Raw genomic sequence first — 72,089 nt, 5'->3', positions numbered from 1 at the left:
ACTATTTCTGCCACTGATACCAACAATGGGCCACTATTCCTGCCACTGACACACGATGGGGCACTATTCTTCCTCTAATACCAAAGACAGGGAACTCTTTACTCCCACTGACACCAGGTCATTTTCTACTTCCACTGGCCACAGTCCGGCCCCCCTAAAATTGAAGGACAATAAACTGACCCTTTATTTAGAAAGTTTAGAGAACCCTGGTTTAAGACCTAGCTAGCAATTGGCTTTCCAGTTCACCCCAAAGGGTTTCAGTAGGGTTTAAGTCAGGTCACTTGTGTTCCTCCACACCAAACCAGTCAAATCGTTTATGATATTAAAAAATTTCATAGCCTTGCTTGAAAGTAAAAGGGACCTTGAAAACCTTCCTGGCCTGCCCAGTTACACATTGTTTATTGGCATTGTGATTTTATATCTACAATTTTTTTTCTTTACCAAAATTCTACAAATTTTAACTTTAACATTTCTTTTTCTTTTTTAGGCCTTACAGATCCATGGACAATGCTTTAAACTTCCCTATGGGACTTTCAAAATTGTGCACAGATGCCAAAAACTGCTAGGGTCTCTACCACTACTGTTAAAGCTCCCTTCTGCTAGAGTACCACCCCTGAGGTACGAGGCACTAGGCATTTGGGTGCGGATAAACTGCTTCCAGTTTTGGACGAGGGCACTTTACAAATGGAAGCCTGTACTGAATAGCCAAAATAGGACAGGAGAGACAATGTTAAAAACTCTTGGAAGAACGAAAAAAAAAAATGGAATTATTCTTTTTGGAAGAAAACACAAAGCATGTTAGCTTAATAAATAAATATATATATATATATATATATATATATATATATATATATATATATATATATATATATATATATATATAGTGTGTGTATAGTTATACACCTATTTAAAGAAAATGACAAAAAAACTACACTATTAATGGATCGAGTTCTAACAAAGAAAGGGGTTTGTGGCACCCCGTCCCTAAAACCACGCATGCTGTTGATATGGCTCCCCAACTTAAAGGCCCTGGCGGAAGCAAGACGTCTAGTGGACGGTTTGGGAAGTGGGGAGAGATTTTGTGGCTTGTGATATCCCTCTGCACTGTGGAGAGTCTGTTCTGTAGACAATGCACTATTTTCAATGACGAGAAGCCCCTAGCATCTGCCCACCGATCTCCTTCCTTTGTTTTTTTTTTTTCTGTATAAATATGTATTTATGTGCTTTTATTTATTTTGTATATAGTTTTTTTTACGCCCTCTCTTGCGACTTGTAATAAAATAGGCTTTTTACCACTGCTGTTTTCTATCATGTCAAAATACATTAAAAAAAGGAGGTATTGTGTACAGTCTGAAATGTTAAACTACTATGTACTTTTCATATGTATGAGTTTTTTTCAATATTGTGGGAGGTTACCTAAAATATATATTTTTTTTGTCTTGGACAAAGCAGGGAAGCATAAGACCCCCTGTAAGGTTTACATTACTGAAATGTAGGAAACAGTTGTGGGTCTCAACAATGGTGATCAAGTCCAGATTGATATTTTGAATTATCAATGAAATAAAGAACCAATGTGTTTAGAGGGTCAAGACCTAATTATTGTTATAGTACATTGTGTTTTATTCTATTATGTATTATTATGGTAGATTACGACAATTCAGTCATGGTTATATGCACTTCATTTATTATCATTATCTTCACCGACATGCCTCATGTAAAGTCTCATCTCTTCTTCTATCAATATATCCAGGGATGGAGGCATGCCGTTGTTAAATCTAGGGTTGTGACAGGTCCTGTTTACCTTTAGTTGTCAATGAAATTAAAGAACCAAAGTGTTTCGAGGGTAAAGCTCTAAAGTCCAGACCTGATGCTGCACTACCCACAGATATTATTAGTTGATAGGAGATCTGTATACACTTCCAGATCACGTTGAGTCCAAGCTTTCCTGAAGGTCTTAGTCAAGCCTTGATGAAAGGCGAGTGTGTGAACTCCAACATGTGTTTGCTCTTTTCATCACTTTCTATCCCTACTGGCTTTCACATATCTGGATTCTTTTAGGACCCCATTTTATGAATCCGGTGCTCCAGAGCGCCTCACCATGGTAATTTAGCTTGATGGATAACAATGGGCATTCATTCATAATTTCACGGTTTGTTGCTTCTAATCCATGTACCCCAGGTTTATATTGCTGTTTGTGTCTCCGATGGGGTAATTTACCCCTTTATTTGTCCTAGTGACCATTGTTACCAAGACAGAATGTAAGGGAAGATCCAAAGAGGGGATCTCTCTTTCTTTGTAGAGATCTTCTTGTTGTGTCTCTGGGACAGGAAGAGAAGGAAAATCTCCCTGACAAGACACAGAAAGCAATAAAAAGACCAAGGTTTTACCCTTCCCTACTCTAACCAAAACTGAAAGGAGAGGATTTGGCTGTACAGTATACTGTATACTTTTTGAAATTTTAGAAAATTTCCTTCACTGACGGGCACTGATGAGAAGGCACTGATAAGGAGGTACTAATATGTAGAATTGATGGGCACTGATGGGCTACACTGTTATTCAGCAATGATAGGTGACACTGATGGTCACTAATAGATGGCACTGACAGGCAGCACTGATGAGGAGGTACTGACAGGCATTACTGATGGGCTTCTGAAGAGCACTGACAGGTGTTATTGATGGGCACTGATTGGTGAATTGTGTGGGCACTGACTGGCATTGTGGTGGGCACCTCTGATGGGGGCTGCGCTGATAATCAATGTGCTGATTATCTGTGTACACCCCTCCCCCTGACAGGAGAGCTGTCGATCATCTCTCCTTGTCGGCACGAACTGGGGAAAGCCTATTACCGGCACTTCCTGGTTCATGCTGTGATTGGTCACAGCTGATCACGTGGTAAAGTTTACCACGATCGGAGATGCAGTGTGTCAGAGTGATACACCACACCACTAATCGCCGCGTTGCGTGCCCCCGCGGGTGCACCCTGGCTTGTTATTCTGCTGGAAGTCATATGATGCCCAGTCAGGATAACTGAACCACTTCCCGGCCGTCATTTTGCTATAGGCCGGCAGGAAGTGGTTAAAGGGGTTGCAAAGTCTCAAGATTTTTCATCTTAATGCATTCTATGCATTATGATGAAAAACCTTCTGTGCTGCAGCTACTCTCCAGACCCCCCCCCCCCCTTTTCTTACCTAAACCTGTTCGTTCCAGCAACAAGCAAGAGTCCAGCGGCTCCAGCCGCTGTTTCTGTCCTCATTGGATAGATTGATAGCAGCAGGAGCCATTGTCTACCGCTGCTGTCAATCCAATCTAGGGACATGAAAGCTGGGGGTGGGGCTGAGTTCTGCTGTCTGTGTCAATGGACGCCAGGAGCGCTGCCGGAGTACACCAGAGAACCCTTGCACAGAGCAGGTAAGTATAACATGTTTGTTATTTAAAAAAACAAAAAAACCTTTACAATCACTTTAAGAGTAAACATACTGCATGAGAGCATTCAAAGCCAGGAGTCCTATATTGGTCCAAGAAGTGTCTTATGTGCACTCTAACCAATTACTGACCGCCCCATAGCAGATTTACTGCTACAGGGTGGCTCTCCTGTGCAGAATCACGTATATAGCAGGCCGCTGCTGCTGCTGTGATTATTCATAATGGAAGCCGATCTGTGGGTATTGGGTGTCCGCCGGCACCCACCGATCGCTGGGCAGAGACACAGAACGGGGCTCTGCCTATGTAAACAAGGCAGAGCTCCGTTCTGATGGGGGAAGGGTTGGATTTTGTGTCCCTGCAAAGCAAGGAATAAAATCAATGTCTTCCCCTGGTAAAAACACCGAACACGGTACACAAAAACACTGGCTAGGCACGTAGTTAACCATTTGATCGCCCTTGATGTTTAACTCCTTCCCAGCTAGTGTCATTAGTACAGTGACAGTGCATATGAACGAGGATATGGCTGTATGTCACATGGATATGTTTTCATTGAAGGCTCATAAGAAAAGGGTACCTTGTTACCAATACACACTGATTTTCCAAAACGGATATTTAGCACCCTCCCAATTATATACCCAAATGCCCATTTTATTTATCTAATATCACAGTCACATGACCATCCTTCTCTCTCCTTCTGTTTACTTCCTGGGGTTCTTCTTTGGGTGTCCACATCACTGCCTGTGTGGTGTCCACACCTCCTGTTGGCGGGGCGACACTTCCATTGGTCGGATCCTCTTTCCAGAGACAGAAGAACTCACGAGGGAGGTGAGGAGACCGGTGCCCAAGAAGATAATGAGCGGGGACAAATGTCTGGAGCACAGGGTGGGAAATGCGCTTGGCTCATATAGGAAGCTGTGACTTTGATCCGTTACTCTGCAAGGCGGCTTAGGAAGAGATGTTCAGAATCCAGGCTGAGGAGTAAGGTAACTGAGGCCCAATGCACTATTCACACTTCATTTCTGCCCGGAGTTGGGCTTTATTTAACCACTTCAATCCCGGACACTTTTACCCCATTCCTGCCCAGGCCAATTTTCAACTTTCAGCGTTGTCACAATTTGAATGAGAATTGCTCGGTCATTCAACATTGTACTCATATGAAATTTTCATTATTTTCTTCACACAACTAGAGCTTTCATTTGGTGGTATTAAATCCCTACTGGGTTTTTCATTTGCTGCTAAATAAACAAAAACGACAGAAACTTTTTGTTTTTTTTGTTTATACAATTTTGAAAATAATGAATCTTCATAATTTTTATTTTTTTTCTTATTACATTTTTTTTCTAACATTCTGTGACCAGAGGAATAAAGTGTTACCATAGTAACACTGCTACTCTGGGGAAGTGATCGGGAATTTTCTTTTTTACAAATTATTATTACATATACCAGGGATATGCAATTAGCGGACCTCCAGCTGTTGCAGAGCTACAAGTCCCATGAGGCATAGCAAGACCCTGACAGCCACAAGCATGACACCCAGAGGCAGAGGCATGATGGTACTTGTAGTTTTGCAACAGCTGGAGGTCCGCTAATTGCATATCCCTGCCATATACCAATGGATTTCATTCTTATAAGTAGCCATTTTTTTCTGAATGAAACTAATTAATTCAGTGTCTTTTGTTGTGATTAGCTGTGATTGGTCAAAGCTAATCACATGGTACAGATGGGATGGGATTGGCCTATCTGTACCATGTGTTCACTGTGACCAATCGACAACGCCTTTCTTGAGGAAACATCTCGGTATTCGGACCAGTAATGTGAGGTCCTTCCCAGCAGTATTATAGTGTTGTTCCGGTACACTGCAAACCACCATTCCTCCAGTGGAAGCCATCCTCCAATAATACAGGCCCAAGCCTGGTGACATTAAAAGTGTATAAATAACATCTGCTACATTGCCCTATACCAATGCCTACAAAAAAAGGTCTTTATTCATTACCAGTAACCTGTATACAATAAACAAGTTAAATTTATAACATCAAGAATTGTATGTGTAGTCTCTCCCTGACTGGGTACCATGGGCCTAGGTCCCACTACAAGTGCAGTGGAGTTCTGTTATATATAATACCTCTAATGCAGACATCTCAAGTCTCCCGCGACTCGTGGGATACTCCCGCATTTGACGACGGGCTCATGGACACCCGCGAGTGCGGCACGATCTCCCGGCTGAGCCTGCACTCAGCCTGGAGTAATCACAAACAGCGGGTGTCTCCTGATGTATCATGCAGCTGCAGTCTTAACTGTTCAGGGGCCGTCCACTGTGACAAAGCCCCGCCTCCTCATCCATGATAGACGGAACACTGATTCAATTTCCCAGCATTGTATCAGTGTACAGTTGACCGTCTATCATGGATGAGGAGGTGGGGCTTTGTTACAGTGGACGGCCACCGAACAGTTAAGACTGCAGCTCCATGACACAGCGGGAGACACCCGCTGTGTGTAATCAAGGTACTGGGGAGGCTGCAGATGGGCACTGATGAGGATACAGATGGGCACAGTGAGGCTGCAGATGGGCACTGATGAGGATACAGATGGGCACAGTGAGGCTGCATTGTTGGCACTGACGAGGCTGCAAACGGGCACAGTGAGGCTGCATTGTTGGCACTGATGAGGCTGCAGATGGGCACAGCGAGGCTGCAGATGGGCACTGATGAGGATACAGATGGGCACAGTGAGACTGCAGATGAGAACTGATGAGGATACAGATGGGCACAGTGAGGCTGCATTGTTGGCACTGACGAGGCTGCAAACGGGCACAGTGAGGCTGCATTGTTGGCACTGATGAGGCTGCAGATGGGCACTGATGAGGATACAGATGGGCACAGTAAGACTGCAGATGAGCACTGATGAGGATACAGATGGGCACAGTGAGGCTGCATTGTTGGCACTGTTGAGTCTGCAAACGGGCCACACGCCACACACCACACGTGGCCTCCTGGCTCCTCTGGCCCCCTGTACACAAACAGTCTCTGTAGAACAGGGTAACAGGCTTGGTGGTTTCCATCAAACGTCTCTGCAGAATGGGGTAACAGGCTTGAATGCTCCTATGGAGCTAAGGAATGAAGGCATCTGCTGGAATGTCCTGGTGTGCCAAAAAAATATAAAAAAAGCATGTAAGTTATGGTTGTTACCGTGCATGCTGTCATGTGTTTTATGTTGCACTGTAATGCATTTTATTATCCCTTTCTCTTTTTTTGTAATATATACTATTACTATACACTGAAGAACAAATTCACCATGTCCTATTATTTTCAGCGCCAACCAATGGAGGGCATTAGTGTGATCTGAAACAATATGAAACATTCTATTTTCCTTGTGCTTGCATTTAAACTGTGTTGGGCAACACTGCTTGTGTAAGCAATCCCTTATCCTAGGTTCACACTTATACGGTGTGATTCGACTGAGATTTTTAGTGTGATTTCAATAATGTTCAGTGCGATTTCATCCAGGTTCATGTGCGATTCCACTTCCACTGCAATTATCTCTCTGAAAATCTGCTCAGAATGACACTATAGCCAGCTAGAAACTGCACTGGAATCACTTAGTCTTTGAACACCCATGCGTTTTCTATGCAGTTTCCAGTAGACTATATTGAGATGAAAATCACATCGCACTGCACCAAACACATGCAGGACCGTTTTTAAAAAAATGCATTGCATTTGCAGTGCATATATGTGAACGGCCACCATAGAAAGTCATGTTATTTCACTTGTCATGCGATTCTATGTGTTCTGGAATGCATACAAAATCACATCAGTGTGAGCCAGGGCTTACTGGGTGATAAAGTATTGTGGAAAAATCAAATCTAGTTCTAGTCGAATACTCTTACCTTCATATATGCGAAGTCACGTCTTGCCTGAATGTAATTCCACTGGGCATCCTCCAAGATTCTGAAAGATAAAGAAGTAAAACAAATAAACATAATGAACAGACAACTAAAACTGGCAATAGACTTTATAGGATGTTCAGAACAGGCAGCACCATCCATTTACAGCTGATATGATTCTGAACCCCATACAAAAGAAACAGAATAGAAAGAGAAGTAATAATGGAAACTTACTTTCTGGCCCAATCCTTTGTAAGTCCTGATCCGATTGAGAACTTTTTAATAAAGTCGGCAGCTGCATTTGGGCCGTTCAAGTCATAATCGCCGTTGGTGCTGTGGAAGAAGTCCTCCGGAATCTGATTATCTATCTGCAAAACATCAAAATGAAATCTGATTAAAAAACTGAAGAAGCTATTGTGGAAAGAAGTAAATTTAGGGGTCTATTTATACTAGAGGGCAGATGTCGCTATCTGCTCTACATTATACTCCATAGGGCTATGCACACCGTGGTCCATATTTTACAGCTAACTTACAATGTGGGGGTCACAGTATGTTCTCTGTGCTAGCTCATTGAGCTGCTCTGTGATTGGAGACTGGAGGAGAGCTGATTGGAGGAGAGCTGGTCGTGTGTGTTCGACCAGTTAAATAACCAAGCTGTCCCCAAGTTTTTTTTCTCACAACCCCATGGCTGCACTTTATAAATACCCCCCTTTAGTTATATACTGATAGACTTACCTTGATCTTTTTAAAGATGGTCTCTACGTCCTGCCATCTCCACTTCATGTCAGAAAGGCACCTGAAAAGGAAAGTGTTGGTGAGATTAGTAATAGACAATAGCATGACAGGACATATATATAAGGTTTATACACAAAATTCAACGATTAATTTCCAAGCAGCTTGTAAATATAGTGGGAAGAATTGTAAGCACCAAATCTCCCTCTGATTTCCTGGGTCACCTTCATTTTGTCAGAGATCCAGTGAATCGATTATCTCATTGGTAAGGGGCGATGATAATGTAAATAGCCTAGACTTCATACAGAAGAGCAGTAAAGGACTACACTCTTCTCTGAGCGGGACACAATTCCACCATGGACAAGTACAATAAAGGTTTTGTACCACCAGGAAAAACTAGGCCAATAGAAAAGGAAAAACTGTTGTCAAAGTGCTTGTGTAGACGGATTTTGGGCTTGTGCCTATGTCATCAGTTTGATATTAGTTTAATTACTTGGCATCTGCGCTACAGCCGAATGACGGCCACAGCGCGGACCTGAATTTCCGGGAGGCCGTCATATGACCGGCTTATGTGCAAGGGACATCGGTCCCGAAGAGGAAGAGGCAATTCTGTCTCATCTCTGCCTACCAGTACCCCCTGCCAGTGCCCACCAGTGCCACCTATCAATGCCCATGAGTGCCACCTATCAATGCCCACCAGTGGTGCCAATCAGTACCAGCTAGTAGTGCTGCCTATAAGTGTAACCAATCATTGCCCATTATTGCCACCCATCAGTGCCCATCACTGCAACCTATCGGTGCCCATCACTGCCGCCTCATCAGCGTACATCAATGAAGGAGAAAAATTACCTGTTTGCAAAATTTTATAACAAAATATAAAAAAAATATTTAAAAAAAATTAAAAATTTGGTCTTTTAAAATTTTTGTAACAAAAAATAAAAACCGCAAAGGTGATCAAATACCATCAAAAGAAAGCTCTATTTGTGTGGAAAAAATGATAAAAAATTTCATTTGGGTACAATGTTGTATTGTCAAAGTGCATCAGCACTGAAAGCTGAAAACTGGTCTGGACAGGAGGGGGGTTTAAGTGCCCAGTAAGCAAGGGGTTAAGATATTTCTGAAATCTTTCAGAATTAATTGACAGGTGTATATGACCTGCAGTTGGCCTCCTTCTGACCTGCTTAATATGGCTTTTGCATTCCTTTAGACTTATTTGTGAATGCAAAACCCACCTGAAGTGAACAAAAGTCCCTTAACATAAAATGCAAACTTGGAGATCACTAGAGTAATTCTGAGGCATAATAATAAAATTGAATAACTTCTTCCATCCATCCTGCTACTCCTAGTGTATTCTGACATCCGCTGGTGATGGCCTTCAGAATACCAAAATATCAGCTGCATCCAGTTGTTGTTGGTCCAAACATTTTCAATCAAAGAATGTCCGGTAAGAAGGTGGAGACAGGGCCACACATGGAGCGAATTTCAGCTGGCTCCTGATGAAAATCTCTGAGTGTATGGACAGCTTTAATCACATAAATAACAATAGAATAGAAATAGAAAGCCAGACTTACTTTTCCGCCCACTGAGGGCGCATGTTGGTCATGCTGGCCAATTCAAAGACCATCATGTTTTTGTTTGATGGGAAGATGGTCTCTTCCTCATGTCAGTAAAAACATTGTGGTGGAATTTGGCCTTCTGAATTCAGGAAGTTGAAATCGTTCATAGACTGTGCCCAGTCCCAGTTGTTTTCCTGAAGACACATTTAAAGAAATATGGAGGTTAGAACGGGTTGTAGAAGACATAATAGAGCATTTTTTATTTTGATAAAAGTAATAAAAAAAAACAAAAACATATGGACCCATTTAATTAAGTAAAACGGGTAAACCATTTGCTGGGTTTCCACATGTTCATATTGCTGAAGCTAAATGGGACTAATAATCTCATATAAGAACTGGTCAGACCTAGATGTTAAAGAATGGAAAACAAAAACAATGCGCGTGAAAACCATTCCCCAGAAACAGGGTGTCCCAATGGATTTAACAGAAACTTACTTGTCAGCGTATTCTTCGTACATTCCGGTGACTTCAGTGACTTGTTGCGGAGCTCATCATGGATAGCATTCAATCTTCCCCTATTGATGAAGAGATGGTTGGGGATTTTATCTTCAGCCTTCATCTTCTGGAAGATGTTCATCATGGCTTGATTGTAGTCGCCATTGTTTTGTCTGAGACACCTGGCGAAGAAAATATTGGTGAGAAAAGGTACAGGGAATATAACAATAGGACAAGTAAAGCAGAAAGTCATTTATATTGTTTTAAAAACCCAACAAATTTCAAATATATGTACTAGAATGTGTAATTCCTCCCATTTAATGGTCAGTTAAATCCACAAAGAATTTACATTTCATAAAAGGTTACATCTAAACCACAAGAGACCAAAAGTGAAATGCAGTTCTGGGTGGATTCAGAGAAGCACATCCTACAACAGAGATTCTACTGATGGACTTTCCCTAAAGTGATCAGACCAAATTCTTCAGCCAGGCTACATCTTCTCAATTCAAATTCAAAAGGTATTTATGCAAAATATAGATCAACTGAAAAAAAAATGCCCCGAGTCATCTATTTTTCCTGGTCAGCTGTCTGGGCTGAAAAGCAAATCTCTGATTTGTGTTCATAATTTCCTATTTAGTGACCAAATTTATTCTATAATCATAAGCTGCAAATTGGGTTGCATAAAAAATAAGAAAAAAAATACTCAACAATCATTATATCATTATTATAAGAGTGTTTATGTAAAAAAAAAAAAAATTAAAAAAATATAAAAATCCCAAGTGACGCAGGTCCTAAAATCTAGGGAAACTAGAACTGTCATTATTAGTCTGCACAATTATTAAAGCCAACTCATTGATCAGATTGTGTGAGTTAGCTAGACAGTTGATCTGTGATCACACCTGTGAGAGGCAGCACGTGATTGGCTGGAGAAATTTCAAATTTCAAATCCACGGTCTATTTTTAGCTACAGACAGCAGACTGGTTGGGTTGGTTATATAACAGACAATAATATCATCTGTATTTCACATTACTGGCACATTCAAAATCTCATGATTAGCTGATCACTTATAAATAAATTCTGTTTTATATCCTGTCACTTTGTATTGATCCCCTATTGGTTATTGATGGGAAATATCACATACTTACTTCTTAGAAGGCTGAGCCTTGCATTTTGATGTTTTTTCTTGATGTCTTTTGTTATTGTGGCATTGATATGGACCGCTTTCTCCTACACGCAGGTAGGCGGTGCGATCTAATTTCACCATTTTGCCTGGAAAGAGATGTATATATTCCTGGCAAGCGAGATTCAATATAGCTTGACCATTAGCCTTGAAAATGAATTTAATATCAATGTTTTGCCTCTTAGACCAGGGATCGTCAACCCCTGGGCTGCGGCGCACTACCGGGACATGGCCGGCATGAGACACCTGGGCAGGCGGGCATGAAAGAGCCAGGCGGCCGGCATAAGAGAGCCGGGCGGCCGGCATATGAGAGCGGTGGATGGAAGAAGTGAACGGGCAAGCAGAGATGACATTATCTCTCTCTGCCCCCCGCATCGCCGCTCTTTCCACCTCACAGCCGGTGTCCTGTCAGCCTCAGTGTCGGAGGTGCGGCGCGGAGCAGAGAGATGACATCATCTCTCGCTGCTTGCCCTGCATCACCACTCTCCTGCCTTCATTCAGAACCAACCACTGCATAGAGGCCTGCCTCTGTGCTAAATGGACCAGTGCTGCCACCAATGCAGTGGTGGCAGGCAGCGTGGCAAGTGACATTCTGCATCTGGTGACAGGCAACGTGGCAAGTGACAATCCACATCTTGTGAGAGGTGACGTGGCAGGTGGCGTGGCAAGTGAGATTCTGCATCTGGTGACAGGCAATGTGGCAGGTGGCGTGGTAAGTGCCAGTCCACATCTGGTGGCAGGCAACAGTGACAAGTGACACGCTCAGGGCTCCCCCTGCATTATGGTGAGTTGAACTATTTCATTTATCACTACAATGTAATAATAGAAAGAATGCGCTTCAATCATCCTGATACCATATCAAGCATGTTGCCGTGATGATTGAAGTGCTAACACCAGCGACTGCCCATGAAAAATCTTTTACCCCCCCCCCCCCCCGTTCTTTGCACAATTTTCTTCCACGCAGCCGGTCTCCGGTGTTTGGGGACCACTGCCTTAGACGTTAATGGGTTTGGCTGCTAAGGTCAGGTTTCACTGCAAATTGAACTGGGGCAGATTTGCCCATTCATATTGCCCAGTTTAGCGTGGCACAAAGGAATATGGTGTGCAAAGAAAAGATTACTGATAAAAGCAACAAGTGCTGATGGGAGAATTAACCACCAAGTGATGAAGAGCCACATCTGAAAAGTGCGGAGTCAGAAGACTTGCAGGAAAAAGTATGGGAAGACACCAGAAGCAGAAGAGAGAAGTGGCTTTTAGTTAATATTTAAATCATTTAAACCTAACCTTATCTCGGAAGCAGGCAGGGTCCATCTCTGCACTGGGTATCTGAAGTCCTCTTGTATTCATTTTCGGGATTCTGTGCAGCATGAACCTCCCGATCTCGCGCCTGCGCAGTAATGCCACTGCACGGCGCTCTTTCATCCTGACACGTTGCTATAGCAATGGTGGTGGCGGAAGTCTCACCCAGTTACTATAACAACCTGTCAATCAGGACATCCCTGGTCGCATTATTTTTGGTATTAAAAGCACACAAGATTACGGTATCAGCCGATTCCCATGGACTCCTGGGATAGATGGCGCAGATATCCCAGGAGTCCATGGGAATCGCCTAGGCAGCCGGAGCTAGAAGTGCTATTGATCACAAGTTAAAAAAAAAATGGGTGGAACTCTACTTAAGGTTTGTTCTGTGATGTTCTTCCCCTGTGTGTGACTCATTTCCCTTTTGTGAGGTGATATATACAGAAGAAGGTCAGACCTTTGTGGTCAGTCCAGGCATGGGAGTGATGTAATAAGGACCAACTATTAGCTATGTAAACTGTCAGAATGGTGGAGCTCCCTTTTATTGGGACCCTGTCACAGGTTCTCAGAAGATGGACTTTAAGAAAGTCAGTGTAATAAAAGGGTATATTACACCACAGTCAACATGTAACATGCTGCACTATATGGGACGACAGTGTTATATTCAAGATTGCAATGCCACCTAAACTGTGCCACCTCAACATGTATTTACTATTAAGGAAAAGAACCCGCTCCAGGTGTCTGGGTCACAAAAAGATCTCCTCCTCAAATAATGGTGCTGGCTCAATATGCAAAGTAGCATATAGAAAAGAATTCAATCTGGATGGCCGCACTCCAACAACGATTTTTTTATTGGTTAAAAACCATACAGCAAAAGATGAAATCAACAGCTGACATGTTTCACACCGTAACTACTGGTGCTATGAGTAAGCACCAGTAGTTATGGTGTGAAACATGTCAGCTGTTTTTTAACCAATAAAGAAATCGTTGTTGGAGTGCAGCCATCCGGATTGAATTCTTCTCTATATGTATTTACTATTCTTTAAGTAAACACCATTCTTGTTAAAGAGTTGCCTGGTCTCAGTTACTTGGAAAGCGGAATAGAATGTGTATTAACAAATGTATTCATAGTATACCAGAAGAACTGGGCAATAGTGAGTGCCTTCCGTGAATGAACCCTCTGGGTTATACAGTAAAGAGTGCACAAAAGAGTTTACCCTTGCTATTATGGAGAAGAGAACAGTAAGAAGGAGAAGAAGCCAACTTGGAAGTGGAAGCAGAGTTGACTGGACACAGAGGCTCCCAAAGTAAGGGGTGGCTTGGTACTTCATGTGCCTCATGTGTCTTTACCAAGGAGCCTGCTGCAAAACCAAACCCTCTTAGAGATGGAGCCTGAATCATAGTGTGCTTGGCCTTGTAAATAGAAGTACAGTGGCTTTTCTCTGTGCCTTCAAGCTGGACAAAGTTAACCTTACAGTATACTGTGCCATGAAGAGCTGGTGGGCACAAGTTTTGACTTTGTAGCCAGTGCCAGGACTGGAGTCACTAGCAGGACAGAAGATACAGTCCTTCTATGTGTGTGTGTGACTCTGGAATAAGGTATGACCTCCGGCCACAGAGTGTTGCTACCCCACACAAAACTTGTTTACAGCTGTAAATTTTTAATGGCCTGTAGTTCTCCAGTAGCAATGTTAATTTTGATGTCAAATTTTGATTTAGTGTGGCTGTCCTGATAGCCAAATCGGTACAGTTCCAGCTCCACACACTGCAGTCGGACCCCCAGGGTCAGTGATTATTTTTGCATGCCACTAATAGTGGCTTGGAAATTCTCCTGATGGCATTAAATATTCCCCCACCATTCCAGTTTACTTTATTACAGGAGGGGGGTGGCCTTTATGGCTCTGCACCCCGTGTTGCCCACTATATGGATGGGGTACTTTAACATGACATTAAATCCCAGCCTAGATCAACTCAGTCCCATTATCCCTGTGTCACTTACAGGTAGTCCTGAACTTACGAACACCCGACTTACGAATGACTCCTACTTACGAACGGCCTCAATGCCGGCTGCTTGTGCTCCACGCTGGTCCTGGATACCTCCAAGCAGCTATCTTGCCACATTCCACACTGCAGTACTTCATGTACTGCATGGCCAGAAGAGCCCCAGAAGCGCCCGGAACATCCCACATCCCTGCACAGGCGGACGCCGGAACATCCCACATCCCTGTACAGGTGGAAGTTACTCTTACAAGTAGTGTTCCGCCTTACGAACAAGTTCCACTTAAGAACAAACCTACAGTTCTTAATGTGTTCGTAACCCGGGGACTGCCTGTACTAGGTTTGGGAGGTTCATTTCAGAGTTTGCCCTGGTAGACATCTGGAGGTATAAATACCTGACATCTGTAGCTTTCTAGTGTTTCACTCCTTCCCACTCAGCCATGTCCCACATCGACCTGCTCCTCGTTTCACCAGCTCTATTGCCTAATCTACTCGATGTGGGGTTTGGCGTCAGGGTGCTTTCTGACCACTCCCCATATTAGGCTACTTTCCGCTTGCCTGCTCCTCCCCCGGTCTGCATATGGAAGCTGAACCTCTTCTGGCTTTCTACTATGTCAGATCTGGAGAATATCCAGAGGGAATGGGTATACTATTTCTGCACTAACCAGGGGTTGGCATCCGTCGGGACAGTGTGGGAAGCTTTTAAACTACATGCCCGCAAGCCGGCGCGCAGCATGTGAGGAGTGAAAGGACAGAGCTCCATCTGCAGGTTTTTAATCCTTACCTGATCCTGTGTTAGCAGCGCCCGATTTTGGAGCGGAACTGCTGGGGATGTTTGCTGAGACCTCCGGGGAACCTCCGAGGATGGTGAAATATGGGCCCCCCTGGCTCAAAACGCCAGAAGAACGAATAGCCCGCTTTGCCTGGGGCTCTCAAAATGGCGCTGGTGACCGAGAGGATGAGGAATGGCCGCCACTCCAGAGACCTGTGGAGAATCCACAGCCAGTGTCTCCTCCACTGCACCAGGTGAGTCCCAGAACCCAGAGGATTATGTCCAGAGGTGAGGGAGATAGCTGGACAGATTGAATGACCGCATAGTCAGAGCTGGCAGGGGGGTGGAGGAAGAAGATAAACCATCCCTAACACAGATAATGGCTGCCATACAGGGATGTCAGAACAATCTTATTGATCATTTTGGGGAACTTAAGATGGAGTTCTTATTCGTGAAGCATGATATGCAGAAACTCAGAGAAAAGGCTCAGGCTGCAGACCATCGCATTGCCTCACTGGAAGATATTGTCAGGCCTCTAGACACTGCTGCGCAGGTGACTAAGAAACCCTTTATGAACACACTTTAAAGATGGCTGACATGGAAGATCGCATGAGAAGGAGTAACATACGGCTGGTGGGGTTCCCTGAGGGGGTGGAGGGGAGACACCCAGAAGAATTTTTGGAGAACTGGCTTGGAGAGCATGGTTCCTGATACTTTCACCAAAATGTTTGCTATTTAAAGGGTGCACCATGTCCCGGGCTGAGCTCGGCCAAAGGGAGCATCTCCCCAATCTATGATAGCAAAGGTATTGCACTTCTGAATGGAGCTAGGACTGGCACTGAGCTGGAGTTTAATGGCTATCGAATTTACATTTATCCTGACTTCTCAGCTGTCACTCAGAAAAAGAGGGTCTCATTTCAACCAATAAAGAAGCGTCTTAGGGATCTGAACTTGATCTACAGTATGTTATATCCTGCTAAACTGCGCATTGTGGAAAATGGGAAGGTCTATTATTTCACTACTCCTTCTTCTCGTCCCTCCTAACAATCTATGAGGAATCGGTAGACCGGAGAAAGGTGGTGTGGAAAGTGCCTGCTGTTTTCTTTTCTCTCCCCTGAATATATACAGTTGTGCTCATAAGTTTACATACCCTGGCAGAATTTATGATTTCTTGGCCATTTTTCAGAGAATAAGAATGATAACACAAAAACTTTTCTTTCACTCATGGTTAGTGTTTGGCTGAAGCCATTTATTATCAATCAACTGTGTTTACTCTTTTTAAATCATAATCACAACAGAAACTACCCAAATGACCCTAATCAAAAGTTTACATACCCCAGTTCTTAATACCGTGTATTGCCCCCTTCAACATCAATGACAGCTTGAAGTCTTTTGTGGTATTTGTGGGTGAGGCTCTTTATCTTCTCGGATGGTAAAGCTGCCCATTCCTCTTGGCAAAAAGCCTCCAGTTCCTGTAAATTCTTGGACTGTCTTTCATGAACTGCACGTTTGAGATCTCCCCAGAGTGGCTCAATCATATTGAGGACAGGAGACTGAGATGGCCACTCCAGAATTTTCACTTTATTCTGCTTTAGCCAATGACAAGTCGACTTGGCCTTGTGTTTTGGATCATTGTCATGTTGGAATGTCCAAGTGCGTCCCATGTGCAGCTTCCTGGCTGATGAATGCAAATGTTCCTCCAGTATTTTTTCACAACATACTGAATTCATCTTGCCATCAATTTTGCTCACATTACCTGTGCCTTTTGTAGCTCACACATCCCCAAAACATCAGAGATCCACCTCTGTGTTTCACAGTAGGAATGGTTTACCTTTCATCATAGGCCTTGTTGACTCCTTTCCAAATGTAGTGTTTATGGTTGTGGCCAAAAAGCAAAATTTTGGTCTCATCACTCCAAATGACTTTGTGCCAGAAGGTTTGAGGCTTGTCTCTGTGCTGTTTGGTGTATTGTAAGCGGGATACTTTGTGGCATTTGCGTAGTAATGGCTTTCTTCTGGCGACTTGACATGCAGCCCATCTTTCTTCAAGTGCCTCCTTATTGTGCATCTTGAAACAGCCACACCACATGTTTTCAGAGAGTCTTGCATTTCACCTGAAGTTATTTGTGGATTTTCTTTGCATCCCGAAAAATTTTCCTGGCAGTTGTGGCTGAAATTTTAGTTGGTCTACCTGACCGTGGTTTGGTTTCAACAGAACCCCTCATTTTCCACTTCTTGATTAACGTTTGAACACTGCTGATTGGCGATCTCAATTCCTTGGATATCTTTTTATATCCCTTTCCTGTTTTATACAGTTCAACTACCTTTTCTTGCAGATCCTTTGACAATTCTTTTGCTTTCCCCATGACTTCCAGAAACGTCAGTGCAGCACTGGATGAAGAGCCAAGGGTCTGTCAGGAGTCCAGAAACTCATTTACCTTTTAACTAAATCTAACGGTTTTAGTTAAATTGTAATGTATTATTTAAGCATTTCTCTAGAATTTCCAAACACATATACCCCTGAAGTAAAAATCTAATAACATGTTATTATTTATGGTATTAAGATTTGAAAATGCACTACAGACACAGATTTAGCCATTGTGATATATAACCATGTTCATTTTAATGTCAAACTTTTGATTTCGTTTTAGTCATAGCCTATTGACTAAAATGCCATTTTAGTTATAGTCGTATTTTAATCATCTGAATTGTTTTACTTTTAGTTGTATTTTAGTAAACTAAAATTGTGTTAATTTAAAATATTTTCATCAACTAAATTTACACTGCCCAGAAGCCCCTAGCAGGTGCCTGCTAACAAGTGTCTCCCTAGTGCTCTTCAGGGCAGTGTCTCTATCTTCCCAGAGTTATTAAGGGCACTTCTCCAAGGTTAAGCCTAGCACACACAATGAGATTAGCGCAAGAGTGGTTGTCCTTTTTTTTTTTTTTTTTTTTTTTGCATGCTTGTCTCTATATCAAAAATGAATGGGTTACTAATGTATGAAAATTCTTGTTCCACAGAAAAACTTCGGAAGTGATGTAATGTATTTGTATCATATTTTCGGAAGAAAACTGTGCTAATTAAACAAAAATTGTACAATCTGGTATCGTACGAGAAAAATTTTGTGTTTGTCCCTTCAAAAATTTCAGACGAAAGCTGTATATGTATGATCAGATTATTGTACGATCGCTTCAAAACCTGTATTTTTTTGTACAATATTCTGTTCATGTGTACGGGGCTTTACTCAGGGCAGTTTCTATCCCATTAGATTTATTCAGGGCAGTGTCTCTATCTCCCCAGGGTTTAGCAAGCAACGTATCTATGTCTCATGGATCCTCATGGCAGTGTATCTATATCCAAAGGGCTCCTCGGGGCACTGTCTCTGTCTCTTGAGGGCTATCTAAGGGTGTGTCTCTATCTCCCCTGTGTTCTGTGAACAATGTATCTATGTCCTAGGACTTCTCATAGCAGTGTATCTATGTCCCCATGGCTCCTCCTGGCAGTGACTTTATTTCCTCACCTATTGACATCTAACTCCCCAGGACTCCTCAGAGCAGTGTCTTTATCTCCCCAGAGTTTCTGAGGGTGGGATCTCTGGGGACATCTTGGAACAGTGCATCTCCCTAGGGTTCATCCAAAGCTGTTCCTATCTTTCCAGGACTCACTGAGGCAGGTTATCTTCAGAGGGCCGTGCCTTTCTCTCCCCAGAGATCCTGAGTGGGCATCTCTGTTTTCTCAGAGCTCCACCAACATGGTTTCTCCATTTCCCCAGGGATCCTTAGAGCATCAATTTCTACAGGATTATTTTAGGCAGGATTTAGTGTTCCTCAGGGCAGTGTGTGTACTTCTCTGGGCCTCCTAGAGCAGAGTCTGTATCTCCCCAAAGCTCCTCAGGGCATCTTCAGGGTTCCTATCTCTTCATGGTTCCTCGAGGCACTTTCTCCATCTCCCCAGAGCTTTTTAAAGGGCTGTGCTCTTATCCCCACCGGGCTCTTAAAGGAAGTTATTCTCTTACTCCTGGACAGCCTCTTAGCTTCTCCAGGGCACACTTTCCCAATCACCAAGTTTCTGTGTGGAAGTTTTTCTCCAATCTCCACATGGAGGGCTTTGCAGGGCAGTTTGTCTCATGGCAGGCCCACATCTTTTACCATGGCACACTTAGTTTGCTCATCACCCTAAATACAGTCCTGTGGATTGAGAACAGGGGGCATCAAAATTTTGTTATGGAACATCATGATTTGTAGTTACACTCATTATCGACATCTACCAGATGCTGAAATTGCAGTTTAGGGTGGAGTAACCCTTTAATACTCAAGGCTGCAAGTAGTTCCTGCTTTCAGTTATTGGTCTAGCATTGTGACAAGCAATCTCTTCCATTTGCCTGATGTGATTGTGAATATAGTTCATGTAATACTGATAGAAAACCTCCAGAATACATTTAGCTGCACTGCATATCCCTGCAACACAGACTTTAATTAACATTCTGACTAGAGAGCTTTCTTTGTGTGTATTTGGTCTCCCTTTCTCTCTCTCTCCCTCTTTCTCTCTCCCTCTCTCCTGCTTGCTTTGGAAAAAACTGCAATAAAGAACTTAAAAGCTTCTTCCAGAAGCCTGACCCCAAAGACTGTGCAGAGCTTTCATTGCTGAACCCTTTTTTTTTTAAGTGTTTAAAAGCTTTAATATTGAAGGCCTGTCAACTTTGTCCTGATTATTTGGCTTTCAGTTAAAAGGTTTTTGTTGTTGTAGCTTATGCAGTTGCTCTGTTGCTATGGGAACGTGACATCAATATGACGTTTTCCTGTTTAAAAGCTTTTAACTAAATTCCAGCCTGTCAGATGTAGGCCCCATTTTATGCTCTCAGACTTCAAGCTGTTGCAAAAGGGTTTCATATGCTCTGTTGTCATTCAAAGGCATCAGTTCTGCCTGAAGCATTGGGCTGCCTTTACGAGAGAGGGGGGGGGGGTCCTCTACTTAAAAGGTGCCCTGTGCTGGCAGCCCTTTTAAATCCCCTCTCAGCTGGCACTGTGGGCAATGGCTGCGGCTGAGGTACCAGGTTACCTGCTCTCCTCACAGAGCGAGAAGCACAGGAGAGCCCGCAACTGGACAGACGCAGAGATGAGGGGTCTCATGTTGGTCTGGGAGGAATTCTTTGAGGAGCTGAAGCAAACTAAGCGCAATGCCAAAGTTTACGAGCGCATGGCGAACAAGCTTTTCGAAATGACTGGCGAGCACCGCCATGGGGAGGAGATTAAAATCAAAATCACCAACATGACTTTTCAGTACAGGTAAGCTATGTCTTATAGTTATTTTTATGATTAACCTCCTATTTGGCATCGGGTATCGGGCAAATTACGGCGTACTTATGTGATCATGAGGTTACCCATTATAAAGCTAAACTTAATGTAAACATTTTTGTTTAATTGCAAACAGGCAGGCTTTTTATTGCAGAAGAGACATGCAATAAAGTACACTTACCTGCCTATTTACAATCCTCTGCGGAATGTACACTGAGCTGCACATGCGCAGCTCAATACACATTCCGGGCACAATGCTAGCGTGTCAGGAAGACTGCACTCCTGCACTGGCCAATCAAAATGGGCAAAGATGGGCACCCGGAAGAATCCAGGGAGAAGATGCCGGCACAGATGAGGGACCTCGCGGGTATTGGCCCGTTGGAACTAAGCAAGTGTTTGTGGCTTTAAGGAGGAGTAAGAAGGAGAGAGGTTGATCTGTGCTCGGTGTCTGAATGGACACAAAGCAGCGGCTCAGGTGCCCCCATAGCAACCTGCTTGCTATAGGGCCACTCGGCAGGAGGGAGGAGCCAGGAGCGCCCTCAGGGGACCTGAGAAGAAGGAGAAACAAGGCTGCTCTGTGCAAGACCAATGCACAGAGCAAGTAAGTATAGTATGTTTGTTATCTAGGGGAAAAAAAATCTGCCTTTAATATCACTTTAATGCCCTGTACACACGATAGGATTTTCCGATGGAAAATGTGTGACAGGACCTTGTTGTCGGAAATTCCGACCGTGTGTAGGCTCCATCACACATTTTCTATAGGAATTTCCAACACACAAAGTTTGAGAGCTTGCTATAAAAAATCGGAAATTCCGATTGTGTGTACACAAATCCGACGCACAAAGTGCCATGCTTGCTCAGAATAAATTAAGAGACGAAAGCTATTGGCTACTGCCCCTTTTATAGTCCCGACGTACGTGTTTTACGTCACCGCGTTCAGAACGATTGGATTTTCCGACAACTTTGTGTGACCGTGTGTATGCAAGACAAGTTTGAGCCAACATCTGTCGGAAAAAATCCATGGATTTTGTTGTCGGAATGTCCGATCAATGTCCAACTGTGTGTACAGGGCATTAGACTTTGTTGTCCCGCTTAAAATAATGTACAACATAGTGAATGTAGTGCAGGGGCCAGTAGTATACATATAACATAGTGTATACAGTGCATGGTACAGGAATATAATGTACAGCAAAGCATAGACAGTGCAGGGGTTAGGACTATAATGTACGACCTAGCCTATACAGTGCAGGTGATACAAATATAATTTACTACATAGGAAATATACTACAGGGGTCAGGATTATAAAGTACAAAATAGCGAATGCAGTGCAGGGGTCAGGAGTATATTTAACATACAACACAGTGAATGCAGTGCAGGGGTCAGGACTATGTAAGATAAAGCTCTATGTACAACTATGTTCTAACTCTGGAGCATATTTTTTCCAATGAGCAGGAGTAATATTGTACCCCTTACTGCTGATAAGTGGGAGAAAATATGCCCCAAATTTATGTAGGAAAGTTAAGTAATAGATCCCCTACCTCCATCCTAAAATGACTAGCCCCCCCTCTTTGGCTCCCTTACTGAGGACCCCCAGTGTCTGGGTGCACAAATGAGGGTGAGCAGCATCTCAGCTCTCTCCCTCTAACAGTGTTTTCACTGATTCCTTTTCTCAGCGCTGCTGCAGTTCCAGACCAGGATGCTAAGGAGGCCCTGTCTTGCTTCCCGCCACACAACAGTACAAACTGAACATTGGGCTGAATTGCCTTGGAGTAAGGGAAGGATTTTCATATGATAGAGCTGTGGGTACAACCCAACACTGCAGAGCTGCCTTTGCAAGACAACTGAAAAAGTTGAGACTGTCCTGGCAAATCTGCAACAGCTGATAAAAATGCAGTGGTGTCAACTCCCTAGAAGGAGTGGCAACACACTCCTAAATCCTCTACTCTGCCCTCTCCTCCCTTCAGCATGCTTCCTGTCAGTACCATGTATATGCAGCAGAGCCTGATTGGCTTGTAGTGCCACCCTGCCCTTATCCCAGTCTAGGTGCTGATGTGTAGACTTTACTCTGACTGGCTAGATGCTTGTTCTTGATCACAGATGTACTGGAGTCAGAGATATTTGGGCAAGTAGCATTTGTAGAAGATTAATATTGTACATTTCCTTTAAGACCGTGAGATTCCAGTCACCTGGTATGGCCATTAGCCTCACTCACACTGATTGTTCTTTTGTTCACTCATTTATTTTACATTATAGTGAATTTAGCAGAGAGGAAGAAACACTTTGATGTGCTTTCTGTGTAAGATTTGTCTGTATTCAGGAGTGAGCAAGAATGAATGCATGTCGGTACAAATGTGACCTAAGAGCACTGAAGGGATGCATTTAAACTTAATCTGTATTCTGATGCACTTTATATTGTGAATTACCTTGTAGCGATCAAAACATTATATCAAAAACTATTCTTTTTTTTAATTAAAAAAGCCCATTTAAGTAATAAATTACATTTTTATTGTCTAACTGTATCTGTATTAAAACCCAAGTGAGCTTTGAGACTCATTCCAGGTGCATTTAACCCAAAGATTTGTGACATTTTAATTTTCTTTATATAATCACTTTTTCTTTATTAAGACAAATTCCAACATACAATATAGAAATACACATTGCACAATATATCTATATAAATATTTTCATTAACATACACCACACTAACCCCCCCCCCCGACCCCGAGAAAACACACCGGGTCTTAATTTTCTTTATAAAGCAGCTACATCCTGAGTAGAAAAGCCTGTCCCTTGGCAGCATGCTGTAAAGAAGAACAATTTCTGCAATGAAGCCATAGTCTCTGTGAAGATGCCTGTACACCCCCTGTTGAGTCAAAGCTAGGGCTCCCCAGTCAGTAGGGAGCATGAGCTTTGGTGAGTGCAATGATATAAACAAAAGGGGTATCGGAACCTCTCCAGAGATACCACTGCTTCAGCACAGAGAGCAAGGCTCCAAAGCATGCTGCCAGGGGTTTGGCTTTTCTACTCAGCATGTGGCTGGTTTATAAATAAAATGAGCTGTGAAACTTTGAACAACTTTAGTTTTGATGCACCTGGAATGTTTGTCAACCGCAATACATAAAGTATCTCACAAAAGTGAGTACACCCCTCACATTTTTGTAAATATTTTATTATATCTTTTCATGTGACAACACTGAAGAAATTACACTTTACTACAATGTAAAGTAGTGCGTGTACAGGTTGTATAACAGTGTAAATTTGCTGTGCCCTCAAAATAACTCAACACACAGCCATTCAAGTCTAAACCGCTGGTAACAAAAGTGAGTACACCCCTAAGTAAAAATGTCCAAATTGGGCCCAATTAGACAAGGTCTCAGGTGTGAATGGGGAGCAAGTGTGTTAAATTTGGTGTTATTGCTCTCACTCTCTCCTACTGGTCACTGGAAGTTCAACATGGCACCTCATGGCAAAGAACTCTCTAAAGATCTGAAAAAAAGAATTGTTGCTCTACATAAAATTGGCCTAGGCTATAAGAAGATTGCCAAGGCCTTGAAACTGAGCTGCAGCACGGTGGCCAAGACCATACAGCGGTTTAACAGGACAGGTTCCACTCAGAACAGGCCTCGCCATGGTCGACCAAAGAAGTTGAGTGCACATGCGTCATATCCATAGGTTGTCTTTGAGAAATAGACGTATGAGTGCTGCCAGCATTGCTGCAGAGGTTGAAGGGGTGGGGGGGGGTCAGCCTGTCAGTGCTCAGACCACACTGCATCAAATTGTTCTGCATGGCCATCGTCCCAGAAGGAAGCCTCTTCTAAACTTGATGCACAAGAAAGCCCGCAAACAGTTTGCTGATGACAAGCAAACTAAGGACATGGGTTAACGGGAACCATGTCCTGTGGTCTGATGAGACCAAGATAAACTTATTTGGTTCAGATGGTGTCAAGCGTGTGCAACGGCAACCAGGTGAGGAGTACAAAGACAAGTGTGTCCTGCCTACAGTCAAGCATGGTGGTGGGAGTGTCATGGTCTGGGGCTGCATGAGTGCTGGCGGCACTGGGAAGCTACAGTTCATTGAGGGAACCATGAATGCCAACATGTACTGTGACATACTGAAGCAGAGCATGATCCCCTCCCTTCAGAGACTGGGCCGCAGGGCAGTATTCCAACATGATAAGGACCCCAAACACCCCTCCAAGATGACCACTGCCTTGCTAAAGAAGCTAAGGGCAAAGGTGATGGACTGGCCAAGCATGTTTCCAGACCTAAACCCTATTGAGCACCTATGAGGCATCCGCAAACGGAAGGTGGAGGAGCGCAAGGTCTCTAACATTCACCAGCTCCATGATGTCGTCATGGAGGAGTGGAAGAGGACTTCAGTGGCAACCTGTGAAGCTCTGGTGAACTCCATGCCCAAGAGGGTATGTACTGGAAAGTATTGGTGGCCACACAAAATATTGACACTTTGGGCCCAGTTTGGACATTTTCATTTAGGGGTGTACTCACTTTTGTTGCCAGGGGTTTAGACATTAATGGTTGTGTGTTGAGTTATTTTGAGGAGACAGCAAATTTACACTGTTATACAAGCTGTAAACTCACTACTTTACATTGTAGCAAAGTGTAATTTCTTCAGTGTTGTGACATGAAAAGATATAATAAAATATTTACAAAAATATGAGGGGTGTACTCACTTTTGTGAGATACTGTGTATATATACTTTGCGGTTTGCAAGTGGTTTACCAGGATTATGCCTGAAGATATCAGCCATAACCCCAGTAGCATTTTTTTTTCAGAAGATGGCTGACTCCACTCCCTCCCACTGCTCACTGGTGCTTCTCGGGCATACCGTTATCACCCGAGAAATTATCTGTCAGTGTGGCCATCTGCTCCCATAGACGGTTAAAGAGTTAACACTCATTGATCAACTCTATGGCCTTGAAGGACTGAAGCGACGCTATTATATCACTTCCAGTCCAGGCTGGAAAAAAAATGTAAGCGTAAGATCAAAAATGTTATGTGTTATATGTTTTTCTTTTTGATCTTTTGCTTTTAAAGGTAAAGAAGAGATTTTTATAAAGAGGACCTGTCATCCTTATTTCTATTACAAGGGATGTTTATATTCCTTGAAATAGGAATAAAAGTAATAAAAAAAATGTAAACAGTGTAAAAAGAAAAAGGAAAATATATAATAATGAAAAAAAAATGAAAGTGACCCCATCCCTCCGTGCTTGAATGCAGAAGTGATACATACCCAAGTCGTACACGCATATGTAAACGGTATTCAAACCACACGTGAGGTGTTGCCGCGAACTTTAGAACGAGAGCAATAATTCTATTGCTAGACCTCCTCTCTAACTCTAAACGGGTAACTTTCTAAGGCGTTTTAAAGCGTTACCTATGGAGATTTTTTAATTACCATAGTTTGTCACCATTCCAGGAGCATGCACAGTTTTAAAGTATGACATGTTAGGTATCTATTTACTCGACGTAACATCATCTTTTTACATTATACAAAAAAAAAATGGGGTAACTATTGTGTTTTTTTTTTTTTTAATTCATTAAAGTGTATTTTTTCCCCAAAAATTGCGTTTGCAAAACCACTGCGCAAATACAGTGTGACATAGAAAATTGCAAGGATCACCATTTTATTCTCTAGGGTCTCTGCTAAAAAAAATTTAAATGTTTGGGGGGGTTATAAGTAATTTTCTAGCAAAAAATACTGATTTAAACTTGTAAACAAAAAGCGCCAGAAAAAGCCTGGTCAGCAAGTGGGCAAGCTCAAATATAAAAGTTATAAACAGAGAGCTTAAGTCAACGGAGGCCTTCATGTTTTTTTTGTTTTCTAAAAGTTTTTTTTTGCTATCAAAAGGTTTACAGTACAAAATGATATGAGACGTAGATCTACACATCGAGATAGCTTTTGACATACATAATAAATCACATATCCATTGCATAGTGCCAGCGTCTGGTGTTAAACAGGAAGGAATAAAGTCCATATGAGATTATCATTGATATGGCATATCAAACAGGACTGAAACCTTAAAAGGTAAAAACATCAACAAAAGCCAAAAATAAAAGCAAATAAAAAACAGAAAAACAGAAAAAAAAAAAGAACAAAACATTAACTCAGGTCATACTTGAAGACAAAATAAGAACCAAGGGTTCCACTTAGCGTCATATATAGGAATGGAGTCATTCAGGGTATGAAATATTTTTTCTGATAACATAATTTGATCAACTCGAGAGATAACTTGCGAGAATGGGACTGTATTAGACTTCCAGTTAAGTGCAATTACCCAATGTACCTCCACACAAATCGTGCGTACTAGTTTCATTAGAGTTTTCGGGGTATCTGAGAGTTTTTCAAATAAAAGACAGTGAGTATGTGTCAGAGTATGTGTCAGAGTCATGTGTCTCCCCGCTAGTTTGTCAATCAGCCCCAGGGCCTCTCTCCAGGTAGGTTGTAAAGTCTCACAGTTCCAGAACACGTGCAAAAAGGAACCCGGGTGGGCACATCCTCTGAAGCAGGAAGAGGAGGCCTGTGGGAATATTGACGTGAAGGGGTGTAGTACCAGCGAGTAAGCAATTTGATTGCTGTCTCCTTTACCGTAAGTTCATTTTCGCATATTCTGCCAGTTAGCCTCCCAGTCAAGATCCTCATTACCCAAGTTTAATTCCTGTTCCCACTGGGATCTATATTTCAGTAGGGGGTCATCTCCCACCGATTCTAGTGATTTATACAGCCCTGAGATTGAGCCTTTCTGTCGAGGGGCAGTCTGGCATAGGTGTTCATAAAAGGTGTGTGATTCTGAAGGGCCCCTGCATAGTGTCTGAACGAAATGTCAGATTTGGAGGTAGTGGTAAAATTCTCTAGCCAGGAAGTCCTCCAGCGTGGTCAGACCCTGGTCAATCCAACACCGGAAAGCCTCCGGGTCCTCAAAGACCGAGGAGAGTCTGGGATCCCCAAGAAATGAGGCACATGGGAGGACATTTTAATCAGTTTAAGCTTCTCTTTGTAGAGGTCCCATAGTTTCAGACCCTGGGCTAATACTTGGTTCCGAGAGCCTAGTTCATGTGCATGGGGTTTAGAAGACCACAGTAGTCCCGGATGGTAAAGTGGGGAGATCAAATCTTGTTTGAATCTGACCCAGGGGACTCTGGAGTTTTTAATATTCCATTGGGCCTGTTGTGAGAACCTACTAGCCAAATAATACAGCCATACCTGAGGGACACCCAGACCCCCCCTTATTAAAGAGCGATACAGTACATCTCTAGAGAAACGCGGGGGTTTATCATTCCAGATGAATCTGTTAAAGTGGGCTTGGATTCTGAGAAGGTATGATTTAGTAAGCCTAATGGGCAGGGCGTGAAACAAGTATAATAATTTAGGGACGATTGTCGTTTTGATTACTGTAATTTTACCTAATAAGGAGATTCTGAAGAGGGACCAGGATTTAAGTAACTGTTTCAACTTAGAAATCATGGGGGGAAAGTTATGTTCAAACAAACTATTGTATACCCAAATAGGGGAGGGAAGATCTAACCCATATGAAAGAAAAGGAGTTTTTAAGGTGCTCTATCTCAGCGGGCATCACTGGGAGGGCCACCGATTTGATCACGTTCACCAAAAGGCCAGACATATTAGCAAATGCTGATAGAGTCTGCAGAAGATTTGGCAATGTGGTCAAGGGGTTAGTAAGAAACATTGTTTGTGTACATGTAGAACTTGTACGTAGAAAATCCTTTGCCATACCCAGAAATATCTGGATGCTGCAGTATTGCTACAGCCAGAGGTTCAATCGCCAATGCGAGAATGAGTGGTGATAGTGGATACCCTTGCCTAGCGCCTCTGCCTCGCCTAAAAAACTCTGAGCTACAACAAGGGATTTCGACACGTGTTCTAGGGTTCTGATATAGAGCTTGAAAGGCCTGTAGGAATTCCCCTTGAAAACCATAGCGCTGTAATAGGAGAGACACATAACTCCAAGACACACTGTCAAAAGCCTTGTGGATGTCTAGGCTTAACATGAACAGCTTCCTCAAGAATAGGTTTGCGTTCTGAATAATGTCAGTGTCTAGGCGGATATTGTCTGTTATCAGGCAGGGGGGAATAAATCCTGCCTGATAAGAAGGTATCAGCGAGGAAATCACTCCCACCAGTCTATCCACCAATATCCTACTGAAGATCTTCAGGTCAATGTTAATGACCGATATGGGCCTGGAATTCTGAGGGTGAGTGTGGTCCTTATTCTGCTTAGGTATGAGCGACATGTTCGCCAGTAGCATTTCCTCCGGAAAACCATTGCCCTGTAGGACAAAGTTAAAAAACTGAACCAGTCTGGGGGACAGTTGGGAGGAATTTTTTTTATAATACATGGAGGAGAAACCATCCGGTCCGGGAGCGGAGCCTGATTTTAGTGCATTGATGACATTCAGCACTTCAGTAATCAAGTAATCGGTGAGTTGAGTCTATCTATTTGAGAGGTGGTGAGAGTGGGGATTGGAATGGAATTAAACCAGGCCCGATCCTCATCCGAAGGCCCAGACTGGGAAGGCGCCAGCAAGGACGAGTAAAATTTTGTGAAGATCTTTAGGACTTCCTGCGGGTGAGACATAATCAGGCCCGAGGGGGTGACCAATTTATAAACATGCGGGGGACGAAGAGACTGGTTCAGTTTTCTCGCAAACATAGTTGAGGAGGTATTACTGTGTAGTAGGAATCTAGCCTTGGACCATCTCAAGGCCTTTTCAACTTAAGCTGAAAGTAGGGAGTCTAGTTCAAGGCGCTTTTGCTCAATGGACCGTCTGGTAGTCTCTAAAGTCAGGGCTGCAGAATTTTTGTACAGTCTGTCAAGTTCCGTCGTGAGCATTATTATCTTTTGTCTATTCGCTTTGTTGTGGGCAGCTGCTATACTGATGAGTTTACCCCGCAACACAGCCTTATGGGCCACCCATACTTATAGAGATGGGGATCTCCGGTAGGGCATTGAGAGCAAAGTAGTCTTCTATGGCCCGAGAGACTTCTGACTCAATAGCCCCACCAGAGAGGAGTGCCTCATTTAGTCTCCAAGTATAAGGAGTAGGGGCAAGCTTAATAAATTCCGTTGTGAAGGAGGTAATGTTGTGGTCCGACCAGACACAATTATGTATGGCAGCTGTCGTAGAGTTTGCAAGAATAATAGGGGAGAAAAAGATATAGTCCTGTCTTGCATAACTGTTGTGCGGGTGAGAGAAAAAGATGTATTCCTTCACGCCCATGTTGTGCGCTTGGCAGGCATCAATTCACTGAAATTGGAGAAGTCTACGGGAGAGTGATTTGGGGAAAGCCCTCGAGATGGTGGATGCTCTGCATCTGTCTATTGTGGGGTTAGCAACAATGTTAAAGTCCCCCCCTATGATCATATGAGGGGATTGATGTTTAGCTAAGTTATCAAAAAGGGACGTGAAGAAGGAGGCAGGGGATTCGTTTGGAGCGTAGATACTTGCAATGGTGAGTTCCCTGTTTTGAACAACCCCTTTAATTATGACATATCAACTCTCTTTATCTTTGTATATCTGACGCACTTCCATCGGGAAGGAGGCGTGTAGAAATATGGCAGCACCCCTACTTTGAGGAATGAAATGTGTAAAAGGATTGTGTGTAAAAGAAGTGTGTCTCTTGAATCAAAAGAATTTTAGCCTTGAGTTGCTTATAAAAGGCTTCTTACTTCTTTTGATGGGGGAGTTGAAGCCTTTGATGTTATGAGAGATGCAATTAATAGCCATAAGTAAATTTGGGGAATGCATTCAGCTGACTTAAAGAAGTGAAGGTATTAGGGTTACTGTCAGATATGAAGCCCCGCCACATACTCCCTACTGCTGTTGGAGGTGCTGCCATATTTCGTTGACAATAGCTTGCTGACCATACAGAGAGAATTAAATCGTCAAACCAAGGTACAAAAACCTCATCTACTCTATGAGGGTCTATCTGGAATAGCATTACCAATAACCGTTGAGAGATCTGACCAAAAAGAAGAGAGTACACAAAAAAAACCTGAAAAAAAAGAAAACTGGATCAAGTAACAGTATACAACCTGAAAATAGGACAATCCAAGCGAGACAACTAGGTCTCGAACTCAGCTGCACAGCAGAACTTGGTCCAAAAACAGAAAAAAGAACTTGGTCCAAAAAACAGAAAAGGGAACCAGTGTGCGCAACCTTGTTATGTAACGTTTTTTTTAACATTGTTGGGTGGGGAGATAATGCAGCAGCACCGAGGGACAGAGTCTGGACCCTGCGGGTGCCAAGAGGCAATAAGTGCTTTGTCGTCTAATCCAGTATAGTTGCTCCTAGGGAAAGCAGTGCAGTGTAGTGTTATTAATGATTGTCTCTGTCAGCGTTATCATAGCGAATCCTTCTTCTATCCCGTCTAGGAGGTGGTGTGCACCAGATCTGAGAAGGTCTGGGGGTCAAGGGGGGGTGGCGGACTGCATCTGCTTCCAAGAGGCCCAGTTTCACCAGGATCTCTTGACCCTCCAGGACTGTAGTGGCTGCATTTGTAGATCCATTGTGTGGTATTACTAGCTTGAAGGGGAAGCCGGATCCGAGCCGTTTGGAGAGCTCCAGTGATCTCTTTCATAGCCCTGCGTCTATCCAATGTGGCTGATGAGATGTCTGGATAGATTTGGACCGCATAGTCATCCAAGGTGATATGTGGCGTGTTCCTTCCTTGCTGCTCTCAGGATCTCTTCTTTCGTCAGGAAATCCTTCATGCAAAGGATGATGTCTCGCTGAGGTTTGTCAGCTGGGGGTTTCGGTCGGAGGGCTCTATGAATCCCGTCGCATGTAAAGGCCGCAGAATCACAGTCAGGATAGAGAGACTTAAAAAGCCTAATGACAGCGGGAATCAGGTCAGTTACCGACTCAGGAATACCCCGCAGACACAGATTATTGCGTCTATTCCTGTTGTCAAGGTCCTCAACCTGTGACTGTATCTAAATAAATGCCATTGCTAGGGATTCATGTTCCCTACTGAGGTCACTATAAGCCAGGGCCAGCTAATCATGCTTCGTCTCCAGCCTGTCAGTCCTAGTACAGAGGGCCGTGATCTCCTGTGACAGGGTATGGGAGTTCTTGTGCAGTTCAGTTTGGAACTTCGTTGCCAGTCTGTTGTCCATCGCTTCTAAGCTACCATCTAGATCAGCCTTAGATAGGGAAGAGGTGTACTCACAGCAGGGGTCCAAGAGCAAGCCAGGTACTTCAGGCAGAGAGAGGGAGGCCAGAGCTGAAGCGTGTGCTCGGTCCGCAGCGCCATTTTGGGACATGCTATACTGCTCCCTGCTGCAGAGAAGATAGTGGGTAAGAGACTTCTGAGCAGGGCCCCTGGCTTTTTTCTTCGACGACGTCATACACTGTGTCTTTGTGGCTCGAGGGGTATTCGATACGTGGAGATTATTGCAGTTTATAGCCCTACAGAAGCCATTTGTGTCCCGTGATGTGCGGAGCTACTGTATCAGGCGTCCATCCTGCTCAGCGCCGTGCATGCGCCCCCCGGCCTTCATGTTTATAACTCCAATTCCAAAAAAACTGGCATGCTGTATAAAATCTAGAAAAAAAAAACAGAATGCAATGATTTGTAAATCTCATAAACTCATATTTTATTCACAATAGAAAATGGAAAACATATTAAGTGTTTAAACTGAGAAAATGTAACATTGTATGTAAAAATAAGGTCATTTTGAAATTGATGGCAGCAACACATCTCAAAAAGTTGGGACAGGGCAACAAAACATTGGCAAAGTAAATGGTACTAACAAGGAAGAGCTGGAAGAACATCCTGCAACTAATAAGGTTAATTGGCAACAGGTCAGTAACATAACTGGGTATAAAAAGAGCATCTTAGAGAGTCAGAGTGTAAAGATGGGCAGAGGTTCACCAATCTGTAAAAAGCTGCAGCTAAAAATTGTCAATTTCAGAATAATGTTACTCAATGTAAAATTGCAAAGACTCAAAATATATCACCATCTACAGTACATAATATCAAAAGATTCAGAGAAATCTCTGTGTGCAAGGAACAAGACTGAAAGGTAATATTGGATGCCTGTGATCTTCGGGCCCCCAGATGGTACTGCATTAAAAACAGGCATGATTCTGTGATAGACATCACTGCATGGGCTCAGCAAAACTCCCAAAAATCACTATCGGTGTATACTGTTCGCAGTGCCATTCAAAAATTAAAGTAAAGCTGCATTGTGCAAAGAAGCCATATCTCAACATGATCCAGAAATGCCACATCTTCTCTTGGCCAAAACTCATTTAAAATGGTCTGTTGCAAAGTGGAAAACTGTTCTGAGGTCAGACAAATCAAAATTTGATGTTCTTTTTGGCAACCTTCTCTGATGGTGTAAGAGGGGCGAATGGAATGGGCAGTTTGCACATCTGGAAAGGCACCATCAATGCTGGAAGCTATTTCCAGGCTTTGGAGCAGCATATGCTCAGGCAAGAATGGGACAACATTCCTCTCCCAAAACTTCACCAACTTCACTCCTTAGTTCTCATTTGTTTATGAAATGTTGTTAAAATAAGAGGGGATTCTGCATTGTGGTAAACATGGCCCTGTCCCAACTTTTTTGGAATTGGGGTTGTACTTTGCCAGCTTTTTGTTGCATTATCACAATTTTTTTGTTTCTGCCATTAATTTCAAAATTACTTTTTTTTTTTTTTTTTTTAAATTGTACATTTTCTCAGTTTAAAATTTGATAAACTTTCTATTGTGAATAAAATATGAGGTTATGAGATTTGCAAATAAATGCATTCTGTTGTATTGTAGATAGACATACACATATGTACACAGCATACTAACTTTTTTGGAATTGGGGTTGCATCTTACAAAGCACAAAGCCTGTGCACTTCATCATTCAAAAATTCACTTAAAGCAGAGCTCCAGCCCTCCCCCCCCTCCAAAAATTTTAAGTCAGCAGCTACAAATACTGTAGCTGCTGACTTTTAATATTAGGACACTTACCTGTCCAGGGATCCCACGATGTTGGCACCCCAACCGATTTTTCAATCGGCTCTCGGGTGCTACGGCGCCATTCCTTGTAAGGGAAGCCGGCGGCTTCACAGCCAGTTCCCTACTGTGCATGCGCTTTCTGAATTACCCGGCAACAGTGGAAGGAGGAGGGGGGGGGGGACGAACTTCTGGGCAATCTCACTGCGACGAGTAGACATGTGCACTGCCAAAAAATGTGTTTGTTTTCATTTCTTTCGTTTTTTGGGTCATTCGTTATGATCGAAATTCGTTATTTTGAATAAATTCGTAACTTTAAAAAAAATTTTAATTCGTTATGTTCCATTTGTTTAGATATGGTATTCATGAATTTGTAAATTCGAAAAATTCGGAAATTCGAAAATTCAAAATAATAACTAACAATAACTAACTATTAAATTATAGGTATTGGAATTTCCTTTTAAATTTGCCAGTTAAGGAATGTAACGAATACAAATTTATCTGAAGTCACGAACTAAATGAATGGAATGTAACGAATAATAATAATGAAATGTTTTATTATTATTATTAATTTGTTACGTTCCATTCATTTAGATGTGGCATTCGTTATTTTAGGTAATTTCAGGTTATTTTTTAACTTCAGATAAATTTGTATTCGTTACGTTCAATAACAGCCAAATTTGAAGGAAATTGAATTGAATTTTTGGATTTTCATTCTTATTTTCGGATTTACGAAATTCCGATGTTTCAAATTTACGAAAAAAATTGTTAAACGGGTTTTCGTTCGAATATTTCCGAATAAACTAATTTGTCGAAATGAATTGCACATGTCTAGCAGCGAGGTCTTCCGGAAGTGGGGATGGGTACCTGTCAAAAACAGGTAGCCCTTCCCCCCCGAAAGGTGCCAAATATGGCAGCGAAAGGGGGGGGGGGGGGCAGGAAGCAAACAAGTGGAGCTTCCTTTGGGTGGAGCTCTGCTTTAAGCTAAAATGCAAATTTTCCCTATCCCCTCTTAGTTCTTGATCCATACTATAAGTAATTGAGGCCACCCATAACAGTTCATAGTGGAGCAATAGTAAGGTGGAATGGGACATCCAAACATACTATTTGCATAATAGAGCAGCCTTTCCAAAGAGGGCTTGTTGGAAGGCAAATCAGGGTACACCCAGGTTCCTCTTGGTTCCTGCAGTTTACTCTTGTTTTCAGTTCAAATTTTTCATATTAACTATAAATTCTCTTTACCATAAAAGTAAATGCCTCCTTTCTTGTAGCTTGCTGCAAAATTACAATGTGCAGACTAAGTGATTACTGGGGGTGGAAGTGCTGAGGAAATGCATTCTATTGTCTATTACAATAGATCTCTATGGAGCCACCACAGGTAGTCAGGTAACAATACTTCTACTCTGGCATTGTGGTTTTTTGGAAAAGTGTATCTGAAAATAGACAGCAAGGAGGCACATTACACTTATGTCCTCCAGTTCTTCCCATGATACTTCTTGAAGTTCTTCCTTGATGTCAGCTGAAGGTAAAATACTGTTTCATCTTAAAAGTGGCTTCCATAAGGAATTGTGGGGCTGTGTTTATTTCCTTTTAATCTAAAGCAAACTTTCCGATTCCCCAAGCACGTACACATGCTATCTCTACAGAACCCCCTCCATCTGTGATTTCAAGATCTTTCTTTCTTTTCTTCAAATAGACATCTTAAGCAAACTAACACCATTAATAATATGCAAATTTAAAATGTCAGCAGCTAAGCCTTTCATTGCCAACTGTAGCCTCTTCCCCTGGCTTCTGATGTACGTGTATACAGACGGTCACTGGAAGGTGAAAGGTGGAAGGTGATGGCAGGCTGTGATAAATATTCTTCTCTATGCTGTGAAAGACAAGATTGAAGCACCCAGCGGGAAATAACTCAATATACTTGTACACTGGATTCTGAGCTGAATAGCTTATATTTGGCAGCACTTTCTATAAACATTGGCAAAAGAAAAAGGTTGTTCAATGTTCATGTATTTCCCATGAACTATAAGCTGTCTTTCTACGGAACCAACTTCAGCTCCAGAAGATTTTACTCCCTTCATGACCAGGCAATTTTTTGCTATTCAGCACTGCGCTACTTTAACTGGCAATTGCGCAGTCATGCAACGCTGTACCCAAACTAAACTTATAATATTTTCTTCACACAAATAGAGCCTTCTGGGTTTTTTAGTTTTTTTTCACCACTGGGTTTTTTGTTTTTTAATATATAAACGAAAAAAGACCGAAATTTTGGAAAAAAAAACCCCAATATTTTTTACTTTCTGCTATAAAACATATTTAATAAAAGAATCAAATTGCTTCAAAAATTGAGGCCAAAACATATTGTGCTACATGTCCTTGAACTTTAATGGCATCCCAGTCTTAGTCCGTAGGGTTCAATATTGAGTTGGCCCACCCTTTGCAGCTACAACAGCTTCGACTCTTCTGTGAAGGTTGTCCACAAGGTTTAGGAGTGTGTCTATGGGAATGTTTGACCATTCTTCCAGAAGCGCATTTGTGAGATCAGGCACTGATGTTGAACGAGAAGGCCTGGCTCGCAGTCTCTGCACTACGTCATCCCAAAGGTGTTCTATCAGGTTGAGGTCAGGTGTCAGGGGATGTCATACACAGACTCCAATACAGGTGATCAGATCATTGGGCTGCACCAAGGAATCAGGGACAAATGAGTAAGTGAAAAAAGTAAGTTTATTTAAGATAAAGACACACGTGCAAACCAAGCAGAAAACCATAAACAATTAATAAGTGCAAGACACAGCAAGACACAGCAAAACCCCAAAACACCTAACTATCTAACTAATAATTGTATATTCATAAGCACAGGAAACAAACATAAATAACCCAGGCAGGGACAAAAGCAAAAGGGGAACAGAAGCCAGGTATGAGGAAACAGACCGTAATGAGAACAAAGAGCAGGTACAGGAAACAGGTCCCAAGGACAGGGTACACGGAACGGAGTCCAGGAGAAAAGCAGGTTCAGACAGGTGACAAGGCTAGCAGACAGAATACTGAAGCATTTGAGCCTTGCTTAAGGGTGGGCTTACATAGTCCAGCAAAACCTCAACAGGTGTGCTTGATAGCTGGTTGGAAGTCTTGGCAGGGAGACACCCGCTGGTGGCCACCAGTACTACACCTTTTGGTGCTGAGTGTAACAGTGCCACCAGCAGGTGAAACAAGTAATCAAGTTAACCCCCACTATATTGCCAAAATTATTGGGCCACCCCTCCAAATTATTTGGTGGAGGGGGGATTATGGTGTGGGGTTGTTTTTCAGGGGTTGGGCTTGGCCCCTTAGTTCCAGTGAACCCCCAACTTCGTAGAAACAGTTTGGGGATGGTCCCTTCCTGTTCCAAAATGACTGCACACCAGTGCACAAAGCAAGGTCCATAAAGACATGGATGAGTAAGTTTGGGGTGGAGGAACTTGACTGACCTGTACAGAGTCCTGACCTCAACCTGATAGAACACCTTTGGGATGAATTAGATCAGAGTCTGCAAGCCAGGCCTTCTCCTCCTCCATCAGTGCCTGACCCCACAAATTTGCTTCTGGAAAAATGGTCAAACATTCCCATAGACACGCTCCTAAACCTTGTGGACAGCCTTCTCAGAAGAGTTGAAGCTGTTATAGCTTGAAAAGGGTGGGCCAACTCAATATTGAACCCTACAGACTAAGACTGGAATGCCATTAAAGTTCATGTGTGTGTAAAGGCAGGAGTCCCAATACTTTTGGTAATATAGTGTAAGTGTATATTGATTGGTTTGTGTGATCATCATAGCGTCTAAAAATCATGGGATATATACTGAAATTTTTGTTTATTTTTTATTACTAGTAATGAGGGCCATCAGTGACTTATAGTGGGACTGTGTTAGTGCTGCAGACAATATGACGCTGGGGGGAACTGACTAACTGACTCTGACCTCGCCAGTGACGCTAATACAGTGATCAGTGCTAATAATATACACTGTCACTGTACTAATGACACTGGTTAGGAAAGGGGTTAACATTAAGGGGCAATCAAGGGGTTAACTATGTGCCTAACATTGTTTACTGTGTACTCCGTAAAAAGGACAGATCGCTGCTGTCTGTAGAAAGTTCTATGTTGTTTACCAACACAGAGTTCTCTTCTGTCATTCACTCTTTTTTCAAATTTTTCAAATTTTCTGAGATACTGAATTTTGGGTTTTCACTAGCTGTAAGCCATAATCATCAAAATTGAAAAAAAGAAATGCTTGAAATATATCACTCTGTGTAATGAATCTATATAATATACGAGTTTCAGTTTTTGAATTAAATTACTGAAATACATTTTGATATTCTAATTTTTTGAGATGCACCTGTAAATGTGTTATTCAACTTTTCTGAGGCATCAGATTATAGCAAACCTCCCAACTTTCTGAGAGGGAAAAGAGGGGCACCCCTACCATGCCCCAAAATATGCAGATTGTAAGGAATCCATATGCAGAAAATGATTGAGTAAACCCACAAGTTTTTTATACCTCTAATTTTCCTTCATACTGGCCATTCAGAACAATAAATGTAAGAATTTAGAGGAAGAAAGAAAGATTTAGCATGGTAGAATAGTTTTGGTAGTGACATAATACATTGTTTGTCCTGCGGGTGCACTTCACGCCTGCAAGATTGTTTCCAATGGGGGTGAGAACGGACTCAGGTTGCCACAGATGATTGAGAGACCATGGGGATCTCATCCATCTACTGTGGCACTGCCCCAAGTTGCATCTATTTTGGGCAGGAGATTTGACTACTATCAACAGAGTTTTTCGGGTTGATATCCCGATGGACCCTAAACCGCGTGTATTAGGAATTCTGAATGATATCCTAATCGAAGATGATCCAAAGCAGGCCGCTGCTAGAGCCCTGTTTCAGGATCGCAAGCTCATTCTTAGACATTGGAAGGCAGTAGACCCTCCAACGGTGAAAGAATGGATTGCTCAGGTGGGGGACACTCTACGGTTGGAGAAGTATATCTTCCAACACAGAGGACGCCCCAGCAAATTTGATAAACTGTGGGCACCCTGGCTAGATACCCCTGGACTTTCGCCAGTGGACTTGGTATTGGACAAACTATTATTCCAATAACTCTGCTATAGTAATCTGGTTATGAGGACATCTATTAGTACGGAGACTAGATGACCCTGAAATGTATGACAAGGGGGTGCATAGGATTTAATTAATTCAAGCTATCCCATGATGCAATGCCAATGCGGTTTACATTGATTGTAACACTGTACGATCTGGAATTGGAATTCATGTACGGTTTTGTTTATCTGTTCATGTGTTTTTTCTTTAATAAACTTCTTTGAGAAAAAAAAAATAAAAATACATTGTTTAATGAGGAATATACCTCTAGCAAAAAAGAGGGCCAGCTATGTTATAGTAATGTGTTTCACTGGGCCTTGTGGAGATCCGAAATGTGGAGAAAATAGAGTGCTGAGCATTATGCTGAGATTATAGTGCATTCAGCATTTTTTAACACACACAGACTACAGGAAAATTACTTATTGCACTATTAACACAGTGACTGCAAATTCTCCCTCCGTCCCCCAGGGGGCTAATATACACTGCCATTTGCATATATAACAGATTTTGTAGAAAGCAGTATACACCAATGAGCCATACGAATATTATTATGACCACCCACCTAATGTTGAGTAGGTCCACCTTTTGTTGCCAAAACTGCACTGACTCATCAAGGCATGGACTCCACCAGACAAAGCATCACACTGCCTCTGCTGGCTTGCCTTCTTCCCATAGAGCATCCTGGTGCCATTTCTTCCCTAGGTAAGCGACACACATGGGCCCGGCCATCCACATGATGTTAAAAATGTGACTCATCAACCAGGCCACCTTCTTCAGTTGCTCCGTGGTCCAGTTCTAATGTTCACATGCCCATTGTAGGTACTTTTGGCTATGGACACGGGTCAACATGGGCAACTCTGACCAATCTGCAGCCCCATACACAGTAACTGTGATGTACTGTGTGTTCTGACACCTTTCTATGGGAACCAGCATTAATTTTTTCAGAGATTTGAGCTACTCTTTTATTGGATCAGACTAAGCTGGCCAGCCTTTGCTCTCCACATGCATCAGTAAACCTTGGCTGCCCATAACCCTGTCACAAATTCACTGGTTTTCTTTCTTTGGACCACTTTTCCTAGGTCCTGATCACTGCAGACCGGGAACATCCCATAAGGGCTGCGATTTTGGAGTTGTAATGACCTAGTTGTCTAGCCATTACAATTTGGACCTTGTCAAAGCCATTTAAGTCCTTACACTTGCCTATTTTTTCTGCTTTCAACACATCCGTTTTAGGGACAACATGTTCACTTGCTGCTTAATATAGCCCACCAACTTTTAGGTGCCACTGTAATGCGATAATCAATGTTATTTACTTTACCTGTCAATGGTCATAATGTTATGGCTGATCTGTGTAAATATCCTCTATGTGTGTAGACTTCCACACAGGATTGTCTTCCAGTGCTTCCTCTTGTACTAGTTGATAGTGTAGTTCTATGTGTACTGATCTTCAATGATTATGCATAGATATTGATCTTCGGCTATCAAGCAGCTACATTAACGAATGCAGCAAATACATTTAGTTACAATAAAGTCCTAGACACATTCATGGCAAGAGTGGTTCTTTGGATGTTCAGAATGAATGGGTGCCAGTCACTTTAGTGCATTTTACATAGACAAAAATTTTTTTGCAAAGGGCAATATGGGGAGGAGGGTGAGGTATAGAGCAGGACATCCCACTCTACATTCAGTGGCTTATCATCCAGTGTGCAAGTGTGTGTAGTGCACAGGGGTCCCAAGGGAAAGGGGGGCCCACTGTGCTCTTCCACACACTGCACAATGGGAGTAATTCTTCTGCCGCTCTGCTTGTCCTCTAAAATGCACCCTCCTCTCTGATTTTATGTGCCCCCCCAGCACTGAACCCCCCCCCCCCCCATCCCCCACACCTGCAGCATCAATCCCCTGTGGGATCCTAAATGTTACAATCTGGTTGTACATCCTCACTGCGATCTACAAAGAATTATGTAGTTGAAGGACCTGCTTGCATACAGTATGATTGTCTAGTTCAGGTGAGTGCTCATGACCAGTGAAATATAGCTGTGTTCCAGTTTAAAGTTGTACCACAGTTCTCAACATCACCAGCAGATGGTGCTGCAAGTGAAATTTGGACACTATGTACTGAGAACACCTGGGAGCTGCAAGACTGGGACCCCCTCCATGTCCTGGACAAATAAGGATTTATAGGTTTCCTGGAATACAGTTTACATTTATATTTGCTATAAAGTTAATTGCAATCATGTGTTCCGTGTTAGCCTCTTACTCTAATGTGAGGGTTTATTGGAGCAGATAAACCTTTTTGTAATCGCGTAACTGGGCATGTTCTGGAACGGCAGAGCAGTAAGCAAGAGATTTTTAAAATGTATAATCAAAAGTATAATCATACATAATCTCTAATGGATTTTCTAACCTATGCTATTGGCTTTACTGTTGGGAGTCTTCAACTACGAGTTTTCAGTCCACACACAGAACCATTCATAGCATTGGTGTGAAATGGTTTTGTTCTACGAATAAGTACCCTAGAAGGAAAATACAAATGTTTTTGTTAAAATGTGTTCCACATTACTTAAAGTTATCTAAATAGAGGATTTATATCGTTTCATTATTTATACAAAATGTATATTTCACAAGAAAACATGTACAGTAATACGTGATGCATCTGTGGGAAGATCATGGAGACAGGGTGGTTGTCACGTCCGCCATGTTTCCTTCCTAGGATGCCAAGCAAGGGTCACATGTGAGGCCTACCCCAGGGTGGGTTCTTCTGGGCTACGCTAGGCACCTCACACAGGGTCACTTTATTACACATGGTACCTTTGCTTTGTGCCATTTACATCAATGCTCTGGGACAAGGCTGAGGCTGCCATGGGGGAATACTCGACCTTATAGTGGGCCTCTACTATTATAGATGAACATTCGGTTCCCTGTGACAATGTGCACCTTCTCTCTAATCCGCATTTGGGGGGGGGGGTCAAGCAGGAAGCAACCATTTTAGAGTGGTATACATGGAAGGAATTTGAATGAATTGCAGGAACTATTTTAATAGGTTTTAAGAGGTTTTAACTGTGAATACTCCTTAGTGCAAGATGTAGCACCTTCGAATGTGAGTAGGAATACCTAGTTCTGTATAGTAATAAGAGTTAAAGGTTTTACACTATGGCAAATCCTCCTTGTTTTTCATATACAGTAATTCCTGTATGTGAAACCTGTGAGCACACCTTTATTTTGGTGAGAGGAATGGTGGATAAAGTTCCTGAGAAGGGATGACCCCCCCTGGTGATATTAATAAAAGTTGCTGAGGAGGGATGACCCCCCTGGTGATATCAATAAAAGTTGCTGAGGAGGGATAACCCCCTGGTGATATCAATAAAAGTTGCTGAGGAGGGATGACCCCCCTGGTGATATCAATAAAAGTTGCTGAGGAGGGATGACCCCCCTGGTGATATCAATAAAAGTTGCTGAGGAGGGATGACCCCCCTGGTGATATCAATAAAAGTTGCTGAGGAGGGATAACCCCCTGGTGATATCAATAAAAGTTGCTGAGGAGGGATAACCCCCTGGTGATATCAATAAAAGTTGCTGAGGAGGGATGACCCCCCTGGTGATATCAATAAAAGTTGCTGAGGAGGGATGACCCCCCTGGTGATATCAATAAAGTTGCTGAGGAGGGATGACCCCCCTGGTGATATCAATAAGGTTGCTGAGTAGGGATGACCCCCCTGGTGATATTAATAAAGTTGCTGAGGAGGGATGACCCCCCTGGTGATATCAATAAAGTTGCTGAGGAGGGATGACCCCCTGGTGATATCAATAAAAGTTGCTGAGGAGGGATAACCCCCCTGGTGATATCAATAAAGTTGCTGAGGAGGGATGACCCCCTGGTGATATCAATAAAGTTGCTGAGGAGGGATGACCCCCCTGGTGATATCAATAAGGTTGCTGAGGAGGGATGACCCCCCTGGTGATATCAATAAAGTTGCTGAGGAGGGATGACCCCCCTGGTGATATCAATAAGGTTGCTGAGGAGGGATGACCCCCCTGGTGATATCAATAAAGTTGTTGAGGAGGGATGACCCCCCTGGTGATATCAATAAAAGTTGCTGAGGAGGGATAACCCCCCTGGTGATATCAATAAAGTTGCTGAGGAGGGATGACCCCCCTGGTGATATCAATAAAGTTGTTGAGGAGGGATGACCCCCCTGGTGATATCAATAAAGTTGTAGAGGAGGGATGACCCCCCTGGTGATATCAAGTGTGGAGGAAATCCAGAGTCGCTGTGGACCTCATGATGATAACATGCATTACATGACTTACCTGTAGAGGGTGGTCATGTATAATTGGTGAGTCCTCCGGTGTGGCGATGGTGGATCAATAGAACACTTTTTTGAAGAATTTTTGCACAGCGCTATAACAATTTTTTGCTGTTTATTATGCACTTATAAAAGACTACTATATTGCATGGACACTTTATAGAGCCTTTATATATTTTTTTTATTTTTTTTGTGTGAAATACACATTTGCACTGTTTTTCTCTTGAAGGGCACAGGCAATAGTTAGCAGGTCAGCGCTGTAAAACAGGTATGTGTGACAGAACCAAGCTATTGGCTACTTAGTGCTGCACATTGCATGGGGGTCAAGGAAAAAACGCAGATGTGAGCGATAATCAGAAGCACCAAGTTCTTTAGTGGGATTGCAGCTGATAAAATATGTGGACACTGGGTGCTCACTATTCAGTATGAGGGCGGGAGATTTTATTTAATTGGTGCTTCAAGATTATAAAGCAAATGAATCTATAATGCTAATGGTATTAGGCTACATACATGCACCTGGGTAAATTTTTCCATGCATTGTAAAAAAACATGAAATATTTCTGGAGTGTGATGGATGTCCTAGAGCTGCGTGTACAGCTGCCCGTAAATAGGTGAAGGCAGCTGTATGCAGCTATGCACCGCTGTTTGCATAAAGTAGGGCATGTGCACAGACGTAATGCACTGAACGCACCTGTGCACCTGGCTGCTTTATGCAAATAGCTGCGTACAACTGTTTTCACCCATTTATGTCCGTTAGTGGCTGAATGCAGCTCCAGGACACGCAGCACACCAGAAATACACAATGGGAATGATTTACTAAAATTGGAGTGTGCAAAATCCGGTGCAGATCTGCATAGAAACCAATCAGCTTCCGGGGTTTTTTTTTTTTTGTGTCAAAGCTTAATTGAACAAGCTGAAGTTAGAAGCTGATTGGCTACCATGCACAGCTGCACCAGGTTTTGCACTCTCCAGTTTTAGAAAATGAACCCCACTGTCTTTATGCTACACAAGCAAATGTGCCCATGTAGCCTTATTATTATTATTATTATTATTAATATTAATAATAATAATTTCTAAATTATTACTTCTATTATCGGATCATTCTAAAATGCTGCATTTTTTAATGTTATTTCTTTATCACTGTGTCTTACTAGAAAGTTAAAATGTATGACGGATGGTGAATCTGTTCCCCCCGACTGGCCTTATTTTAAAACCATTGATCGCATCCTCTCTAAACTGCCGGAACAGACGGATGGGAAGTTGCAGCCTGGGCCTTCCACCTCTCAGACTGAAGCCTCGCAATCTCCTTCAGTCAAATCTACACCCCTCTATCTGCCCTACAACCAGTTCACATATGACGACGGCTGTTTCCAGGATGACAATTCAGAGAGTTCCACAAGTCTGCAGTCATACAAGCAAAGGTAAAATACTGTACATGTTACTGGTGTGTTTACCCAGGAGGTGGAGGTGACATGCAGCAAGGGATTATACCTTCCCTCTTAGATTGTAAGCTCTAAGGAGCAGGGCCCTCTGATTCCTACTGTATCAAAGTGTATTGTATTTGTACTGTCTACCCTCAAGTTGTAAAGCTCTACGTAAACTGTTGACGCTATATAAATACTGTATAATAACAATAATAATAATAATAATTATACCAGGCAATATACAATCACCAGCCACTTTATTAGGTCACCTTACTAGTACTGGGTTGGGCCCCCTTTTGCCTTCAGAACTGCCTTAATTCTTCGTGGCATAGATTCAACAAGGTGTTGGAAACATTCCTCAGAGATTTTGGTCCATAGTGACATGATAGCATCACGCAGTTGCTGCAGATTTGTCGGCTGCACATCCATGATGCGAACCTCCCTTTCCACCACATCCCAAAGGTGCTCTATTTGGATGAAATCTGGTGACTGTGGAGGTCATTGGAGTACAGTGACCCCATTGTCATGTTAAGAAACCAGTTTGAGATGATTTAAGATTTGTGACATGGTGCATTATCCTGCTGGAAGTGGCTATCAGAAGATGAGTACACTGTAGTCATAAAGGGATGGAGATGATCAGCAACAATACTCAGGTAGGCCGTGGCGTTTAACTGATGCTCAATTGATACTAAAGCCCCATACACACTATCAGATTTTGTGCTGATTTTTACCCTCAGATTTACCAACGCCATATAATATGAGGTCAAACCTTAGGAGTTTCAATTTGTATGCAATCAGGCAGGCCCTTGCACTACATGGTTTTGGTAAATCTGAAAACAAAAATCAGCAGAAAATCTGATAGTGTGTATGGGGCTTAAGGGGCCAAAAGTGTGCCAAGAAAATATCCCAACCACCACCAGTCTGAACCGTTGATACAAGGCAAGATGGATCGATGCTTTTATGTTGTTTATGCCAAACTCTGACCCTACCATCTGAATGTCGCAGCTGAAATCGAGACTCATCAGACCAGGCAATGTTTTTTCAATCTTCTATTATCCAATTTTGGTGAACCTGTGGGAATTGTAGCCTAGCTGACAGGAGTGGCACCCGGTGTGATCTTCTGCTGCTGTAGCCCATCTGCTTCAAGGTTGGATGTGTTGTGCATTCAGAGATAGTATTCTGCATACATTGGTTGTAACGAGTGGTTATTTGAGTTACTGTTGCCTTTCTACCCATTCTCTTCTGACCTCTGACATCAACAAGGCATTTTCGTCCATACAACTGCCACTCACTGGATATTTTCTCTTTTTTGCCCATTCTCTGTAAACCCTAGAGATGGTTGTGTGTGAAAATCCCAGTAGATCAGCAGTTTTTGAAATCCTCAGACCAGCCCGTCTGGCACCAACAACCATGCCACGTTCAAAGTCACTTAAATCCCCTTTCTTCCCCATTCTGATGCTTGGTTTGAACTTCAGCAAGTCGTCTTTACTAGATCTAGATGCCTGAATGCATTGGGTTGCTGCCATGTGATTGGCTAATTAGCATTTTGTGTTACCAAGTAATGGAACGGGTGTACCTAATAAAGTGGCCGGTGAGTGTATGCTCATTCCTGAATAGTTAGATATTTTTCTATAATCCCAGCAATAAGATCACCATATAAACAAGTGGTTTTCGCGGTTTGTTTTCAAAAGACACCAAGTTAGGTAACCAAACAATTGAGACTGCTCCAGAAATACCGCAAATAAGATACTGGTTTTATTAGACAATGATAGCCAATCATAATATAGTAAAAAAGACCAGTCTAAACCTCCTGTCCATTTTCTGCCTTGTTTTGTCCTGATGCATGTACCTTAAAATGTAACTCTTGCCAAAACATGTTTGTTTTCGTTTTTTAAAGAGTATTGAATATTGGGAACCTGTCAGGTTTTAATTGCTGATATAAATAGGAATAGTGCGCTAAACCTAAATATATAAAATATATGTATAATACACTGTGCAGAATAAATCAATGCGAAATAAATCAGTGCAGCAAACATAAATATAAATATATATATATAATTGCTGCACTGATTTATTTTGCATTGATTTATTCTTGGCACCCCAGATGTTTTGGAACTACATTTCCCATGATGCTCGTGCACTTTACATTATAATTAAGCATCATGGGAAATGTAGTTCCAAAACATCTGATGTGCCAAGGTTCGCCATCACTGGCTTGGGCTATAAAGAGATTGCCAAGATCCTGAAACTGAGCTGCAGCCCGGTTGCTAAGACCATACAGTGATTTAAGAGGACAGGTTCCACTCAGAACAGGCCTTGCCATGGTTCAGATGGTGTCAAGCATGTGTGGCGGCAACCAGGTGAGGTGTACAAAGAGAAGTGTTTCTTGCCTACAGTCAAGCATGATGGTGGGAGTGTCATGGTCTGGGGCTGCATGAGTGTTGCCGGCACTGGGGAGATGCAGTTCATTGAGAGAACCATGAATGCCAACATGTACTGTGACATACTGAAGAGAGCATAATTCCCTTCCTTCGGAGACTGGGCCGCAGGGTAGTATTACCACATGATAACAACCCCAAAAACACCTCCAAGACAACCGCTGCCTTGCTAAAGAAGCTGAGGGTAAAGGTGATGGACTGGCCAAGCATGTCTCCAGACCTAAACCCTATTGAGCATCTGTGATATTGTGTGTGTGTGGTATTCTCAAACAGAAGGTGGAGGAGCGCAAGGTCTCCAACATCCACCAGCTCCGTGATGTCATCATGGAGGAGTGGAAGAGGACTCCAGTGGCAACCTGTGAAGCTCTGGTGAACTTCCTACCCCCCAGAGGGTTAAGGCAGTGCTGGAAAACAATGGTGGCCACACAAAATATTGACACTTTGGGCCCAATTTGGACATTTTCATTTAGGGGTGTACTCACTTTTGTTGCCAGTGGTTTAGACATTAATGGGTGTGTGTTGTTATTTTGAGGGGACAGCAAATGACACTGTTCTACAAGCTGTACATGTACACACACACAGTGTTACTCCTACTATAATTATCATTGAACTTTATTGCATGGGTAGTGACAAGTCCTCTGTTTGGAGAGATCTGGGATCCTCTTCTCTGACCTCCAAAGCATCTGATCAAAACAAACCGGTAACACTTGCTTACATGAGACCGAGACGGGAAGCCGTGAAATCCTCATCCCTTCCGGTTTCTGGCATTACATATTGGGAGGAACAACATCAGTTCCTCTCACTGTGTCCCAGGAAGCAGATGCCGCTGGTTTCATCCCTACCAGGCTCCCTGATCGGATGAGAGAGCCCGGTAAAGACGGTGGTGGGAGAGGGCGAACCCCCTTCTGCTGCCTGTAAAAGTGATCCAGCAGCTTAATCACTAATCAGATCTCTTTTACTTGATAGGGCATAGCAAGCTGAAAACAGCAATACCGGGTTATAAACAACCTAAGGATAAGAAGTGGTTAAAATTTTTTCCAATCTTTTAACAATTCTTTCGCTAAGCACAGTTGTACCCTTCTCATTGGAATTAACCCTTTTCGTAGTATAGGTAGACATTACCACTGTTCCACATGCCTGCTAAGTGCTTTCCGGTTTTGCAAACTGCTCACTTAGATCTAGAATCTGGGCTTCCACATGTAGCGCCCTCCTCTAGTTAGGCTGTTAAGTTTAGTTCTTAGCTTCACTGTAGTGAGCCGAGCAATGACTGGTTATGTTGGTCTGTTTAGCGTTTCCTGAGCCGAGGGTTTGATTTCTCCCACTTGCCTCTGAAAGACGTTTCCAGGGAATCGGGCAGGGAGATTCAAATGAGAACTTTGAAAATGTATCGTGCCCCAGCCAATCCCTGGAAGGTGGTTTCCAGAAGGTGGCTGGGAAGGTGATAAATGTCTGGGAAGCATTGCCAGAGTGTTTTTTTTCCCTCCAGGGAGGGTTCCAGTTTGCTTGGGGCTACTGCCCCTGGAGACAGCTTTACTGAGACAGGAAATTGCAGTCTGTGCATCAGCATCTGTTGGGCTGAGGGCCTGGAGAAGATTGCCAATGTATGTTTGCTGGAGGGCACCGCACCGAAGTCCTGGTCTGGAGAAGGACCTTGTTATCTCCCTCATTGAGGATCTACCTGTGCATGCTGGGTGTCAGACTGCTCTTGGGAAACTGTGAGTAGAGACCTTGTAAGTGCCAGAAGGGAACTAAGTGCCAGAAGTGGCTATACGGGCCGTTGCTGTAGGGTTCTAGATACTGTATACTGGCCATTCCCTGATGCCTCCAAGAAAAACTGCTATTACAAGATTAGTTAGAAATTTGTCCTCCCATAATTGCTATTGATTGCTTTGGAGCAGGCCCGGATCTAGGAGGGTGCTGGGGATAGGGTTGCCACCTCATCCCTTTAAATCCGAACACATATGAATTACACGGGTTCTGTGGCTGATTAAGGTGGTAATTAGGCTCACTTAGTACTTTATCTGCATTTATTTTTTTTTATTTTTTTTTTTTTTTTCAAATATAAATTTTATTGTTATTTTCTCATACAGAAATTCAAGATATAAGACATGTTACAGTGTTTCACAACAATACTTCTTGTACACTGAAAGGTATATACGTGTGATAACTGCAATCTAGCATATTACAACCAACTCTGAGCCTTGTTTCCGTATTCTTTTGTGTCTGGTAGAATTCCATGCTCCTTTCAGTCCAGCTCAGCACATGGATACGTAATGATCTCAGTCTAGGAGCACCAGAATTCTCCCAAAAAAGAAAAAACTAATAAAGAGAAAAAAGAAAAGAGGAAGAGACAGGAAGAGGGAGAAGCAGTCTTAGAGGTGAATACAAGCTGAGAAGGAAAGTGGGAAGGGGGGAGGGGGGGGGGTATTGTAAGGGTGGTCTGTGGAATTAGCGTCTCTAGGTTCCGCAGATGGAGTATTAATCCTATTAGTATATGTTCAAGTCGCTAGCATAGCCTGTCCTTCGTCTGAGTATATAGGTGTTGAGATGTTGTTCCTGCTTATTCTGTGCCGTAAGGACTAAGTCCTCCAATCTCCTGATCTCCTCCACTCTGCGCAGCCACATTCCCCCCGTCGGGGGTGTTATTTTTTTCCACATTAGTGGGATGCAGGATTTAGCTGCATTTAGTAAATGTCGTATTATTGATTTCTTATATTTCTTTGGCGGAATAGAAGAGACATGCAGCAGGATGAAAGCCGGATCGTCCTTCATCGGGTATTCCGTGAATTTCTGAGAAATCGTTTGGACTGTTGTCCAAAAGTGCCGCAACAGAGGGCAGGACCAAAAAATGTGGAGGAGTGTTCCTTTGGCAGAGTGACATCTCCAGCATCCCTCTGAGGAACTAGGAAACATCTTGTGAAGTCTGACAGGGGTATAATACCATCTGGTTAATATTTTGTAATTGAGTTCCTGCGTCTTTGTACATATGGATGATTTCAGAGAGAACCTAATTATCGTTAGTTTTTGAGTGTCCGTAAAGTGGCATTTTAAGTCTGTTTCCCATTTTTTTATGTGTGTCAAGTCTGGTAGTTCCGCCGGGGTGTTAAGTAAGTTATACATTTTAGATAGAGCTTGGGGTAGAACTCCCTCATCTCTGCAGTAGTCTTCAAAGGTCGTCAGGTCTCTACTGAAGTGCGTTGGATTGGGGATTGAGTGTAGAAAGTGATGTAGTTTTAAGGCTTCCCAAAATGACAGTTTGAACTGTCCTCTAGCGTCCGTAAGGGATTGTAGTGACGGCCAGGTATTATCTATTAAAAAATGTGTTGCTCTGTCTTTTCCTGACGATATTAGTGTCTTATATCCCTCCCTTCCCATGCCAGGCAAGAATGCAGGGTTGCCCAATATGGGATAAAGGGGGGAGTCACTGGTGGATAAGAGGTTTTTGGAGATCGCTGACCCTCCAATCCGAAGGGTGGCACCGATGACCGGGTGGGACTTTAACTGTGAGGAGATCCGGTCGTAACACCAGATTGCTCCTTTTAGAGTAGTTTCGGACTGTGCCTGCTCCAATTGTGTCCACAGTTTGCTTTTATAATGACGGTTCCAGTCTATTATTCTACCCAAATGGACCGCTGTGTAGTACTTTTTCAGGTCCGGTAGGGCGATTCCTCCCATATTTTTAGGTAATGTTAAGTAGTTTCTACGTAGCCTAGGTTTAGAGTGTGCCCAAACAAATCTGGTGAATAGTGAATGTATTTGTTCAAAATATTTAGGTGGGATTTTAATTGGAAGGGCCTGGAACAGGTACAAAAATTTCGGGAGTATCGACATTTTAAGCAGGTTACACCTGCCAAACCATGAGTGAAGTCCCTTTCGCCAGTTTTGCAGTAGTAAACGTGTCTCGGTCAGTAAGGGTGGAAAGTTGAGGTCAAAGGTACGTTTCAAGTCATTCGGAATCATGGTGCCAAGATATTTAAGAGAGTCCATTGACCATTTAAACTTGAACTGTGACTTCAATGAGTCCACTCTGCCCGGTGGGATATTCATTCCCATCGCGGCCGATTTGTCAAAGTTTATTTTTAAATTAGTCAGGGCTCCATATCTGTTGAACTCTTTGAGTAGGTTTGGTATCGAGATCGTTGGGTTGGACAGGGAGAACATGAGGTCATCTGCGTACGCAGAAATTTTGTATTGAGTGCCCTTCACCGTTACCCCGGTTATGTCTGGATTTGAGCGGACCGTGCACAAAAATGGCTCAAGTGTCAGGGCAAATAGTAGCGGCGATAATGGGCAGCCCTGTCTGGTACCATTATTTATTGTAAAGGGGTCTGACAGAATCCCATTTGCCTTGACCTGAGCCGTAGGTATAGTGTAAATACTTGTGATCCACTGTATCATTTTATTTCCCAATCCAATTTGTTTGAGGACTGCTGACATGAATCCCCAATTGACACGGTCGAACGCCTTCTCAGCGTCTGTGCTGAGAAAGACGCATGGGGTCTTCTGTTGGGAAGCTACGTGGATGAGATTTAGTACTTTTGTAGTGTTATCCCGTGCCTCTCTTGCCGGGATGAACCCTACTTGGTCAACATGAATTAAATCAGGCATGAACTGGGTTAATCTATTGGCTAGTACTTTTGTGAAAACTTTAAGATCCACATTTAGAAGGGATATGGGCCTATAGCTGCCACAGGCAGTTGGGTCTTTGCCTTCTTTTAGTATTATAGAGATGTGTGCCCTAAGCGTATCTCTAGGAAAGGAGACTCCATTGTTTAGGCCATTAAATAGCCGTACCATGTAAGGGCCTAGGATAGGTTGTAGGGTTTGATAATACTGCAGGGTGAGTCCGTCTGGGCCCGGGGCTTTGCCTGGTTTCATGCCTTTTACTACCTGCTGTATTTCTTCTAGAGTGATGGGTTCTTCCAGCTCTGCACTGTTCTCTGGCGCTAGTTGGGGGATCTGAGATGCAGAGAGGTATTCCGTTATTTTGGAGTCATTGGGCGGTCTAACCGGAAGATTGTAAAGGGAGGTGTAAAAATCTCTAAATTCCCCCGCTATCTGTGTCGGAGTATTCTTCTTCTGTCCTGATTGATCTATTATCTGGGGTATATATGTGTTAAGTCTTAGATTTCGTACCGCATTGGCAAGTAATTTCCCACATTTATTCCCCGATTCGTAGGAAAGTTTACGACACCTCTGTAGTGCTGCTTTGGCCCTATATTGTAGTAGCTCCAATATTTGTTTTCTTATTGTCAGCAGTTCTGTCTCTAGGGATGTGGTCGGTGTTGTCTTATGCTTTGTTTCTATGACCCGGATCTTCTCAAGAAGCTCCAATAACAAGTGTTCTCTTTCTTTTTTGATGCGAGCTCCATGTTTGATGAACACTCCCCTCATTACGGCTTTGTGCGCCTCCCATAAGATACCCGGGTCACAGTTGTCAATGTCGTTTATCTGGAAAAAGTATCGCAGTTCCTTCTCAATATCTGTCAGGACTTCTGGTGTTTGCAGTAGACTTTCATTAAGTCTCCAGAATCTGGATCTAGTGGTCCAATTGGACGATAGGCAGTAGCGCATGGCAATAGGAGCGTGGTCTGACCAGGCGGCACTGCCCATCTCCACTGCTTGGATAGCCTCTAGCTGTCTATGGGGAATGAAAAAATAGTCCAGTCTTGAATATACTTTATGTGGAGTCGAGTAGAAAGTATAGTCTCTTTCCCCCGGGTGAGTCAGTCTCCAGATGTCGATCAGTTGGGCATTATGAAGGTCTTTCGTTATCCTCTTCAGGGTACTCGCTCGCATAGAGGAGACCCCCGAAGAGGTATCAACCGCGGGGTTGAGAGGCGTATTAAAGTCTCCCCCTAGAATCAATTGGCCTTCCTGAAAGTCCGAGAGCAGCTTCAATGTACGGTGTAGGAATGTGTCCTGTCTGTCATTGGGGGCATATATCGTGGCTATGGTGACCCGTGTATTTCGTAGTGTTCCTTTGACAAATACGTACCGCCCTTCCGGGTCTGCACGCACGTCACTACATGTCCACGGCACAGTCCCTGCAATAAGTATGGACACTCCTTTTGATTTAGTGGTCGCGTTCGTCGCGTGGTATACATGGGGGAATTGACGACTTTTGAGGTAGATGAGTTTGTCTGTTCTGAAATGTGTCTCCTGTATGAGCGCTATGTCAGTGTGTGCCTTTTTAAGGTCATTTAGGAGCATTCGTCGCTTTTCAGGTATGTTTAGGCCCCTCGCGTTTACGGAATAAATGTTTATGGAGTCCATATTCTCCCTGATTGTGGCTAGTGAGGTTAAGGAAACCACAGATAAATGGAGGGGGGGGGGGGGGGGGAGTGGGGTAGGGTAAGAAAAGAGAAAGTTAGCAAGATGCAGAGAAGAAAAGGGAGGAAAAGGTAATTTAAGGCAACAAATGAATGCCGTCAAAAAAGGATCGGCAACCGTCAGATAGTATAACTATCCTATCTGTTTCGAAAAATACAAATACACAAACAGTGTGTATTGAAGCTTTCTCTGGTATGTACCACGAGATGTGCTTCGTCCTATTGGGGAAGAGGTAAGAGATGACCGGGAGAGGCCCTCCCGGCACCGCCCACCCCCCTCAGCTTGATAACATAAGTTAAATATCTATTCTCAGTAGACATGAAAATCTTAGTAAGTATAACAGAACATGTAACCTTATAAACAGAAAGAGGGAAAAACGTAACAGTATCGCTGAGAATACTCCTCCCATGTCGAATGATGATTCCCCCCAGTTCCTCCTCTCCACATCTCTATCCTTTCCGTGAACTATCTGGTATCCATCCAAGGTTTCTGGTCAATCATGGTATGTGAGGTATGGGGGGGCTAGCCTATCCAGTACCTGCCCATTATCCCGTGATAATTCGTCTACCTCCCTCTATTACTGGTGGTCTTGTATCTCTATGTGTATGATAAGGTTGTTCTGTGTCAACTGTGATGTAGTAAGGGTTCAGTCTTTTCACCTCTACTTCTAGGGTCTGGTTCTCTCTAAGATGCTCAATTTCTAGTGTAAGTGGACTAGGACCCCTCCACGAATATGTGTCCCAGGTTTTATTCTGGTTGGTTGCTCTACTCATTAGGGTGAGTACACCTGTATACTATATTTGTAGGAGAATTCCCTTGTGTAAAGCAACTGCAAGCATTAGGCATTATTTCAACTCTATAACACAGTCAATCAACTATTTTTTGTCTAGCGCCCGGTAAGTATCTGCTATAACTGCAGCGCGACATACAACTATCTTGCTTATCACTTTACCGTTTTCCTTGCTTACAGTTTCTGCGTTGATCAATGATTATGCACCCTCCCTCTTATAGCAGGGAAAATAACGGAACAGAGGGTGGATAAGAGCTTAGGTCCAGTGGAAGTCTCGTGGGATACATGGGGGAAGAATCAAGGGGGTCTATCCAGGTAAGGCACGCCCGAGGCGTAGTGCAGATAGTTCAGGGCATCGTCCCTCCTCCATACCTGGTTCTGTTCTCTCACTGACGCAATGCGTTCATCAGTATACTGAATGCAGGAGACCACGCAAAGAAGAGGTCAGAGGGTTGTTCTCGGAGGTCTTTTCCCCGCCCTTTATTCTCTGTGTCTGTATGCTTTAGGCCGTGTCTCTTGGCTGTCTAGCGTCACAGTTCAGGGGTGATTCCCCCTCCCCCATGCCTCTCATTGTCCAGTGAACAGTCCTGGAGAGATTAGTTCCCGCTGTACGGGAGTCCCCCCTATTCGGTGTAGATATCCCCAGTAAAGTAATAAAGATTATGACAATTTTGCAGTAGAATAACTCAGTGAAAGACACAGTTTGGTAGAATTAGATAAGGACGGAGGAAACTCGTGGGCATATTGGGATCATGAATGAAGTCATTTCCATAGGGAGGCAAGTCCTCTCAGCTTACCCGTCAGCCACGGTTGTTCAGTCCTCTCTTGGTGTCTCCGCAGATCTGTATCTCGGTCTGTTCCGGTTCCGCTGTGGCCTCGGTGACCGTGCTCTCCTCTGGTGCGATGGTCCGGTGCGGGGGTTGTACGGTTGGAAAATCTGGAGCCAGTCTGGTACTTCTACTGGTTCGATCTCCAAGAAGGTAAAGAGAGACGGAAGATCTGTGGGGTTCCGTAAGGTGAACGAATGCTGTGCCTTTTTAAAAATCACTGAGATGGGGAATCCCCAGCGATAGGTAGCCCCAGACAGTCTAGCCGCTTCCAGTACCGGTTTTAGGAGAGCTCTTCTTTGCAGCGTCGGTCTGGACAGGTCCGGCATAATCCTTATGCATGCTCCATCAAACTCCATGTTGCCCTTCTCCCAGGCTGCCCGAAGTATCATCTCTTTTTGGGCATATTGATGGATCCTGCATATGACGTCCCTTGGTCTCTCCAAGTCTGTCGATCGGGGTCCTAAGGCTCTGTGTATTCTGTCGAAGGAGAGGCTGTTCGGATATAGTTCCCCCATCAGGTCTCGGAAGATCGCTATGATTGTAGCTGCCAGGTCTTCCGTGCCCGTAGCCTCTGGAAGGCCTCGTAAGCGCAGATTGTTCCGCCTGCTGCGGTCCTCCATTTCCTCCAACCGGAGTTGCTGGGTAAGAATCGTGTTTGCCTGGCTGGTGCATGAGGCTTCAACTGCGGATATCCTTCTCTCCAGCACCGCTACCGATGTTTCTCCTGTGCCAATCCGGTCATGTAAGACCTGTACCTCCTGTCGTACCACCTCTATCTCCTGTCTGTGGGATGCCTCCAGTTTGTTCACTATTTCTTCTATGTCGTTCCTGGTTGGGAGAGCTTGCAGGATCGCTTTCAGTTCGGCATCCGCTCTCAGGGTCAGCGGTGCCTGTGAGAGCTCTTGTGTTCCCGATCGGAACATTGCAGGTATGGTGAGGTCCATGTTGGGGGTAGTCTGCGTCGCTGTTTGGGCCGATGTGGAGGCGATCAGTGTCAACCGGTCTCCATGAGAGTCAGGCCTCGTGGCATCCGCCATCTTGAGGCCTGGATAGGTGCCGGAGTTGTTCAGTAGGAATTGTTGGATGTCTGCACTTCGTCTTGTCTTTGGAGTTGATTGTTTTGTGTGTCTGCCTCTCCGCTTTCCAGCGGAGTACATGCCGAGTTGTCAAAGCGAGAAATTACTGCTTTAAAGCCGTTAAGGACGGGCCGGGCCGGGAGCTCCTCAGACACACGTCTTCACACAGCCATGTCCAGGCCACGCCCCTTTATCTGCATTTAATTAGCCACAGAACCTGTGTAATTCATATGTGTCCGGGTTTAAAGGGATGAGGTGGCAACTCTAGCCGGGGTGGGCTGCTCCCTCTAGATTTTAGTTGTGCCCCCCACAGGTCTCCAAGAGTTCATCAACTAATCCATGAGGCACTCTGATGAGGGAAATTAACGTAAGGTAGATTCTGATGATTAGAGGGGGCACTCTAATGAGGATAACTTGATTGGGACACCTGATGTAAGGGGGCACTCTGATGGAGTCATCTGATGTAAGGGGGCACTCTGATAGGGATCCTGTTGTAAAGAATGAATAGAAAATACAGGTTCCCTGCATCTCACATGCACTGTTGACTTTATGTCCCAACTTTTTAATGCACCTCCAGATCAGATAGGCTAGATCAGGCCCTGTTTTGGAGTATCCTGTAACCCTAAACCCCTCTCCTGTCAAAGTTCTTCAGCAATAAATACTAAGAAGACATCCCTTGGACTTAGTCTAAATTAGTCTCAATTGTCGGTGTACGTGGGACTGTGCTTGTGTGACTGGCAGCCTCTGTATTACTTTTAGAGAGCCTGTCTATTTCCAGCGGCCCCTCTGGGTTTAAAGGCTACTCACATGAACTGCTAATTTAGGTGTACATATGCTGCACATAATGTACATGGGGCATTGTCTGTGTACATTGTGTGCAGCATATATACGGTATGTCTAATCAAACATGAAGCACATAATAAATGGTTATATATGGGAATTCTTCAGTAAGGTAGCTGTATCTCAAATGACTTCCATACTACTTCTGCCCGTTAGGTCTACAGATACAGAACTACTGTGCAGATAGTCACGTTGGGTTGAACATGCAGATAGAGATAAATAATCTGTTTTCAAAAGACACGAGAGGTCTAGCGAGTCATTCTAACACTAAACTTGTTTTTTCATTTGTTTTGGATAAAGTTCAGAAGGGTTAGAACCTCTATCAGGCTTTCATTGATGTATGTGTTTCGACTGAGAAAAGATTTACTATGTAATTATTAGGGAAACCTCTGTACAGTTTCAATTGTCAATGTTATGGAGATGTCTCCAAACTTTCTGTGTTTTAACTAGACCTATTGAGATATAGGGAACCATTCCAACATTCTAACACTTTACTGCGCTATCCAAAACTCAAAATAACAAGTCTTCACTGTGTTACTGGTTTCTGTACACAGAGCTCGACTGTGTTTTCTCTTGCTAATATTCTACTCTCTGAGCTGGTAAAAGGTAAGCTCTAAAGTCTGTTAATGCCTTGTTCCCTCACTCTTACATTACAACTCTTTGTTTTAGGTCTGGTGAGAGGTCCATGAAGAAAAGGAAAGTGCACAGTTGTAGCTTTCAGAAGAAGAAGTTGAAGATCATGGAGAACATGTTGGAGGAACAGAAGCGGTTGAGCCGGGCAATGGAGGAAACCTGCCGGGAAGTACGACGGATTCTGGACCAACAGAACATCATCCAAGTACAGAGCTTGCAGCTCCAGGAAAGAATGATGAACCTCCTGGAGAAGATGGTCTCCAAATCTGCACCATAACTGGCGCCACATACTGGTTTTGTAAATCTACAGCTTCCTATGGACAAGCTGAATTTCATCCTGTCATTGTAGCTTCCATTCATATACATTTAGTGTGGAAGGTTCTCATTGGATGATGGGATCAAGATCAGATGATTAAGACTTCTCTTGAGTGCTTCAATGGACCACATGTAAAACAATGTTCTGAGGATAGAGAATGAAACTACCTGGACATACAGTGTGTAGGGATTGATTAAATCCCTTCATTATTGCTGCCTTCTTTACTTATTTTGAATTGCTTTTGATGATATCAGTGGATTATTCTTTGACTGCAACTAGCAAAACAAGGCTTGGGGACATTTTATCTTATCTAGCCAAAGGACTGAGTCACTCATGCACTTAAATATATAAAATTGAAGTGTTCTCTGTATGTAAAAAAGGCAGTTCAAGAAGTCACTTGCACAATGCTATTTACTTAGTTGTGTTTTCAGTTTGTGTGCAAAGATGCCCTGTGTGTGTTCATTTTTAAATTATTTTACACCTTGCCTATCAATAATTAATCTGGGCTACCACCACCCTTTCAAGGCAGGCAGATATCTGCATAAACTAAAATAGCTGTGTTGGAAGATGCAGTTGTAAACTGGATGTGTTATAACCTGTAAGTTACTCTCCAACAACTACTAGGTCATTACTGGAGCCACTATATGACTACATGTGACCCTCGGTGTTCACGCCACTTGCATTAGCTTTCAGAAATTAATGCAAAGTACCAAACTCTCAAGGATAGGCATAGTACATACAGGACAAGGTCAGGAATGATTCCAAACACGCAGATTGTGCAGCCTGAAGTTAACACATATTGCACAGCTGGTTCTCATCCTGTATAGCCAACTTAATTGACTGCAAATTATTATTTTATGCTAGCATCCATTTCAAGGAGAAGCAGATGCAAGGGACAGAAAATCGGCTGCTTGTTTGTCTTGCCACAAATTTTTTGCATATAACTTTAGATCTGAAAATCTTCCAAGCCCTTTCTGTAAATGTTTAATTTATGAAATTTGCGGAGCTTTTTGTTCTTCTGGCCCATTTACACTTGGATAAGGGGACTGATTGTGGTTACCCATGAGAGACTCAGTGGGGTTTCCTGCAAACAGCTGTGGGTCAGAAGCCCCATTCAAAAATATGGGAGCTTGACAGCACCTGCAGCTATTCGCATGTAATAGAGCATGCAGCGATTACCTGAGTATGGTTGACCCAGGACACAGATAGCTTGCATCCAGGGCTAATCATCTGCAGGTAATCACTGTGTGACCGATTACATGCGAATGGCTGCGGGCACTGTCAAATTGCCTCAAAGAAGCTGCTTGCAGGACTTTTTTTGACGTCCTGCCCCTGCAGTGCCCGAGTGTGAAAGCACTCAGGCTTTTACACTGGGATTGCAGATGAGGCATTTTTCAGGCGCTTTACAGGCGCTATTTTTAGTGCTAGAGCGCCTGAAAAATGCCTACAGTTTGAAAGGGGTCTTAAGCAAACGTTAGCTGGCGTTGATCTGTAATGTTGGAGATATTTTGTAGGTTATCCACGCCATTTCTTCTGTTCTGATGATTGTTAGGGAAATACCCCAGCATTTATGTTCACACAGTCAGAGGAAGCTTTGTATTAATTGATAAAATACAATTTTCTGAATGGCTGAGCGCCAATCAGATAGACTCTACTGTGTCCCAGGTATGAAATAGGAAGTCTTGGCTCGCTCCTGGAACACAGTGCTGTATGGTGTTTGTAGCCTCAGCTATATACAGTTTGTAGTGCACATCCAGCGGCATCATATGTTAGTGAGGGGCACAGTTTGTTTGGGCCAAGCTAAGCTTTGGCCAAGGGCTAAAGTCTAACAAAAGCAGCAGTTCAGCTTTGAGAACTGAAGAGGTGGCTTGGATAAGCTATGAAACATCTTCAAACTTAAAGAACAAGTCCAGTGGAATGTGAATATTATTTTCTGTACCATGTCCTGGATATATGAGAAGAACCTTCAGGCCTGGTTCACACCTATGCATTTTTTCGTGCATTTTCAGTTTTGCAGAAACACACTACAGTCCATTTAACATGGTTTCCTATGTATCACATTCACATCTGTGCATTTTAAGGAAAGGGTTAGGGATTTTTTTCTGGTTTTTGGTTCCATAGACTTCAATGGGTCAAAGCGTGTATTGAAAAATGCAAAATGCACCTGGAATATGCAAACTGCAGCCTGCATAGGTGTGAACCAGGCCTCACAGACAATAGAGGCTTGTATATTGCAATATTTTTTTTTGCAAATTCTAAAGCATTTTCTTACTTTTTGCTTTCTGGAGATGCTGATGTAGGCATTACAAGTACTTTATTCAAACCGACTGTTAAGTAGGAGGGCATGCCTACATTATTACCACCTGAACATTTTCAGTGTTGTAATAAGAAAAAAACAAACAAAAAAAAACAGCAGTCTGCACCCAAAACCTGTTTACAAATACAGTATCTTAAAAATAAACTCCTATTGCAGAGAATGCCTCTAACTGAAATTCAAGCTCTGTGCAAATACCAGCGAACCAATCAAATAAGCAGCTAATGAGATTTGAGGGATGTTCTGTACACAAACTGTATATAAAACGCAGAGGTAATTCTAGGTAAGCGTAGTTAAAGTGGATGTAAACCCACTCTCATCATTTTTAAATTACTTCCATAGTGCTGATCTATAGGGATATACATGCCTTCTGCATGTATCCTTACCTGTCAAATATCTCCCTTTTAGGTGTTTGGAGCCCTGCAATACTCTGGATTATGTGGGCGGGTCTGTTGTCGAAAGGCTCAGTGGGTGGAGTCGTGATGTCAGTAGACTTTCCGCCCACCTCTACACTTCCCTTGGCCAGACATCAATATTTCTTATATACTTTTCGACGGACTTTCCGAATGAATGGACTTGCCTACACACGATCAACCAACGTCCGACGGATTCGTACGTGATGACGTACGACCAGACTAAAACAAGGAAGTTCATAGCCAGTAGCCAATAGCTGCCCTTGCGTCGGTTTTTGTCCGTCGGACTAGCATACAGACGAGCGGACTTTTCGACCGGACTCGAGTTCGTCGGACAGATTGGAAACATGTTTCATTTCTAGGTCCGTCAAACTTTTGAGAAAAAAAAGTCAGCTGGAGCCCACACACGATCGAATTGTCCGACGGACTCAGGTTCGCCGGACCAAGTATGCCGTAAAGTCCGCTCGTGTGTACGCGGCATTACATTGAACTTCTGCTGGTCTCGTGGATTATGCCCCATGATCACTAACATCCAGTCAAAACCCAGGAAAGTCACCACATGCCCAATCATACTGAGGTGTGGAGCAGCCAATCCTGGAAGAGCTGGAGAAGAAAGGAAGGGGGATGTGAAGTACACAGAATGCCTCTCTCAGGCTCGGTTCACACTGGAACCAGCTGCGGATGGCACAGGAACACTGTTCTCCGTTCAGGGACGAATCAGGACCAAATCTTTACCCGAATTTGGCCCTGAAACAGAGCCAAAGATGCACAGCGTTTCTGTGCAGTGCACTCCGCAGCCGCAATGGAGATATGTGAACCGGCTCCAATTCGTATAGATGTGAACCCAGCCTCACACTCATGCATGAGATAAGGAAGTCATCTGTCACTCACAGCAAGGGGGAAGAAACAGACACCTATTTCGCTGGATTAACTCTTCCTGGCAAGACTGGGCTCAGATCTAATGACATCCTCTGCTGTAACAGATATGAGTCTTAATTAAACATTTTTTGGGGGGTTTACATCCACTTTAACTGATAACAGGCAACACAGCTCCTAGTCATGGAAAAAGTAAGTCCTACCTCTATTCACTGAAGTTTTTAAGGAGTCTATAAATGTTTGCACATAAGAGTCTTACAGCTTTTACACAATTTTCTAATTTGATTACATTGGAAAAATGTGTGAATTCTAAAAGAAAGTTGTGTGAAAACACTTGTAAATAGACCCCCAAGTGTATAGAATTCCACACAAACCCTTTTCCTTTTTTTAAACCCTTCTACAGTGCCTTGAAAAAGTATTCATACCCTTTGAAATTTTCCATATTTTGTCATGTTACAACCAAAAACGTAAATGTATTTTTGGGGGATTTCATGTGGTAGACCAACACAGAGTAGTACATAATTGTGAAGTGAAAGGAAAATGATAAATGGCTTTCAATTTTTTTTTTTACAAATAAATATCTGAAAATTGTGGTGTGCATTTGTATTCAGCTGAGTCAATACTTTGTAGAACCACCTTTCGCTGCAATAACAGCTGCAAGTCTTTTTGGGGATGTCTCTACCAACTTTGTACATCTACAAAGTGACATTTTTGCCCATTCTTCTTTGCAAAATAGCTCAAGCTCTGTCAGATTGGATGAAGAGCGTCTGTGAACAGCAATTTTCAAATCTTGTCACAGATTCTCAATTGGATTTAGGTCTGGACTTTGACTGGGCCATTCTAACACATGAATATGCTTTGATCTAAACCATTCCATTGTAGCTCTGGCTGTATGTTTATGGTCATTGTCCTGCTGGAGGTGAACCTTTGCCCCAGTCTCAAGTCTTTTGCAGACTCTAACAGGTTTTCTTCTAAGATTGCCCTGTATTTGGCTCCATCCATCTTCTCATCAACTCTGACCAGCTTCCCTGTCCCTGCTGAAGACAAGCATCCCCACAACATGATGTTGCCACCACCATGTTTCAACAGTGGGAATGGTGTGTTCAGGATGATGTGCAGTGTTAGTTTTCCACCACACACAATGTTTTGTTTTTAGGCCAAAAAGTTTAATTTTGGTCTCATCTGACCAGAGCACCTTCTCCCACATGTTTGCTGTGTCCCCCACTTGGCTTCTCACAAACTGCAGATGGGATTTCTTATGGCTTTCTTTCAACAATGGCTTTCTTCTTGCCACTCTTCCATAAAGGCCAGATTTGTGGAGAGCACAACTAATAGTTGTCCTGTGGACAGATTCTCCAACCTGAGCTGTGGATCTAGGCATCTCCTCCAGAGTTACCATGGGCCTCTCGGCTGTTTCTCTGATTAATGATCTCCTTGCCCGGCCTGTCAGTTTAGGTGGACGGCCATGTCTTTGTAGGTTTGCAGTTGTGCCATACTCTTTCCATTTTCGGATGATGGATTGAACAGTGTTCTGTGAGATGTTCAAAGCTTGAAATACTTTTTTATAACCTAACCCTGCTCTAAACTTCTCCACAACTTTATCCCTGACCTGTCTGGTGTGTTCTTTGGCCTTCATGATGCTGTTTGTTCACTAAGGTTCTCTAACAAATCTCTGAGGGCTTCACAGAACAGCTGTATTTACACTGAGATTAACTTACACACAGGTGGACTCTATTTACTAATTAGGTGACTTCTGAAGGCATTTAGTTCCACTAGATTTTAGTTATGGCTATCAGAGTAAAGAAGGATGAATACAAATGCATACCACACTTTTCACATATTTATTTGTAAAAAAATGTTGAAAACCATTGATCATTTTCCTTCCACTTCACAATTATGTGCGACTTTGTGTTGCTCTATCACATAAAATCCTACTAAAATACATTTATGTTTTTAGTTGTAACATGACAAAATGTTGGAAATTTTAAGGGGTAGGAATACTTTTTCAAGGCACTGTACAAGTACGATATCATGCATTGGTAGTTAACTAAGGACATGAAAGTTGTAATTTCCTCAAAATATTGTCACAAAAACATGGAGATTTTGATAAAATTTTGCTGTTTTAGTTACATGTCTAATAAAATGCATTGAAGAAGAGGAAGGGTGAAATTATGGTGGTTTTCAAGGGGAAATGGGCTCTAAAGTGTAAGTTCACCTTCAGCAACATTTTCCAAAAATCCCCATATGCAATTCCATATCTTTTGAAAAGTTTATAGAAGCGCTCCTCTTTTTTCAAATGTTGCACCTTCTCCCATGACACATGCAGCTGTGGGGGGGCTTTACCACCCAAAAAAACCCTGGCCCTTCTTCCCCCACCATCCTGCTGTTTGCTGATGGGCTTGACACTACAATTGTGCGCCCCCTGGTGGTCCCTTGGGGCCATTCAAACTGCCTGCGTGCACTTTCCAGCTGAGCTCTGCAGTTTGAACTCTCTCGCTGATGGAAATGCTGCAGAATTTCACTGGCCAGCAGGGGAGCCATGTATGGAAACAAATTAGTTATTCTCTGCTCTGTATGGCGATCCTGTAGCTGGATAAATGACCTGCAAGTGTGCAATGTGTCTAAAGCCTCGTACGCACGATCAGATTTTCAGACGACCGTTCGTCCGTTTTTTGTTGCATGCTAGTCTCATGTCAAAAGTGAAGAGGTTACTCACTATAGGAAAATTCTTGTATGACAGAATACAACTTCATAAGTGACGTAATGTGTTGACTCATTTTGTATGTATTCTTTCGTTTCTGAGCATGCGTAGTCTTGCTCTTATGATTTTTTTCGTACGAAAACCGTACTAATTAGACGGAAATCGGACGTTGAGTTCACGTATGACAAAAATTTTTTAGTCTGCACATCCAGCTTTTGTCGGACGGAAAAACTGAATCAGCTGTCGAAAGCACCGTACTAATGATCCGAAAGTCGGCAGATTGTTCGTCAGATGAAAATTTTCTTCCGATTTTCGGATCGTGTGTATGGGCCTTTAACCACTTAAGGACCAGAAGAATTTGCCCCCTTAATGACCAGGCCATTTTTTGCGATACGGCACTGCGTTGCTTTAACTGACAATTGCGTGGTCGTGCGACGCTGTACCCAAACAAAATTTATGTCCTTTTTTTCCCACATATAGAGCTTTCTTTTGGTGGTATTTGATCACCTCTGCGTTTTTTATTTTTTGCGCTATAAACAAAAAAAGAGGGACAATTTTGAAAAAAAAAAATACAATATTTTTTACTTTTTGCTATAATAAGTATCCTAAAAAAAAAAAAGTAAAAGAACGAATTTCTTAATCAGTTTAGGCCAATATGTTTTCTACATATTTTTGGTAAAAAAAAATTGCAATAAGTGTATATTGATTGGTTTGCGCAAAAGTTATGGCGTCTACAAAATAGGGGATAGATTTATGGCATTTTTATTATTTATTTCTTTTTTACTAGTAATGGTGGCGATCTGCAATTTTCAGCGGGACTAGTGGACACATTGGACACTTTTGACACTTTTTTGGACCAGTGACATTTACAGCGATTAGCGCTATAAATAGCCACTGATTACTGTATAAATGTTACTGGCAAGGAAGGGGTTAACACTAGGGGGCAATCAAGGGGTTAAATGTGTTCCCTAGGGAGGTGTTTCTAATTGTGGGGGCAGTGTAGAGACTGGAGGAGGAGAGAAATTACTGTTCCTGATCACTAGGAACAGCAGATCTCTCTCTACTCCCCTTTTAGAACAAGGATCTGTCTGTTTACATTGACAGATCCACGTTCGGGCTCTCAGAGGAACGATTGTGGGTGGCCGGTGGCCATCGCGGCCGCCGGCCATGTGCATCGGCTCTGGCGTCATGCCGTGGGTGTGCGCCCCCTATAGCTTCTTAAAGCCATGCCAATCTGCCACAATATAACTGCGACAGCTGGTCGACAAGTAGTTAAAGCAGTGGCAACTGAACCAGACCTTAAGTCCATCAATGCACCACATGCTCATTAATCTGTTGCAATATTTCCCAATTAGTTGGTTGATTACCACTGATTTAAAAATCTGGCTTTTATGCTAAATTAACACTCAGACACAGGGTCGGATCCAGGGGGGGGGGGCAACGGGTCAATCCCCCCCTCCGAGAAAATAGTGAGCAGGCTGTGCTGATGCCGACCCCCTTTAGGTCACAGGGCAGCAGCGCCAAAACTGACAGGCTCTGTGAAATGACACAGGCAGGGCCGCAGCTGCGGGGCATTTCCACCCCTCTGTCTCCTCCTTCCGTCTCTCATTCACCTGGCAATGCCCACTCCTATTGGCTACATTCAGGGCCAATGGCTGGGAAACTAACACCAAAAGGATTATGGGACATGTAGTCCCGAATACCAGCAGGCCCAGGACGATTCCCTGAGAGTCCACTGCAGCCCCCAACATGCCGAGCGGGAGGAGGGGAGAGGAGGACCGTGAGAGGAGAATAGGGACCATGAGGCTGTTGGGTGGGGGAGCCAGAGAGAAAGTGCCAGTGATCTAATTTTACTATATATCCCCCTAGGTAAGAACTTACCTCCAGGTGGGGGGATGAGGGGGGGCGGGGATGCAGGATTTTATAGAGGTACAGGACCTTATCACTGGCTGCTCCCACCTTGTGCTCCCCTCCACCTGGCTGCTCCCACTCTGTCCTCCCCTCCACCTGGCTGCTCCCACCCTGTGCTCCCTTCCACCTGGCTGCTCCCACCCTGTGCTCCCCTCCACCTGGCTGCATCCACCCTGTCCTCCCCTCCACCTGGCTGCATCCACCCTGTCCTCCCCTCCACCTGGCTGCATCCCCCCTGTCCTCCCCTCCACCTGGCTGCATCCACCCTGTCCTCCCCTCCACCTGGCTGCATCCCCCCTGTCCTCCCCTCCACCTGGCTGCATCCACCCTGTCCTCCCCTCCACCTGGCTGCATCCACCCTGTCCTCCCCTCCACCTGGTTTCACCCACCCTGTCCTCCCCCTCCACCTGGCTGCATCCACCCTGTCCTCCCCTCCACCTGGCTGCTCCCACCCTGTCCTTCCCCTCCACCTGGTTGCATCCACCCTGTCCTTCCCCTCCACCTGGCTGCATCCACCCTGTCCTCCCCCTCCACCTGGCTGCATCCACCCTGTCCTCCCCTTCACCTGGCTGCTCCCACCCTGTCCTCCCCTCCACCTGGCTACTCCCACCCTGTGCTCCCTTCCACCTGGCTGCTCCCACTTTGTCCTCCCCTCCACCTGGCTGCTACCATCCTGCCCTCCCCTCCACCTGGCTGCTCCCATCCTGTCCTCCCCTCCACCTGGCTGCATCCACCCTGTCCTCCCCTTCACCTGGCTGCTCCCATCCTGTCCTCCCCTCCACCTGGCTGCATCCAACCTGTCCTCCCTTCCACCTGGCTGCTCCCACTCTGTCCTCCCTTCCACCTGGCTGCTCCCACTCTGTCCTCCCCTCCACCTGGCTGCTCCTCATCTGTCCTCCTCTCCACCTGGTTGTACCCACCCTGTCCTCCCCCTCCACCTGGTTGCACCCACCCTGTCCTCCACCTGGCTGCATCCACCCTGTCCTCCCCTCCACCTGGCTGCTCCCACCCTGTCCTCCCCCTCCACCTGGCTGCATCCACCCTGTCCTCCCCTCCACCTGGCTGCTCCCACCCTGTCCTCCCCCTCCACCTGGCTGCATCCACCCTGTCCTCCCCCTCCACCTGGCTGCATCCACCCTGTCCTCCCCCTCCACCTGGCTGCATCCACCCTATCCTCCCCTCCATCTGGCTGCTCCCACCCTGTCCTCCCCTACACCTGGCTACTCCCACCCTGTGCTCCCTTCCACCTGGCTGCTCCCACTTTGTCCTCCCCTCAACCTGGCTGCTCCCACCCTGTCCTCCCCCCAACCTGGCTGCTCTCATCCTGTCCTCCCCCCACCTGACTGCATCCACCCTGTCCTCCCTTCCACCTGGCTGCTCCCACTCTGTCCTCCCTTCCACTGTCTCTCACCGCCCCCCTGCATCACCACATTTCTGCATCTAAAAGAAGACTGCCATTACTGTGCAGGCGCAGGCAGAGCCTGCCCTCACTCTGGAACAACAGGGACACTGTCACTGTTCACTGGCAAGTGACAATCTGCATCTGGTGACAGGCAACTGGGGCAAGTGACAAGCTGCATCTGATAACAGGCGACGTAGCAAGTGGCACACTCAGGGCTCCCACTGATTCTGCATTATGGTGAGTTGAACTATTTCATTTTATATTACAATGTAATTATAGAAACAATGTACTTCAATCATCCTGACACCATATTAACCATGATGCCGTGAACCGTGATGACTGAAGCGCCAACACCAGCCATTGCCCTGACAAATTGCCCGCAAAAAATTTGGCAGTGCCCCTCCTGAGATTAGACTCTGGATCCGCCCCTGCTCAGACAGCTATTATTTCTATGGTAATTTGTTAATTTGTGCAATTGCAGTGCTGCAGAAGATGTTTCACCTCAAAATAAAATATTACTTTTGTACAAAAATCCTTCTTTTTCAATCTGAAAAAATTTTCTAAATACTTTTGATAGCCTCTAAATCCACTTAGAACATGTACAGCAGGGGTCTCCAAACTGTGGCCTGGGGTCCCTTTGCTTGCCTTTATCTGGCCTTGGGATATTCGTACCACTGATTCCTGTCACTGGCACCAACAATGGGGCAGGGAAGGGGATATCACCACTCCAGGTAGGTCAAACAAAGGTAGAAAACTTCTCCTCCAGTTTAGAAGCCCAGGTGCTGGCAATGCATATAGCAATCAAAATCGGAAGAAGTTCTGGACAGCTGCACTCCAGAGAAGTTTTTGCCTTTTATTCAAAAAATGTCATCAAAAATACATGCTACAGCAGAACGGACAAAAGAACTTACGTGTTTCACACTACAAACAGTGCTTAATCATAGCTAGTAATCACAAGAATCAAAAGTGAAATAAATATTTTTTGCTACAAACCATGTGACTTCATAATTAGTAGATTTTTTTTTAAGTCAGAAAAGGTTTTATTGAACATTCACATATTTTCCAACAATAATCAATGCTCAGGTTACAATTACAGGTACATTGTTTTTTTCCTGTTTGGTTCATGAACATGTATACAGTTTTTGTTTCAAATGATCTATCAACCTATTGCATTTCTCCAGACATCTATATTTCACCTCTCCCTGGTTCCACCATCACAACGTGCCTTATTTGTAATATACAATCTGTCTTGCATCCCCTCGTCCTATTTAGAGAGACTGCAGGAGTATGGACATTACAAGCTCTCTCGGGCTTAAGTCTTGTGTGTCTAGCCATTTTGACCAAATACGTTCAAACCTACCCGGGCATCCCGTGTTGGTATATGTATTTTTCCTTTATGAGGGTTTGTCCCATGTGTTCTACCCAGGAGTTACTAGTGGGTGGCAGAGTAGATTTCCAACCCATTAGGATGAGTTTCCTGGCCTGAAATAGAGCTCTGGAGAACGCGGCCCTGGTCGATTCCTCAGGGATCTCCTCCTCCAGGACCCCCACTCAATGGCGTCCCTAGGGGGGGCAGAGGGGGCCCTGACCCCCCCAACATTATGCTGTGCCCCACCATGCCCCCCCCCCCCCCCCCCCAAATAAAAAAATGTAAAAAAATTTTTTTTTTTTTACAAAAAATCAATGTCTAAGAGGGAGAGAGTCCCCAGTCAGCTCCTGCTGGTGATTCCTCCCCCCTCCCTCTGCTCACTGACACTGCATAATGTGAGCGCTCACACAACCATGGCAGCCCGATCTGCTCCTTCCCCTGCATGCTCATTGGCAGGGAGAAGAGCGAGTTGCAGGAAGGACTCCACCAGGACTCTCAGTTACTGAAAAAACAGACTGATTTCTCAGACCAGCGCTGTCAATAGCAGGGTCAGGACAGCAAGAGGAGGCTGGGGAACCCCACAGTGGCAGAACACCAGGGCCCGGTGGCAAGACAACCTTTGCAACCCTGATAGTTCTCCCACTGCTTTGGATCCTTATATTTTCTTGGTATGCTGGTGACATATATCTCTTGTTTTCTGCCACCCTGGGGGGCCCCAATACAGTAGGATTGGAACTCACTGCAGAACATGTGAAAGGGCCATTGTGGGGTCGTAGTAAAGGGCCCCAGGAGATATATATATATATGGATCAATACACTTACTCCACAAGAAAATGCGTAGTAAGTGGAGTGATAGGCCTTACCGACCCAAGCGTATTGTAGGAAACTGACCGTATCAACCCGCAGGTGAGTCTTCTGCAGGCCAATTATGGCCGGGTGGAACGTCCGCAGTCCAGCTGAGATCATAGATCTTTTCAGTGGATCATTCACTCCCCGGACGTTCCAGGACACTATGGGTGTATCAGACATTGCAAATATCTATACCATTTCTTATAAGTGTAACAAGGTCCTGTAGTACTGGGTGATGTACCCGAAGACTTCCAACATGCAGTCCGTGTACAAACTGGAATGGACAACCAGCAGTGTGGAACACAAGATGAGTTGATGAGGCAGTTCATGCAGTGGAGAAGCATCAAATTTCCGTGAAAGAGTTGTGAACTCAATTGCAGGGTAAAGCGAACCAAGTAGTAGGTCCAGGGTAAAATAGATCCTGTAAACCAATCCCTGCTGGCAATGCCAAACGAGGGGTTCCAAGATGGCGCCTGGACATCACAGCCTCAGAGAACGCCATGAGGCCAGGACAAGAAGACAGAACAGGGGGGTAAGTCACAAAAACCCCCTAAGACTAAAGACCAACCCAGGGATATGCTATACTACGCACAGAAGCCGGCAGGCTCTGCTGATTCTCTGCGGTTCCCTCTGGTCATCATGCCTGAATTTGCGGTTGTTTCTGGGTCCTGGGGTGACAGGGAAGCTGTGGGCACCAGTCTCTGCGGTTTTGGGCGCTGGAAGAAGCGAGGTAAGGATCAATCTGAGGATCAGCAGCGGGAGCTCCGGTGAACAGGTCTGTTCACATGGTGTGCTAGGCCACGCCCATAATTAGTAGATTGATCAGTCAATTGATGTGCCAATTAAGTGCCAAGAGACACCTAAAGTTTCAACAAGTGCTGTGAATATAAACAAAACCTTTATTATGTGATTGAAAAAAGTGCAACTAAGTGAAACCATGTGCAAAAAATATGTGTCATACTTTAACTAAATAAAAAAAAAGGTTAGCAGGGAGGCTTTTTATTGCAGAAGAGACATATTATAAAGATGATTTACTGAAGGAGTTGAGAATCCAGAATCATTTAAAAAGTAAATTCCTGTTTACTTATTTCATATGCACATGATTCGATAATTAAAATTATTATTCACAGAATTTATTGAATGAAGATTCCTAAATCCTTTAAAAAGCAGCCTCATACTATGTCTCTTCTGCAGTAAAGGCTTCTTACCTTCCAGGCCACCAAATTCCTAATAATATACATTGAATTGCTCTCAAGGTTCATTCACGGCATGATGTGTTGTCAGGATTGCCATACTCATCTACCTTACCAACCACTCAGTGTCTGCCACCCCTTTCTGCCAATCCCTTCACTGGCTTCCGATCACCCAGCAAATTAAATGTAAAATATTAACAACAGCATACAAAGCCTTTCACGACTCTGCCCCGAGCTACATCATGGATGTGCAGTTCGTTTCGTTACGAATTAACATTCGGACAAATTTTTCATTATTCGGAGATTCGGATATATCCGAATACATCCGATATCTGAAATCAAAGGCTGTGTGTGTTATTAGTGTACCAATTTGAAATAATGCTGTTTTTGTTAAGCCAAAGGTGATTTAAAGAGTCATTGTAATCATGTGATCAAGATTTTTCTTTTGCTTGTTCACTTTGCCGCATTTGAATTGAAAAGAAAACACATATAGGTTTCGACCGATTTAAAATTTATCGATTTGAACGTTTCTTTGGTAAACTCAAAGAAAATTTAAAAAATTCAGAATACGAATCCCGAATACGAATCAATCAAATTTTTTTTTTCACAAGAGAACGAATCAACCAAATTTAAAACGAAATAACTAGATTGAAGAAAATGAAACACATTTTTTCATCATGCACATGTCTACTACATCACCAATCTTATCTCCAAATATCACCCAAATTGTCCTCTCTGCTCCTCACAAGACCTGCTCACTGCCAATGTATCTGTGAATGAGAGGAGGGAGGGAGGAACGAAGGGGAGGGAAGTATGACGTGTGGTAAAACTGGTGAGGAAGGAAGGAGGGGAAGAAAAAAAAAGGGGGGACAGGGGAGGAACAAGGGGCTGGAAAGGAGGGGGAGGGAAAGAGGGAGAGGGAATGAGTGAAGGGGATCCAGATACACTGGGTTAAAAAATGGCTGGGAAATGGTGCTATGTGTCAAGAGTGACTATAGGCAGTGTGTGTGTGAAAGTGACATGTGATAAAGTGTTAAAGAAAAACAGGACAACCAAACCATGAACAAAAAGAAGAAAAAGAAAAGAAACACACCGAGACTACAAAAAAAGTGAATATGTTGTGAGAGGTGGGGGTGAGTTAGGGCCATTGTGAACTAAAATAAGTTAGTTCCCTTGTGTATTGCAGGAAAAGTAATTCCAGCAAGGGAAGAAAAAAAAAAAAAAAAAATATAAAGTCACACTTCAGATGTTCCAACTGGATATGTACACGGTATAAGAGGATCTGTAGTGTCAAAAAATTATATCAGTGAGTCAATTAGATTATCCATTG

General features: G+C 43.5%; 1 protein-coding gene across 1 annotated transcript; it reads left to right on the top strand.

The window, feature by feature from the left end:
• Window positions 1-20,153: 20,153 nt before the first annotated feature.
• On the top strand, window positions 20,154-63,127 carry MSANTD1 (Myb/SANT DNA binding domain containing 1). The gene is made up of 3 exons (XM_073610873.1): window positions 20,154-20,618; window positions 44,206-44,472; window positions 57,452-63,127. The coding sequence occupies exons 1-3, from the start codon at window positions 20,365-20,367 to the stop codon at window positions 57,690-57,692; spliced, it is 762 nt and encodes a 253-aa protein (XP_073466974.1). The 5' UTR covers window positions 20,154-20,364; the 3' UTR covers window positions 57,693-63,127.
• Window positions 63,128-72,089: the final 8,962 nt, after the last annotated feature.

This window comes from Aquarana catesbeiana, linkage group LG01 (assembly GCF_042186555.1).
Source record: "Aquarana catesbeiana isolate 2022-GZ linkage group LG01, ASM4218655v1, whole genome shotgun sequence".
Taxonomy (NCBI): Eukaryota; Metazoa; Chordata; class Amphibia; order Anura; family Ranidae; genus Aquarana; species Aquarana catesbeiana.
This window is presented reverse-complemented; position numbering and strand designations above follow the sequence as displayed.

Bases quoted from the DNA above. Each gene is read 5' to 3' on its own strand.
- MSANTD1 (XM_073610873.1), top strand. From the start codon at position 20,365: ATGGCTGCGGCTGAGGTACCAGGTTACCTGCTCTCCTCACAGAGCGAG. The intron at 20,619-44,205 runs GTAAGCTATGTC...GTGTCTTACTAG, and splicing joins AACATGACTTTTCAGTACAG to AAAGTTAAAATGTATGACGG. The intron at 44,473-57,451 runs GTAAAATACTGT...TCTTTGTTTTAG, and splicing joins CTGCAGTCATACAAGCAAAG to GTCTGGTGAGAGGTCCATGA.